Here is a 62,336-nt window from a genome sequence, read left to right on the forward strand (position 1 = left end):
CCAGCTCAATGGACATGAGTCTGGGTAAACTCCGGGAGTTGTTGATGGACAGGGAGGCCTGGCATGCTGTATCCATGGGGTCGCAGAGTCAGACATGACTGAGTGACTGAACTGAACTGAACTGATATGGGAAAAGAGATCTTCCAAATAAGTTGTCTTTTTATTATTATATTAGTGCTGTATCACTGTAGTTCATTCCTCTGGAAGATAATTTTAAATTTCCTAACTGTTTCAGGGATTGTTCTAAGCACTTGGATATAGGAATGCATACAATCAACCTCAAATCTTAATCTTTCTCAAGAACCTTTGTGCAGTTTGTTATCGAAAAAGTAACCCTCCTCCCCCCAAAATTAACATTAACTTATCTGTTTGTTTATACTCTTCCTCCCATTATCAAAGGTAACCACAGCCAAATACACCCACGATTGTAAGGTACAACCTGCAATGGACTTGGCAATCACAACGGGCTGTGTGATATCTAATAGAGGTAAATTAGTATTGAGATTTCAGTACAACTATGTTAACTGTAAAATGCAAATAAACATTTAAAGTGCCTCCAGTGATTCAGTAAATGAAGTCAGTATTTTGTGAGTATGTATTAATCTATGTGCGTGATTGCTCCAATTGTTCGCATCGTGAGAGCTTTAGCCTTATACTGTTCATTTTCTCAGAAAGGACAGTGAGTCCTTAAAACTATTATTTAACTAACCTCTGAGTGAACTGGCTCTGCTGTCATTGTGAAAATTTGGATGTTCTCATTGTATTAATAGGCTTTGGCTTACTTCTCTTCTTTACTTCCGTCTTTTAAGTCTGGATCTTATTCTAAGTGGTGTCCTTTACAAAAATATAAAAGGCATATTTTATTTGTTTGTTTGAGAGAAGAACAGAATTTATTAGCGTGAGAGTTGCTGTTAGAACAGTGGGCTGGCTCAAGGGAAAGCAGACCCCTTCCAGGGCTAGTAGCCCATTTCAGTGGTAAAGAATCTGCCAACCAATGCAGGGCACGCATTCCTGGTTCAGGAAGATACCTGGAGTATAAAATGGTAACCTTCTCCAGTATTCTTGCCTGGAAAGTTCCACAGACAGAGGAGCCTAGCAGGGAACAGTCCATGGGTCACAAAGAGTCAGGCTCGACTGAGTGACTGAGCACAGACACACACACAGCCAATTTCACAGCCTTAAGACAGAGAAAATTCCTACTGGAAGGATGTCATTAGGTGATTGGTTAGGATGTTATACTTTCAATAAACTGCATTGCTGCTTTTTACTATTATTTCCCCTTTGAATTTGATTCTAGAATTCTACATAGTTGTCATAAAATACAAGGCACTGCGGACACTTCACTGTGAGAAATCCCCGTATATAATGTTGACTCACACTATTAAAACTGGCTCATGCTTTATCTTAGTCCTGGAAAAGTTCCCAGGATTTGAAAGTAAATATATACTTTCTTCAATTGTCACTAAAAATCAAAATATCTACAAACAGGATGTTAGTAAATATTTATTTTAAAATCATATTCAGACATACTTTTATCCTAGTTGAACTATGGCCTCTGTGTGTTGTAAATCTTGCCTTGAAATTTATTATTATTGCTACTTATTTTGGGCTGCTTTAACTAACACAGTTCAAGGCTCACAGATGTAAAAGTTGCCTAAAATACTAAAATGTAACTGAAATAAGACAAAACATTTCAAAATAGCCATCTGAAAGAAATCCAGAATTTAAGAGGATATTCTTACCTTGAATGAGCACTATTTAGAGTAAAAAGATTCTGTTCATTGTATTTATAGATTTTACAGCTGTCTTGAAATACATTTTTCCTCTGAGAGAATATAAAGAAAGCTAAATATCTACCAGAAGTCTTGAAAAAGTAAGTTTAAAAAAATCTATGTGAAGAAGTTAAAAAAAATAAAAGTGATGAATAGATTTTTTATTTTTCTTAATGCCAACTAGTTTCTCTTGAAAAGGTTCCAGCAGGGGAAATCATAAAATAAAACTATAAATAAGACAGCTTGCTAAATTTATTTTGCATGAAAAGCTTCTTCTATAGTGTGTTAGTCATACATTAACTACATAATCTATTCCTTGTCACTATGTAATCCAAAATCTTTAGAATAGATCTTGAATCTCTTTATACATTATACCTCCAAGATTTTATTTGCAGTATTGGCTTAATTTTTCAAAATACATGATTAAGTTGGCTTATCTGCTCTTTTATTTTTAACACCACACTAAGTGTATCTTTAGAGGCTTAGATGTGATTGTTTCATGAAAAATACTGAATGGTTTTGATTAAAGGAATGGTATGCACAGTTTCTCTCTCTTTACTGGAGTTCAAAGTTCATTTCTCACCTTACTGAAGTTCTGAATTTATTTGTCACTCTACTGAAGACTGCAAGATATAAACAAATCTTTTAAAAAATTAACTGCCAAGAGTGCAGTGGAGATGAGCAACATTTTGGTATTTCTTTGAGCAAAAGTCAATCATGTGAATAGAGCTTCCATAGTCTTCAAGTTGTTCGAAATAGCTGAAAAATATTGAGGCATGTATGTTTTGGCCATGACTTGGGATTTTAATAGTGAGCTAAAACCATCCTTTTAGCTTCCCTGGTGGCTCAGACGGTAAAGCGTCTGTCTGCCTGTAAGGCGGGAGACCCAGGTTCGATCCCTGGGTGGGGAAGATGTCTTGGAGAAGGAAATGGCAAACCACTCCAATACTCTTGCCTGGAAAATTCCATGGACGGAGGAGCCTAGAAGGCTGTACAGTCCATGGGGTTGCAAAGGGTCGGACATGACTGAGCTACTTCACTTTCACTTTTAAATCTATCCTAGTCTTGTAAACAATCAAATTGGTTGGCCAAAGCTGCCAGGAAGGTGTTTCTTAGTTTATGGCTCCTGCAAGACCACTATATTTTGAGGCTGCACGACCTAGGTCAGTAGCATCCAGTTACTTATTTCCATAGTTTACATCATTGGAGAAGGTAACAGTCTTTCAGCTGGGCATGGGAGGTGGTGACAGGGAAAAGTCACTTTTATTTTCAGAGAAAACTGAGATGTATAACAATTGACAGAAACTCTCAGACTTGCTTTTTACCAAGGCAAAAGAAACATTTTCAGTTTTTAAATGGCAACATAGGTAAAATTCAGTGAATGGTCATGGATGCATTAGAAGCTTTTAGAAGCTTTTGATAAATATTGCATAGCTCAAAAATACATTTCTGCATTCTTAATTTTTAAAAATTATCGTTTCTAATAGAAAAGTTTGTAATGCTACTACTTATTGTTCATTTTATATTGGCTTCCTTCTTATTTTGTAAGGACCCCAACTCTTTTTATTAAAATTAAAGGCAAGTAAATTTGTAATTCTTAGGTGTTAAATTTTGGGAACCATGAATTTCCTTTATTTACAGCAAGCAAGATAAGCAAAGTATTTTTGGATGTTCACTAACTGTTAGGTACTGGGCTGTAGATATGTACATCAAGATGTGAGAAAATGGGTGCATAAATGTATATTACAAAGGAGAACATGGCTATTGCTAATAACTGGTACAGACAATAAGCACTATGTAGATTTAAAGGAGACAGATTTCTTGATGGTAGGCAGTCAGAGAAGGTTTTATGGGGTGGGAGAGAAAGCAGAAACTAAAGAGAAAATAGATAATTAAAATATGTTGTGACAATTTTCTGTGATAGTGGTACATATAAGAGTTTTGGCATCACTGATAAAGAGAGGTCTTGTAGGATTAAATCTTTAGTGAATCACATTATTTCTCATTTGTATTTATTCTAGGACATCCTGAGACACAACTGGATTGTGGAGTAGATGTCACCAGTACCCTGTTACTTCCTGGATCACCTTCCAAATATACTTCTTGCATTCAAATCTTTGTAATCAACTCTGCTAGTCAAGGCTATGGTTTTTCCTGTGGTCATGTATGGATGTGAGAGTTGGACTGTGAAGAAGGCTGAGTGCTGAAGAATTGATGCTTTTGAACTGTGGTGTTGGAGAAGACTCTTCAGAGTCCCTTGGACTGCAAGGAGATCCAACCAGTCCATTCTGAAGGAGATCAGCCCTGGGATTTCTTTGGAAGGAATGATGCTAAAGCTGAAACTCCAGTACTTTGGCCACCTCATGGGAAGAGTTGACTCATTGGAAAAGACTCTGATGCTGGGAGGGATTGGGGGCAGGAGGAGAAGGGAACGACAGAAGATGACATGGCTGGATGGTATCACTGACTCGAGGGATGTGAGTCTGGGTGAACTCCGGGAGTTGGTGATGGACAGGGAGGTCTGGCGAGCTGCAATTCATGGGGTTGCAAAGAGTCAGACACGACTGAGCGACTGAACTGACTGACTGCTAATGCAGGAACCCAGATGGAGAGAGATGGAATGGGTTATGTTTAATTGACTTAGTATTAGCTGATGGAGTCATGTTTGAGTAGTGCCAAAAACTATGCATGCGTATACATGTAAGTGATATAAATTGCTAAAGAACAACTTACTGAAATGCAATCATTTTTTTAAATTTTATTTTATTTTTAAACTTTACAATATTGTATTAGTTTTGCCAAATATCGAAATGAATCCACCACAGGTATACCCGCGTTCCCCATCCTGAACCCTCACTTTTATTAACTTTCTCTCTTAAGATGCTAAGTGCTCTGCTCTATCTTCACCAATAAATTTAGAATAATATTATATTTTGTGGGTCAAGGATATTTCATTTTATCTCATTATCTTAAAATTGAAGCCTACTAAAAATGTAAAAAGATGTAATCTGAAAAAAAAACATACAATTCACATTGTATTCCTTTTTTTTTTTTTTTGGTCCAGACATTACAAGCTTAAGGTGGAACATGTGACAGAAGGATAATACTATTGGTGATAATATTTGGTGGTAAGTGAGCCATTAACATGAAGGGAAGGCCATTTCCCATGTGTATGATTTGTTTTATAGTCTTTATCTTTTCCAGTGGATTTCCAGATAATCACAAATTTCATTTTATAAGAATGATATCAGATTCCACTTAGTAACATTATTAGGTTTATATGTTTTTGGTGAAATGCTGATAATTCTCTTATCTCATGTTAGAAGAAAGGAAGTAGAATTAAAGACAGAAGCTATTACAGGGGCTGACCTGAGAAGGCATATTCAGTGGTCTTACTTAGTTATAACCTAAGCGTTATAGATTACACAACAGGTAGAAAATGGACTTTTATCAAATTATATTCCCAAATTATATTTACTTACCTAGTAAAGCTCATATTCATTTCAAGTCACTTTTATTACCTGCACTTTGCAGCTCCCTTGACATTAGCACACACACAAGTAGTATACAGTGAACAGACCAAGTGCTGGCAAACAAATCACTTGTTCAAATGACCAACATGATAAAAAAGTAAAATGTGACTTCTGCCCTCAAAAAAAGGAAGGAGGAGAAGGATGATCTATAAAAAGTGTGATGACTTCATTCTTTTCCCTGGAACATATTCCTGTCAAAAACTGGATTGATTTCCTCCTTAGCTGTAAAATGTAATGCCTGCCTCAAATCAAATTGTAAAGAAACAATTTGTAAATATTAGTGACTCTTATATAGCATAACCTAATTAAACAAATTACCTTTAGAAGTAAGCTGAGTCTGTCAGAGGTCCAGTTTTTACAGAAAATGAAATTAAGAAGCTCTCCTAAAATCTTAAAACTGATAAATCTGGATCTAGAAACTACCCTTTACCATTATGGGATGGCTAAGGAGAAATAGGACCCAGGACAAATGTGACCTAAGGTCTGTTTATTTGAAAAACTGGAGATTGAGAACTTGAAGCTCTGCCCTCATAAGCAGCTGCAACATTTTTGAACAGAGAAGAAACTAGTGTTAAATTCATTAGAATATTCATAATTTTTTTTTTTTTTAATTTTATTTTATTTTTAAACTTTACATAATTGTATTAGTTTTGCCAAATATCAAAATGAATCCACCACAGGTATACATGTGTTCCCCATCCTGACCCCTCCTCCCTCCTCCCTCCCCATACCCTCCCTCTGGGTCATCCCAGTGCACTAGCCCCAAGCATCCAGTATCGTGCATCGAACCTGGACTGGCAACTCGTTTCTTACATGATATTTTACATGTTACAATGTCATTCTCCCAAATCTTCCCACCCTCTCCCTCTCCCACAGAGTCCATAAGACTGTTCTATACATCAGTGTCTCTTTTGCTGTCTCGTACACAGGGTTATTGTTACCATCTTTCTAAAAAAAAAAAAAAAAAAAAAAAAAAAAGAATATTCATAATTTATGTACTATTCTCCAATTTACCAAAAGAATAAAAATTCAAAACAGACATTGTTATTAGACTTTGGAAATATAAGTATTTTTACTTCCTTTGCTGTGTCTTTGTTCTGGAGCCAATCATGTATATTTTGTGGGAAACACAAACAACTGAAGGGAATCTCATTCCAGAAACTCTGCTCAGTTCTTTTTCAACCTTTCATTACTTAGGTCAATCTTGAAAGAAAAATCTCACCTGATCATATGGCAGTTTCTCTGTTAATGAATTAACTGTGATGACATCTAAATAGTCATCAAAAGGGACCATAGCTCATATTTTTATTTAGTTACCATTCTTTTTCTGTATACTTGGCTATGTCTTTGAAATATAAGTAACTGGGAAGAAACAAGTCATGAATGCATTTTTAATCTTTTAGTGATATTATGTAGTTCTTGTGTAAAGCAACAGAAAGTAGTAAAATTGTGCCAAATCTACTGATAAAGCTATATCAAAATTTTCATAAGTTCAGGTAACTTTGTCTAGCAGGAGCTACACCCATGTCAAAGAAAGAAGCATATTTAAATCATTTAAAGTAGGAACAATTATGTAGGTCTTCTCTCCGGGTAACTTTCTTCCCCCTAGTGACAGGAAGACTAGTCACAAAGATCCTTGTATCTCTACTCAGGAGTATGTCTCAAATTGCCTATGGTATCAACAAATGACAGAGGGCCAAAAACTGAGCCCTGGGATGGAAACGAATTAGGTAATGACACTTGACTCAGTGCCTTTGTCACTATGTCACATTAAGAGAAAAAATACATAATAAGTTTCAAAGTTGTAGAAAATAAGCACTTACAAAATATGTGCCTATTCATGATTTTTAAAGAAAACAATTCACTAAAACTGGAGTAGAAGACAATTTTAAGTTCTGCCAAAAATTAAAAAACAAAATCTAAAACTAGATTAAACATCATTCTACATGAAGTAACATTTAAAATACCCTCTTAAAATTAATTATAATGATCTCTGGTATCATTACTTTTACATATTATATTGGAGGTCTTGTCTAGTGCAGTTGAGAAGAAAAAGAAATGAGACACATAAGGATTTGAAAAGTTAAGAATTGCATTTTTCACTATTTACATGGGATGTTTGTTTCACTATTTGCATGGGTCACAGAAACCACAAAAAATTCACAAACATATTATTAGATGTAATAGAGTTGCAGCTCAGCTGGTAAAAAATCAACCTGCAATGTAACAGACCCTAGTTCAATTTCAGGTCTCCCGCATTGCAGGCTGATTCTTTACTGTCTGAGCTATAAGAGAAGCCCTTAAATACCTAGGAAACATAATTAAAGAAAATGATACCATGTACAATAATATCAGAGAATACCAAGGACCTAGGAATAAATCAAACTGAGAATATTCATGACCACAACAGAGAAAATTATAAAATTGCATCGAGATAAACCCGTGGTATTGGAGAAGACTCTTGAGAGTCCCTTGGACTGCAAGGAGATCCAACCAGTCCATACTAAAGGAGATCAGTCCTGGGTGTTCTTTGGAAGGACTGAAGCTAAAGCTAAAACTCCAATACCAAAGAGTTGACTCATTGGAAAAGACTGATGCTGGGAGGGATTGAGGGCAGGAGGAGAAGGGGACGACAGAGGATGAGAAGGCTGGATGACATCACTGACTTGATGGACGTGAATTTGGGTGGACTCCGGGAGTTGGTGATGGACAGGGAGGCCTGGTGTGCTGCAGTTCATGGGGTCGCAGAGAGTCGGACATGACTGAGCGACTGAACTGAACTGAAACCAAAGAAATTATAAATAAATGGAGAGATTTTTATGATTAAATTGTTGTTATAAATATTCTAATCCGCCCCCCACCCCAATTACCTATAGAGTTAATGAAATTCCAGTTAAGATCTTGACAGAGCTTTTCCTGGAAACAGAAAAGATAAAGCTTCAATTTACAAGGAAGTATAATAGGCTGGGAATACTCAGGACTTGTTTGAAAATTCCTTCTGAAGCAGAAAGAGCCAGCTTGCCCTACCAGGAATCCACATATATTTTTAAGCTATGAAATTTAAAACAAGGAGGTAATGACACAGGAAGAGAAATATTAAATGATGAAACTTAACAAAAATGCAGAAAGAGGCCTTAGTAAGCAATGAACTTTGGTCTATAACAGGTCAAAAATGGATGGATCGTTCAATAATAGAACACAGGTAAAGTGGTTGGTTATTTGGAAAATAATGAAGTTGAATTTCTATTTCATATCATATTAAAAAATGAACTCCTGATGGATTAAAGTCTTGAATGTTTGAAAAAGGTTGAGAGTTTTAAAACCATCAGTAACTATGTTTTAAATATTGGGTCAGGGAGAGGAAATCAAAGGAAATTATGAACATAGGATTCGGGATAATAGTTATCTACAGCAATGAGAGATAAAGGTGGAAAGGGAAGGGATCCTATTTAGAAAGGTTATGATCATAAGTTTCGGAGAAGGCAATGGCAACCCAATCCAGTGTTCTTGCCTGGAAAATCCCATGGATGGAGGAGCCTGGTAGGCTGCAGTCCATGGGGTCGCTGAGTAGAACACGACTGAGCGACTTCACTTTCACTTTTCATTTTCATGCATTGGAGAAGGCAATGACAACCCACTCCAGTGTTCTTGACTGGAGAATCCCAGGGACGGGGGAGCGGTGGGCTGCCGTCTATGGGGTCGCACACAGTCAGACAGGACTGAAGCACCTTAGCAGCAGCAGCATGATCAAAAGTTTAGCTTTTGGACTTCCTTGGTGGTCCAGTGGTTAAGAATCTATCTGCCAGTGCAGAGGAGATGAGTTTGATCCCTGGTCTGAGAAGATTCCACATACTGCAGGGCAAATAAGCCTGTGTGCCACAACTACTGAGGTCATGCTCTAGAGCCCACGAGCTGCAAATCCTTAGCCCATGGGCAACAACTCCTGAAGCCTGTGTGCCCCAGAACCCGCACTCTGCAAGAGAAGCCACAACAGTGAGAACCCTGAGCACTGCAACTAGAGTAGTCCCTGCTCAGCAAAACTAGAGAAGCCCCGTGCACAGCAACAAAGGCCCAATGGAATCATAAACAAATAAGCAATTTTTTTTTTTAAGTTTAGCTTTGGTTTTGACGTGTGTCCGACTCTTGGTGACCTTGTGGACTGTAACCCCCCAGACTCCTCTGTCCGTGGAATTCTCCAGGCATGAATACTGGAGTGGGTTGTCATTTCCTTCTCCAGGGGATCTTCTGGACCAGAGATTGGACCCAGGTCTCCTGTGTTTCAAGCAGATTCTTTACCATCTGAGCCAACAGGGAAATCCCTCTTTTTTTGGTAGTTGGCTGATTTATTATTAAGTAAATAATATAGCCACAAAGGTAAGCTGTACATGAGAATGTCACATACCAGGGTGTGTGATTAATCCAATTCTAAATAATCAAGGTCTTAATACAAAAAATAATACATTGTCATTTTAAATATTTTTATGCTTTATAATTCAGAGTATATGAGCAAAAGAAACATTATAACCATACAATGCTTATAAGCATGGACTTCAAAGTCAAGAAGACATTCTAATTTTGTTATTTCAACCTAGGATGCTAGTTTGTTACCAATTCTAAAGCCTCAGTTTCCTCATCTGGAAAAAGGGTATCCAAAATTTTGTCTTATGTTAGTTTGAGATTTAAAACAGGAACATGAGATCACTGATGCCACTGATCCCCAAATATTTCATAAAAGTTTTCCAAATAGAAAAGGACAGAGAATAGTTATCTCTGGGTAGAAGAAAAAGCACCTTCCACAAGCATCTGTTTTCTTGGGACTGTGGACTATTACCTCTAAAATTTCATCTAATTTTGACTATTTTAGGTCCTCTTTATAAAATGGTTTAAATTACTTATCATTAGCAATAATAGGGAAAAATAAAATTGTGACAGAAGACCCAGCAAAACTCAATTTATGAGTGTGTGTGTGTGTGTGTGTGTGCATGCAGGGATCAAACCTGCATCTCCTGCATTGGCAGATGGATTTTTTACCACTGAGCCACCTGGAAAGTCCCAAGAGGTGGGTACATGCTGCAGGTTGAATCCTTGGAGACCAACTTAAGAGATCTTAGCATCAGTCTGAACATGGGAAGAATATTGTATAAGCCTTTGCATGACCAAGAAAATCCCAGCACAGTGGATTGGTGCATTTTCCACTAAGAACAAACACCAGCAAGAATCAAATTAGAGTTTAAGGTCCCATTATTCCTACCCATACAGGAGAGGAAGTTTGAGCTCCATAGCTCTGTAATGTTCATGAAGCCACAAGGATTTGATTCTATAGCTTCAGTAGAGAGGGCCTGACACACATTCTAATTTAATTTTAAACAATAAATTAAAATGAGAATCCTTGTACTTACATTTTCATGGAATAATTCTTATCTGTTTCTGTCTAGTGAATAAAAGAAATTATGCTGACTCAGTCTTCCCACACCAGAAAACTGGGTCAAACTGAAGAGAGCAGTTACCTTATACAGGCAATGTCCTTTTTCCATTTTTATAAACCAATATTGTGAAAACCCAGATTTACTCAAACAGAAGATTTGGACTTTATATATATATATATATATATATATGTATATGTATATGTATATATGTGTGTGTGTGTATAAATATATATATATAAAATCTATGTAAAAGGTAACTCAAAATGGTAATAAAAATTACTAGATGTCTAAATAAATTTGAATAAATAATCTGAAACGAAAGCTGTATAAGCCCTTTTTGGAGAAAATTTGTTTTAAAAAATTAAAAAAACAAAAGAAAGACCTTATGAAATGGTGAAATATATCCTGGATGAAATAATCCAATATAAAAAGATTTCCATTCTTTTTGTGTCTAGCCATAACAGAGAATATAGTCAATTCCAATAAACAGTAAACACAATTTATCAAATAATTTGACAAACTTATTTTAAGATGTATAGAAGAGGAAAAGTAATGGAATAACTAAGATCATTTTGAAAAGGTAGAAGAAAGATTACTTTCCTACCAATTATCAAGATGCATGATAAAGATACCATAACTAAGATATTTTTTTTTTAAAGTGTAGTAGTGGTACTTCAATAAATAAATAAACTGAATAAAACAAAAGGAAACAAAATCATGCATGGGACATTGATATGAGAAAAAATAAGGATTTGAAATTCTGAGTGGCAGATGAATTAGCATATTTGGTTTCCTATATGGAAAATGTAATCCAAAATTCGTATCATAAAATATGCTAAGTGGGTAAAGACTAACTTTGAAAAAAAGTGAACCTATAACAGTATTATCTTTTCTACCTCAGAATATAGAATGATTTTTTAATATAGACTTAAAGGAAAATTTAAATCGTAAACAAGTCATTATTGAAAGTAATAGATTGACAGGTTGAATTACATCATAATTAAAAGCTTCTGTACAAATAAGATATTGAAGTAGGTAATCTCTAGCAGGGTCCCCAAATATTCATTTACCTTGGTATTAATGACTTTGGGTAATCCCCTGAAGTAGCTTGCTTCTAACCAACAGTAACCCCCAAGATACAGGCAACTCATTTCCATGATTAGATTACTAAATGTTCTGACAAATGTCTTGCCGGTACCTTCTCTCCCTTGATTGCTTTGATGAAACAAGTTGCCATGTTGCCTTTTCAACAGCCAGAAAAGAAGTTAGTCCCTTAGTCTAGCCCAAAGGGAACTGCATATTGCCAAAAATCATATCTGGGGGGAGTCTTCTTCGGCTGGTCCTTCAAATAAGACCCTGACCCTGTGTGACGTCTTGATTGTAGCTTTGTCAGAAGTTCTGCATTAAGGCACATCTAGATTGCTGACCCACAAAAACTGTAAGATAAAACACATGTGTAGTTTTAACCTAAGTTTGTGGTCATTTGTTTTATAGTAATAGATAACTAATACAGATACCATGAACAAACAGACATGAGTCAGAGTGAGATAAGACATTATAACACACATAACAGTCAAAGATTTAGTACAGTATTCAGAAAGCATAGTACATATGAAAATTATATCAATTAACATAAAAATAATCACTCAAAATGGGCAAATGAAATGATCAGGTACTTCACAGAACAGAAACCTGCGTTGATAGTAAACAAATGAAACTGGTTATTTTTGCTAACATTCAGGGAAATAAATGAAACTTAAAGAATAAGTATACACCTATTTGATTGACACAATCTTTACAAGTTTGATAAAATCAAGTATGGCCTGAGTATGTGAAAATGAGAATTCATATGCTCTGTTGGTAAAAGTGTAAGTTATCACAACTGCTGTGGAAATCAATTTAGCACCATTTTATAAAAATTAAAAGATGCATAGCTAGGGAACAGATTGCCATTTCTAGGTATATTCTCAAGAAGATATGAACAAAGGTACATATTTTGGGCTTTTCTGCAATAATGAAAATAGAAAACACCCCAAATGTCCATCAATAGCCAAATGTTATAGTTATGCTTTGAAATTATATGTTAAAACATCAAAAATATTGAGATAAATACAAATATATAATAGTAATTCTTTATTATTATTATTTGAAAAATGACCAAATATACACCAAATTCATGATAACCATCACCTTGGAAAGGAGAGAAGAAAGTGATTCCAGGAGAAACCAATAAAAATTTTATTATTTTATTTTTAGGCCTGTTTTTATTATTTCTTTAAACACATTATTATTAATATAAAATATAATCATGCTTAAATGTGGGGTGAATGATATAAAAATTTTTCTTATCCTTCTATTTTTATATTATTTTTCAAAATTAAAAATAAAAAGGATTCTGTGTGGCAATTGTGTTCTCTGTGAATAATATTAGCCCAAGAGAGTAACTAGGGCTTCCTAGTGGCTCGGTTGATAAAGAATCTGCCTGCAATTCAGGGGACCCAGATTCAATCCCTGGGTCAGGAAGATCCCCTGGAGAAGGGAATGACAACCCACTCCAGTATTCTTGCCAGAAGAATTCCATGGACAGAGGAGCCTGGAGGGCTCCCATGGACAGAAGAGCAAAGAATCAGACATGACTGGGGGACTAAAACTTTCACTTTCTTCCAAGACAGCAACAAAGATTTTCAGAAAACTGCCTAAATTAATATACATGACAACATTTCTCACTGCTGTCAGTAAAAATGTCTATGATGAAATCTCCTTGCTTTGAAGTCTTATCACATGTCACATCTCAGGCTGGAAAGCTGATGTGAGTTGGACTATTTGTTGCAGAGTTGGACACAATTGAGTGACTGACACTTTCCACTTCTCTTCACATATAAATAAACGAAGAAACTCAAAGACATATAATCTTCACTATCAGCTTTTTTAATTTAACTCATAGCTTTCTAGTTCATTGCTATAATCTGATCACATGTAATATCACAAATTCCTGGTTAACAAATCACTCCAAATCTTAGTGGTTTAAAACAATAATCACTTGTTACTTTGCATGGATGTAGTGCTCATCTTAGTAGGTCTGCTGATCTTGTCCAGGCTCACTCATGTGTCTGATGTCAACTTCTGAGTTGGCTGAGTACTGGATGATGCAACATGTCTTCAGCGGGACAGCTCAGGTCTCATCCTCTGAAGTTTAATCCACACGTGTTCTTGAGGTTGTGCAGGGGTCCAAGAAAGAAAGTGAAATACCCAAGTGCTTTTTCAGAGCTCTGTTTGGGTCAATAACTACCTGTCCAAAGCCACAATCAGTGGAGGCGAGCACTACCACAGACGCAAGGAAGTGTGAAAACTTCAGGATATTAGTAAGACTCATCTACCATACATACTCATAAGTACTCATGGTTTTTCTTGTAGCCTTATAAGAATATTTACTAAAGTGGTCAACTTCAAAAACCAATTTATTATTCAGTTTGTGACTCTATGTTATTTGTGGTACAAATAACATTCTTTATTCAGTTCCCGGACTGTTACATTTTATTCCCCACTGTTAATAATAGAAGCTCTGAAGTGAGTTTACCCAGCTTCACAATTCCAGGAATCTACTATTTGTAAATATCAAACAGACAGGGAGAAGGTGGTCCTATCCACTTCGGCCTTACATGTTGGAGGGATGCTGGCTGTCTAAATAACCAACAGAACCTTGACACATTTTATCATGAAGTGTAAGTTTTATGTCTTCTACTTTGGTAAATTTTACAAATGCCAACTAGAAGCAGCCATTAGGGAGAAAACCCATGGACCCAAATAACTTTTTCTTCCTACTCTCTTGAGTGACCCTTTATATATGGAAAAAATACATTACCATTATTTTAAAGGACTGAAGTGCAGCAGTCAGTCCTTTAAAAGCATATACAAATACTTCTAGAAAACATGAAACATTATACAAGAATGCAACTCAAAGAAGAATCAGTTCCCAATATTTAAGGAATTGATTTCAACATGTAAAGAATTGTGAACTGGTATAAATTTGTCCCCAGTAATTAATAATACACATGGCAAAAATTATTTTTTAAAAAAAAGAGAGAAAAAGGCTGAGATCAGCCAACCATTGGCAACTTTATATGGTCAGAAAAAGCAGTAACTCTTAGGATGCTTAATAGTGAATTAGGCCTGTGTTTTTAAAAAAAATTCTGGCAAACAGAATCCAACAACATATTAAAAAGATCATATATCATGACCAAGTGGGCTTTATCCCAGGACTGCAAGGATTCTTCAATATCCACAAATCAATCAATATAATACACCACATTAACAAATTGAAAGATAAAAACCATATGATTCTCTCAATAGATGCAGAAAAAGCCTTTGACAAAATTCAACATCCATTTTGGATTAAAAACTCTCCAGAAAACAGGAATAGAAGGAACATACCTCAACATAATAAAAGCTATTATGACAAACCCACAGCAAACTTTATCCTCAATGGTGAAAAATTGAAAGCATTTCCCCTAAAGTCTGGAACAAGGCAAGGGTATACACTCTCATAGTTTTCGAAGTTTTGGCCACAGCAATCGGAGCAGAATAAGAAATAAAAGGAATCCAGGTTGGAAAAGAAGAAATAAAACTCTCACTGTTTGCAGAAGACATGATCCTTTACATAGAAAACCCTAAAGACTCCACCAGAAAATTACTAGAGCTAATCAATGAATATAGTAAAGTTGCAGGATATAAACTCAACACACAGAAATCCCTTACATTCCTATACACTAATAATGAGAAAATAGAAAGAGAAATTAAGGAAACAATTCCATTCACCATTGCAATGAAAAGAATAAAATACTTAGGAATATATCTACCTAATTTTATGTGTTTATTTACTTTCGGGTGAGCTTCGTCTTGGTTGCTGTGCGGGCTTTTCTCAAGTTGCAGTACGTGGAGCCTACTCTCTAGCTGTGGTGTGCAGGCTTCTCACTGTGGTGGCTTCTCGCTGTGGAGCATGGGTTTTAGGGTATGCAGGCTTCAGTAGTTGCAGTACCATGGGCTCAGTTGTTGTGGTTTCCAGAAGCACAGGCTCAATAGTGTGGTGCCTGGGTTTAGTTGGTCCGAGACTTGTGAGATCTTTCAGGATCAAGGATGGAACTGTGTCTCCTACATTGGCAAGCAGATTTTTTACCTCTGAGCTACAAGGGAAGACCTGGCTTGCATTTTTAGAGGCATTTTTGAACACATGGTTTGATATTTCATATTAAAAGTATTTAAAAATGAATATGGTAATTTTCCAGGATGAAAATTTTGTTTTGTTTTGATACATTTATTCTAGCAAACAATAGGAAAATTGGGAATTAAATCATTCAGTTCAGTTCAGTTCAGTCATGTCTGACTCTTTGTGACCCCATGGACTGCAGCATGCCAGGCTTTCCCAGTTCTTCACCATCTCCCAGAACTTGTTCAAACTCATGTCCATTGGGTTAGTGATGCCATCCAACCATCTCACCTTCTGTCATCCCCTTCTCCTCCTGACTTCAATCTTTCCCAGGTTCAGGGTCTTTTCTAATGAGTCAGCTCTTCACATCAGATGGCCAAAGTATTGGAGCTTTGGCTTCAGCAGCAGTCCTTCCAATGAATATTCAGGATTGGTTTCCTTTAAGATTGACTGACTTGATCTCCTTGCAGTCCAAGGAACTCTCAAGAGCACTTTGAGTAGTCACCAATACCAGCATTCCCACCATATATGTACCCTCTCTTCTGTTTTGTGATGCTTGTATGTGGGCACATAAGAGTGTGTGGATGTTTGTGAATACATTCAGACACTTATAAAAATATAGAAAACAAGTGCAGTTGAGTTTATTTTCCACATACTGGCCATTTGCATTTCCTTATGTATGGATTTCCTATTTCCTATGAAATTCAAGGGAAGACCTTATAGAAATATAAATATATAGGGATTTTTGATATATGAATAATTTAATATACTTGTATCCCTATCTGGGTTACTTAGAAATGCCTCAGAGTTCTTGCCTTGTCAGAACATAAAGAACTGTTCATCTTTTTTTTTTTTTAATGATGCTTTTAACTCTTTATTTTTTCCTCAATACATTTGTCTTTTTAACTTTATCATGACTGATAAGGGACAGATACAGACATTTCCTATAGAAAGATATACATATTTCTGGTCTGGGACCTAGTACTAAAGTACCAGCACTGTAGTAGTCAGCATTTAAATAGTAGATCATTTTAAAATGCAGTAGTTTAACTACATATGAAATAGATAACTAATAAAAAGCCTACTGTATAGTACAAGGCACTTTATCCAACACTCAGTAATGACCTGTATGGAAACAGAATCTAAAAGAGCAAATATATGTATAACTCACTCCTTTTGCCATACAGCTAAAACACAACAACTATACTCCAATAACAATTTATTTATTTATTTATTTATTTATTTTGAAGAGCTGTCATGTAACACTGTTTACACTATTCATATGCAGTGGGTAGTGTTAGAGTGAATGAATGGGCTTGCTCAAAGCAGGTTTATACTTTCTATGACAAAATAATTAAGTGATTAGATCTGCCTTTTTTTTTTTTTTCGTTTCATACATGACATTTCACATGTTTCAATGCCATTCTCCCAAATCTTCCCGCCCTCTCCCTCTCCCACAGAGTCCATAAGCCTGTTCTATACATCAGTGTCTCTTTTGCTGTCTCGTATACAGGGTTATCGTTACCATCTTTCTAAATTCCATATATATGCATTAGTATACTGTATTGGTGTTTTTCCTTCTGGCTTACTTCACTCTGTATAATAGGCTCCAGTTTCACCCACCTCATTAGAACTGACTCAAATGTATTCTTTTTAATGGCTGAGTAATACTCCATTATGTATATGTACCACGGCTTTCTTATCCATTCATCTGCTGATGGACATCTAGGTTGCTTCCATGTCCTGGCTATTATAAACAGTGCTGCGATGAACATTGGGGTACACGTGTCTCTTTCCCTTCTGGTTTCCTCAGTGTGTATGCCCAGCAGTGGGATTGCTGGATCATAAGGCAGTTCTATTTCCAGTTTTTTAAGGAATCTCCACACTGTTCTCCATAGTGGCTGTACTAGTTTGCATTCCCACCAACAGTGTAAGAGGGTTCCCTTTTCTCCACACCCTCTCCAGCATTTATTATTTGTAGACTTTTGGGTCGCAGCCATGTTCATCTTTTTTTAACCACCATGTATAGTTGTTTCAGAGGAGAGATTGGAAATGTTTTATTTAACTGTTTCTTTGTATTTTATGAAAGTAGTTTCTTGTCTAATTGTAAAAATGATTTATATATCCTGAATATCTATTTAATTTGTGTGATATATTGTTTCCCCTATTTTCTGACTTTTCTTTTAACTTTAATCATCATATATTTTATAATTATTTTAATAATTAACTAAAATTATATGATTAAAATTCATCAAACTTTCTCTGCATAGCATTTTCAGCACTTTGCCAAAGTCTTAAACATATTCTGTCACTTTTGCTATGTTTTGTTTATATATTTAGATGTAAACCCAGCTGGAAATAACTTTTGTGAGTAGGAGGTAGGGTTCCAGCTTTATTTTTTCTAGATGAAAAATGTATTTCCCAATATCATTTAGTGACTACTTCATTTCCTCACTGATGAGAGATATCACCTAATTAATACACGAAATTCTCATAGATGTATACGTATTCTTGACTCTCTAGTTTGCATGCGTGCATGCTCAGTCACTTCAGTCATGTCCAACTCTGTGACCCCATGGACTGTAGCCCGTCAGGCTCCTCTGTCCATGGGATTTCCCAGGCAAGAATACTGGAGTGGGTTGCTATGCCCTCCTCCAGGGATCAAACCCACAGAAGGATTAGGAATTTAATTATGATTCAGTTCAGTTCAGTTCAGTTGCTCAGTCATGTCCTACTCTTTGCGACCCCATGAATTGCAGCATGCCAGGCCTCCCTGTCCATCACCAACTCCCAGAGTTCACTCAGACTCACATCCATCAAGTCAGTGATGCCATCCAGCCATCTCATCCTCTGTCATCCCCTTCTCCTCCTGCCTCCAGTCCCTAGATTGGCAATGATTAATTATGTTCTTCGTTCATTTAAGAGTTTACTGAGTGCCTATTATTTGCCAGTCACCCTCTCCTAAGCCCTGGGAGAAAACAGTGACTGAAACAGGCCAAATCCCTGCACTCTGGCTGCAGTGCTCTGTGTGGGTCAGCGTGCCCAAAGACGCCACAAAGCCAGTGGCTGATGACACAGCAGATCTGCAAGATGTCAAGCTTAAAAAGTGGTGACCTTCTCACAGGTAGTGTTTAACAATATAGATCCATTCTAGCTACACCAAAGTCTATGTAAGGTACTTGGTTGGTTGTTTGTTTGTTTTAATGACCCCATATCTAAACTGCACATCAGTAACAAGCAATATGCAAAACTCTAAAACTACAAAAAAAAAAAAAAAGCCATGGCAAGTTCTTGGCCCCCAAACAACTTAAACTCTATCTGGAGAAATGAGATATAAACAAGACAAATGATATGACTTAAATAGAAAAAAAGTAATAATAAATGAGCAGCTTCAAGACAGCACAGCATTAATTTTCAAGTAAATAGAATAAACCATAAAAACCATGCCTGTTTGGGAGAGCAGATTATTGTGCTGTGGAAAGATTGAGCTAGACTCTGACCGTAACTCTGGAAAGGCAAGTACGCGGACACGATGCGCATGCGGTTCCCGATCAGGGGAGTTCCTCAATCCCTTGAGTCAGTTTATCTGAAACAGAATAAATGGAGGATGTGTTATTAGAGAAAAGACCGAAAAAACAGTGTATATAGATAGAGAGAGTTTTAAACAGCTAAGAAAGGACTTTCTTGGTGGTCCAGTGATTAAGACTTCTATGCTGCCAATCCAGGGGACATGGGTTTGATCCCTATTTAGGGTACTAAAATCCCACATGCCATGTGGTGTGGCCAAAAGATTTTAAAAATGAATAAATATTTTAAAAAATTTTTAATAAATAAATAGCTAAGAAGCTGGTCATATGTTATATACATTAAGGGAAACCAAGAGAAAACTTTTAAGCAGAAGGAGAACTTGATCCCCTTGTGATTTCATAAACTAATATACCTGGAAATCTCGAAATCAGGACTGCCCAAGACAAAAAAGATTGTCTTTACTGATCTTTTGTTTGAGAAAGTTGAAATCCTTTCATCTCCTCAGTGTGCTCCATGTTACTGGCCCAACCTTTTCTCCTGCACAGTGGCCTTCCATATTTTGATCCCCCTAGAAATACTAACTATTCTTCTCTGCTTTTCAACCCTAAAGAAAAGCAAAATGGCCTCTGTCACAGGTATAATGAACCTAAAGATGATCTGTCCTCCTGACTTCTCATGTCTGCTCCTGAAAGTAACTCTCCTGTAAAACACACTGCATTTCACATAATTTGGGGATCAAGAGATAGAAAACCCTTTCCTAGAAAGTATGTGACAATATCAGCTTCTGGGGCAGCCTGGGAGAAGAGATGCTTTTTGTCTTAGGGGAGTTTCTGGTCCTACAGGAGCCTCTAACATGGCTCCTGATGACCACTCCCTCTGGAGTTTCATGACTGATATAATCCTTCTTTTGAGTGTGGGCCGGGCTCAGTGACTTGCTTGCAACTAACTGGATGTGGCAAAAATGACAGGATATCACTTCTGAGATTTAGCTACAAAAGATTAAGTTTCAACTTGCTTATCCATTCTGGCTTTCTCTTGCTCATTAGAAAGCCAATGCCACATTGTCAGCTGCCCTAGAAAGAGGCCTGAGTGAAGAACTCAAGAAGGACTCTGTCCAACAACCTGGGACAGAATCCTATCAGCAACCATACAAGCAAATTCTCCCCCAGTGGAGCTCTGACTCATAACAGGATTACAGCCCTGTGAGAAACCTTAAGATGGAAGACCAATTAAGCCACACACAGATTCCTGACCCACAGAATCTGTGAGATAATAAAGGTTTATTGCCTAAAGACTTGTTACCTAAATTGGGGGTAATTTGTTATTCAGCATAGGTAACCAATACAGGCCACCTCACAATGGAAAATTCTGTGGGTATTGTAAAGTATCCAGAATCTTGGGATAGGAAAATACTTTAAAATCAACTAGCTCCATGCCCCATTAAATGTTTGAGAATCTCTATAAAATTTCTGCTAATGATGGCTAAAGCACACTTGAATACCTCCCCTGTTCTGAGCATTTTAGCATGATTTTCAGTTGGGTTTGGAAATTCCCCTGTAATAGTTTCTTGATAATGATAAAATTTCATATCTCTGTCATCAACTGTTATTGGGATAAAGCAAATTATATTATTGATTAAGGCTGATAGAAAAAGTATGTTATTTAGGAGAAAGTCTAATGAGTTTTTCTGTAGTCATGTTTCCTGTGTAATACATGTCACTTCCAGAAAATGGAAATGGAAAACAATAACATAATCATGCTCTGAAAAACATGATAGAGAGTAAAAAATGAATTATCAACAGAATGGTAATAAATACCCACAACTATTTTTTAAAACAGACAAAACACATGTGATGTTTGCCTAGACATGTCGATGATTTTGCTTCTTTAGGATGAAAATTTATACAATAGTAATCCAGATCAGACTATTCAATGAACTTGTCCTTGTTAATAACAAGCCTCAGACAGCTGCAATGCATCTTGGAATCCTACAGCTTTTCCCAACTACATTACTAACCAATTGAAGTCATACACCAAATGTGGTGAAGCAATTCATTCAATAGCAGCTGGAAAAGATTGGTAGCTTAAATAGACTCTAAAGATAATTTAACTGGGAAGGACACTTGAAGGAAGGCCACATTCCTGCTTGATTTATGTAGCTGAGGCTGTTGAGAGCCTGCTTTTTCTCCCATGGTACTCAACTCTACACTAGGAAAGCTATTTAGTGCAAACACCTGCTGCTCTCTGCCTGTTAGCTTTCATTCTGGCCCATGCTCTTGGCAAGCCAGAAATACCAGAGGGAGGATAATGTTCTGGATGCAAAGTCCAAATGATGTTGGCACAGAGATTGGAAGACAGATGCACAATCTCCCTTGCCGCTCTGTTGGCATAATTCTAATATGTATTCTACGCTGTCTCTAAGAGTTCCCCAGCTACACTGAAGAAACAGTTACCCACAGTAGTAACTTATTTGATGATGTAAACTTTATTGCCTGATTTCCCACTCTGTTTCAGTTCCCTATTCCACTATCAGTGTTTCCTGCTGCTGCTGCTGCTGCTAAGTCACTTCAGTCGTGTCTGATTCTGTGTGACCGCATAGATGGCAGCCACCAGGCTCCCCCGTCCCTGGGATCCTCCAGGCAAGAACACTGGAGTGGGTTGCCATTTCCTTCTCCAATGCCTGAAAGTGAAAAGTGAAAGTGAAGTCGCTTAGTCGTGTCTGACTCTTAGCGACCCCATGGACTGCAGCCTACCAAGCTCCTCCATCCATGGGATTTTCCAGGCAAAGTACTGGAGTGGGGTGCCATGAGATAACATCTAATAACAATCAGTGTTCCTGGGGCCATCCATATCTGGACTCAACTCCATGTCTCAGGTTCAGTTGCTGGTTGGATTCAAATCACATCTCAGGAACCCGACCTGACACCTTATTTGGCAATTTTGCACATTTAAATCAGATTCTACATTCTGAAAGAATTTGGGGAAGTTTTAAACCCTCTGAAATGTTTTAATATAGGGCATACAAAAAGCAGTAAGTTTTCTTCATTTAGGAGCCAAATTCAGACTTGGTATGTCACCTTGATGTATTTATTAATTTTTGGTACATTTTCTCTTTCTTATCTTTAATTTTGAGGTGATCCCAGAAGGCCAACTGTTTTTGCTTCAGCAGAGATTTCCAGCATGGTCTCTAAACTTGCATGAAACTGAGGGTAAATATACGATTCCTCAACCTAAGAGAATTGCGGATTGACAAAAAAATGGTTCACAACACACAAAAAAATCTAACTTACTAAAAACTTACATGAGTCAGGAAACATGCTAAGTGCTTTATATATGATTACTTATTCTATGGCTAATAAATCTTGAACTCTAGATACTGTTCTTACTGGACTTTTTTTTAATATATAAATTCACTCTTTACATGAAAACTGCACATATTTACAATGTGCAGTATTTTAAGTTTGCATATATCCATGAAACCATTACCACAACCTAGATACCCACATCCCTAGAAGTTTCTTCAAGTTTTTTATAAAGATTATTAAAAAATCCTTTTTTATAAGGATTATTTCCTTCTCCATTCCTTATCTCTTCTCTTCCTCAGAAAATAGTCACTATAGATTAGTTTGCATTTACTAGAATCTTATATAAATGAAATAATACAGAATATATTATTTTACAACGTGATGTCTTTCACTTATGGCTATTTGGGGATGCATTCATATCATCGTGTATATCTATAATTCTTTCCTTTCCACTGCTGAGCTTAATCCATTATGTGAATATCCTACAATATGTTTGTCTGTTCATTATTGAAAGATACTTGAACTCTTTCCAGCTTTAGATACTCAGTTAGGTTAGGTTCAGTCCCTCAGTCATGTCCGACTCTTTGCAACCCTATGGACTGCAGCATGCCAGGCCTCCCTGTCCATCACCAACTCCCGGAGTTTACTCAAATTCATGTGCATTGAGTTGGTGATGCCATCCAACCATCTCATCCTCTATCAACCCCTTCTCCTCCCACCTTCAATCTTTCCCAGCATCAGGGTCTTTTCAAATGAGTCAGTTCTGCTTATCAGGTGGCCAAAGTATTGGAGCTTCAATTCAGCTTCAGCATCAATCCTTCCAATGAATATTCAGGGCTGATTTCCTTTAGAATAGACTGGTTGGATGTCCTTGCAGTCCGAGGGATTCTCAAGAGTCTTCTCCAACACCACTGTTCGAAAGCATCAATTCTTCGGTGCTCAGCTTTATTTATAGTCCAACTCTCACATCCATACATGGCTACTGGAAAAACCAAAGCTTGGACTAGACACACCTTTGTTAGCACATTTGTTAGATATTACAAATGTGAGCATTTATGTTGTTGTTCAGTCACACAGTCATGACTGACTCTTTGTGACCCCATGGACTGCAGCATGCCAGTGCTTCCCTGTCTATCACGATCTCCCAGAGCTTACTCAAACTCATTGGGTCAGGACGAGACAACCGTCTTGTCCTCTGTTGTCGCCTTCTCCTGCTGCCTTCAATCTAGGGTCTTTTCCAGTGAGTCAACCCTTTGAATCAGGTGGCCAAGATATTGGAGCTTCAGCCTCAGCATCAGTCCTTCCAATGAGTATTCAGGATTGATTTCCTTTAGGATTGACTGGTTTGATCTTCTCGCAATCCAAAGGACTCTCAAGAGTCTTTTCCAACACCATAGTTCAAAAGCATCAATTTTTCAGTGCTCAGACTCCTTTATGGTCCAACTCTCACATCCATACATGACTACAGGAAAAACCATAGCTTTGACTATAGAGACATTTGTTAGCAAAGTAATGTCTCTGCTTTTTAACATGTTCTCTAGTTTGCCATAGCTTTTCTTCCAAAGAGCCAGCACCTTTTAATTTCATGGTTGCAGTCACCATCTGCAGTGATTTTGAAGCTCAAGAAAATGAAGCCTGTCACTGTTTCCATTGTTTTCCCATATTTGCCATGAAGTGACGGAATTGAATGCCATGATGTTATTTTTTGAATGTTGAGTTTTAAACTAGCTTTTCCACTTTCAGCTTTCACCTTCATCAAGAAGCTCATTAGTTCTCTTTCACTTTCTGCCATAAGATTCGTGTCATCTGCATATATGAGTTTATTTATATTTCTCCTGGCGATATTGATTGCAGCTTGTGCTCCATCCAGCCTAGTATTTGCATGATGTACTCTGCATATAAGTTAAGTTAGCAAGTACAACCTCAATGTACTCCTTTCCCAATTTTAAACCAGTTCATCATTCCATGTCCTGTTCTAACTTGCTTCTTGGCCTAGAAGAGGTTTCTCAGGAGGCAGGTAAGGTATTCTAGTATTCCCATCTCTTTAAGAATTTTCCACAGTTTGCTGTGATTCACAGAGTCAAAGGCTTTAGTGTAGTCAATGAAGCAGATGTTTCTCTGGAATCCCTTGCTTTTTCTATGACACAATATATGTTGGCAATATGATCTCTGTTTCCTCTGTCTTTTCTAAATCCAGCTTATATATCTGGAAGTTCTTGGTTCACACACTGTTGAAGTCTAGGTTGAAGAAATTGAACATTAACTTGCTAGCATGTGAAATGAGCACAATTGCACAGTAGTTTGAACATTCTTTGGCATTGTCCTTCTTTAGCACTGGAATGAAAACTGAACTTTGCTAGTCCATTAGCCACTGCTGAGTTTTCCAAATTTGCTGGCATATTGAGTGCAGCACTTTAAAAGCATCATCTTTTAGAATCTGAAATAGCTCAGCTGGAATTCCTTCACCTCCACTAGCTTTGTTGGTAGTGATGCTTCCTAAGGCCCAGATGACTTCACACTCCAGGATGCCTGGCTCTAGGTTAGTGACCACACCACTGTGAGTATCTGGGTCATTAGGACCTTTTTTGTATAGCTCTTCTGTGTATTCTTGCCACCTCTTCTTAATCTTTCTGATTCTGTTAGGTCCTTACTGTTTCTATCCTTTATGTGCCATCATTACATGAAATCTTTCCCATTCTATTGTTTTCTGCTATTTCTTTGCACTGTTCACTTAGGAAGACTTTCTTATCTCTCCTTGCTATTCTTTGGAACTCTGCACTCAGATGGATATATCTTTCCTTTCCTCCTTTGCCTTTCACTTTTCTTCTTTTCTCAGCTCTTGTAAGACATCCTCAGACATCCATTTTGCCTCTTTACCTCTCTTTTTCTTGGGGATGGTTTTGATCACCACCTCCGGTGCAATGTTGTGAATTTCCATCCATAGTTCTTCAGACACTCCGTCTATTAGATCTAATCCCTTGAATCTGTCACTTTCACACTATAATTTTGATTTAGGTCATACCTGAGTGGCCTTGTGGTTTTTCCCTTCTTTCTTCAGTTTAAGTCTGAATTTGGCAATAAGTAGTTCATTATCTAAGCCACAGTCAGCTCCCAGTCTTTATTTTGCTAACTGTATAGAGCTTCTCCATCTTCAGCTGCAAAGAATAATTCGGTATTGACCATCTGGTAATGTCCATGTGTAGAGTCTTCTTGTGTTGTTGGAAGAGGGTGCTTGCTATGACTAGTGGCATTCTCTTGGCAAAACTCTGTTAGCCTTTGCCCTGCTTCGTTTTGTACTCCAAGGCCAAACTTGCCTCTTACTCCGGTTATCTCTTGACTTCCTACTTTTGCATTCCAGTCCCCTATGATAATAAGGACACCTTTTTTGTTGTTGTTAGTTCTAGATGGTCTTGTGTGTCTTCATAGAACTGTTCAGCTTCACCTTCTTCGGTATTAGCGGTTGGTGCATAGACTTGGATTACAGTGATGTTGAATGGTTTGCCTTGGAAGCAAACTGTTGTTTTTGAGATTGCACCCAAGCACTGCATTTTGGACTCTTTTGTTGACTATGAGGGCTACTCCATTTCTCCTATGGGATTCTTGCCCACAGTAGTAGATATAATGGCCATCTGAGTTAAATTTGCCCATTCTGGTCCATTTTGGTTCACTGATTCCTAAAATGTTGATGTTCACTCTTGACATCTTCTGTTTGACCACTTCAAGTTCACCTTGATTCATGGACCTGACATTCCAGATTCCTGTGCAGTATTGTTCTTTACAACAGTGGACTTTACTTTCACCACCAGACATATCCACGACTGGGCCTTGTTTCTGCTTTGACTCAGCCTCTTCATTCTTTCTGGAGTTATTTCTCCACTCTTCTCCAGTAGCATATTGGGTACCTACCGCCCTGGGAAGTTCATCTTTCAGTGTCATATCTTTTTGCCTTTTCATACTGTTCATGGGGTTCTTGAGGCAGAATACTGAACTGGTTTGCCATTCCTTTCTCCAGTGTACCATGTTTTGCCAGAACTCTCCATCATGATCCATCCATCTTGGGTAGCCCTACACAGCATGGCTCATGGTTTCATTAATGTTAGATAAGACTGTGATCCATGTGATCAGTTTGGTACATTTGCTGTGATTGTGGTTTTCATTCTGTCTGCCCTCTGATTCATAAGGATAAGAGGCTTGTGGAAACTTCCTGATGTGAGGGACTGGTTTGGGGGGAAACTGGGTCTCGCTCTGGTGGGCATGGCTATGCACAGTAGATTTTTAATCCAATTATCTGCTGACTGGTGGGGCTGTGTTTCCTCATAGCCTGTAGTTAAGGCCAAACTCTGGTAGGGGTAATGGCAGTAATGGTGACCTCCTTCAAAAGGACTTACGCCAGCACACTGAGGCTCCCAGGACTGTTGTAGTCAGTGCCCCTGACTCTGTAGCAGGCCACTGTTGATCCACACCTCTGCCAGAAACTCCTGGACACTCATAGGTAAGTCTGGTTCAGGCTCTTGTGGGGTCACTGCTGTTTCTACTGAGTCCTGGTATGCACAAGGTTTTGTTTGTGCCCTCCAAATGTCTGTTTCCCCAGTCTTGTATTAGTTCTATAATCAAATCCCACTGACCTTCAAAGTCAAATTCCCTGGGGATTCTAAGTCCCTTTGCCAGACCCCCAGGTTGGGAAATCTGTTGTGGGACCTAGAACTTTTTCAATAGTGTGAGAACTTCTTTGGCATAATTGTTCTCCAGTTTCTAGGTCATCTGCTCAGAGGCTCTATCATGGAGCTTATGATGACCTGCTGCATCTCCAGCTCTGCTGCAGCCAGAGCCCCTGTCCCCCTGGGAGGCTATTGCTGACCCATGCCTCTGCAGGAGACACTCAGATACTCAAAGACAGATCTGGCTCAGTCTCTTTGGAAGTCACTGCTCTTTTCCCGGGGTCCTGGTGCACATGAGGGTTTGCTAGCTCCCTCTGAGGGTCTCTGGAGGGTATGAGATTTGATTTTAAATGCAGTTGTGCTCCTCCTACCATCTTGTTGGGGCTTCTGCTTTGCCCTTGGACTTGGGGTATCTTTATTTGGTGGGATCCAACAATCTCATTCTCCTGTTGATGGTTATTCAGCAGCTAGTTGTGTTTTAGGTGTTTTTACAGAAGATGACCACATGTCCTTCTACTCTGCCATCATCTGAGACACCGTGAACTTTTATGTACAATAGCTTATATGCATTTATGCTTTCATTTCTCTTGGGCAAATAATCAGGATTGGAATAAGTGTATTGTATGACAAATGAAATCTGTCATAGTTTAATAAAAGGTCATTTTATGTTTTATATTCCACCAGCAATGTATGAGCATTCTAGTTTTTTCACATTCTCACCAGTACTTGGTATAATTACACTTTTTATTTCCAGCAATTCTTGCAAGTGTGCTGTGCTATCCTACTATAGCTTTAATTTGCCTTTCTCTAATGACTAATAATGTTGAGCATCTTTCCACATGTTTATTTCATGCACCTTCTATGTGTCTTCTGTGATGAGGTGTCTGTTCAAAGAATTTGCCCACTTTAATTTGGTTAGGTGTTTTATAGTTTGGGTTTCAGAATCATTTACTTATTCTAGATACAAATCCTTTATCAGATATATGATTGGCAAACATTTTCTCACAGCTTGTGGTTTTTCTTTTTATTCTCTTAAAACTGTCCTTTGAAGACAAAAAAATTTTAATTTTGGTAAAGTTCAATTTATAAATTTTTAATAGATTATTCTCTAGGTATATTACTTAAGAACTCATTGCCTACCCTAAAAACATAAAGATTTCCTCCTATAGTCTCTCTTATAAGTTTAAAATTTTTAAGTTTATCATTGCAGTCTACAGTTCATTTTGTGTTTATTTTTATATGTGGTAAGAGATATGAATCAAAGTTTAGTGTTTGCATATCCAATTGAGCCAGTACTATTTGTTAAAAAAAAAAAAAAGTTTCTCCACTGATTTGTTTCAGTTGTCAATAGGATGTCTTTATGCACTTTTTATTCCAGTGCATTTATCTAACACAAGACACTGTCAACTATTGTAGCTTTATGAGTATTAAAATAGAGTTAGTCCTTAATTTTGCTCTTGTTTCTCCATTATTTTGACTCTTCTACACTTTCTCATATGAATTTTAAAGTCACTTTGTCAATTTCTCCAAAGAAGTCTGCTATATTTTATTGGTACTGCATTGAGTCCATTCATCAAATTCAAAAAAAATTATCTTAACAATATTGAGTCTTCTGATCCATTAACATGGGATGTCTGTCTTTCCATATATTTAGGTCTTTTTAATTTCACTTAAGAATATATTCTAATTAAATCTGTAGTTTTCAGTAATTAGGATTTCTGCATGTTTTGTCAGTCTTATCCCCAAGAATTTAATATTTTGATTCTATTCTAAATGGTGTTATTTAATTTCAATTTCTGATTATTAATTACTAGTATGTTTGGAGAAGGCAATGGCACTTCACTCCAGAAATCTTGCTTGGAAAATCCCATGGACGGAGGAGCCTGTTAGGCTGCAGTCCATGGGGTTGCTAAGAGTCGGACATGACTGAGCGACATCACTTTCACTTTTCACTTTCATGCATTGGATAAGGAAATGGCAGCCTACTCCAGTGTTCTTGCCTGGAGAATCCTTAGTCTTTAGTCACTCAGTAATGTCTGATTCTTTGCCACCTAATGGACTGCAGCATGCCAAGCTCCTCTGTTATCACTCACCTAGAGCCAGACTTGGACATGAGTTTGGGTGAACTCCGGGAGTTGGTGATGGACAGGGAGGCCTGGTGTGCTGTAATTCATGGTGTCGCAAAGAGTCAGACACGACTGAGTGACTGAACTGAACTGAGAGCCAGACTTCCTGGAGTGTGAGGTCACCTGGGCCTTAAGAAGCATTACTACAAACACAGCTAGTGGAGATGATGGAATTCCAGCTGAGCTATTCACATCCTAAAAGATGATGCCGTTAAAGTGCTGAACTCAATATGTCAGCAAATTTGGAAAACTCAGCAGTGGTCACAAAACTGGAACAGGTCAATTTTCATTCAAATCCCAAAGAAGAGCAATGCCAAAGAATGTTCAAACTACTTTACACTTGCACTCATTTCACATGTTAGCAAGGTAATGCTCAAAACTCTAGCTCAAGGTAGGCTTCACTAGTACACGAACCAAGAACTTCCAGATGTTCAAGCTGGATTTAGAAAAGGCAAAGGAACCAGAAGTCAAATTGCCAACTCTACTGGATCATACAGAAAGCAAGGTAATTCCAGAAATACATTTACTTCTGCTTTATTGACTACAACAAAGCCTTTGACTGTGTAGATCACAACAAACTGGAAAGTTCTGAAAGAGATGGAAATATCAGACCACCTTACCTGCCTCCTGAGAAACCTGTATGCAGGTCCAAAGAAACAGAACAGAACATGGAACAATGGACTGCTTCAAATTTGGGAAAGGAGTGCATTAAGGCTGTATATTGTCACCCTGCTTATTTCACTTCTATGCAGAGTACATCATGAAAAATGCCAAGCTGAATGAATCACAAGCTGGAATCAAGATTGCTGGGAGAAATATCAATAACCTCAGATATGCAGATGACACCACCCTTATGGCAGAAAATGAAGAAGAACTAAAGAGCCTCTTGATGAAAATGAAACAGGAGAGTGAAAATAATGGCTTAAAACTCAGCATTCAGAAAACTAAGATCATGCCAGTCCCAACACATATGACAAATAGTTGGGGAAAAAATGGAAATTATGGCAGATTTTATTTTGGAGCTTGGGCTCCAAAAACACTGTGGATAGTAACCACAGCCATGAAATTAAAAGACACTTGCTCCTTGGAAGAAAAACCATGACAAACATAGTGTACTAGAAAGCAGAGACATCACTTTGCTGACAATGTTCCATACAGTCAAAGCTATGGTTTTTCCAGTAGTCACATACTGGAGTTGTGAGAGTTGGATCATAAAGAAGGCTGAATGCTGAAGAATTGATATTTTTGAACTCTGGTGCTGGTGAAGACTCTTGAAAATCCCTTGGACAGCAAGGAGATCAAACCAAATCCCAAAGAAAATCAATCCTGAATAGTTACGGGAAGGACTGATGTTGAATCTGAAGCTCCAATACTTTGGCCACCTGATACAAAGAGCTTACTCATTGGAAGAGACCCTTATGCTAGGAAAGATTTGGGGCAGGAGAAGAAGGGAGCAATAGACCAAGAGATGGTTTGGTGGCATCACTGACCGATGGACATGAGTTTGAGCAAACTCTGGGAGACGGTGAAATACAGGGAAGCCTGGCATGCTGCAGTCCATGAGGTCACAAAGAGTTGGACATGACTTAGAGACTAAACAACAACCAAAAGGCTCCTCTGTCCATGGAATTTTCCAGGCAAGAATACTGGAGTGGGTAGTCATTCCCTTTTCCAGGGGTCTTCTCAACCCAAGGATCAAACCCAGATTTCCTGCATTGCAGCAGATGTTTTACCCTCTGAGCCACAAGGGAAGCCCCAATTACTAGTATATAGAAGTATGATTAATGTTTACCTTGATCTTATATCCTGCAATTTTGTTACACTCATTTAGTTTGAGAAGTTTTTTTATAGATTCCTTTGAATTTTCAATACAGATTAGCTGATCTCAGAATGAAGGCAATTTTGTTTCATTCTGTCCAATTTGAATGACTTAAACTTGTTTATCTTGTTTAATTCAGTAGATAGAATCTTCAGTGCAGTGTTGAATATAAGTGATGAGAGTGTACATCTTTGTCTTGCTCCTAATTTAAGGGAGAAAGAATTCAGTTTTCACCATTAATTATGATGTTAGCTATAGTTTTGTCATGAGTGTTCTTTACCAGGTTAGAAAACTTACCTTTTATTCCTAGTTTCCTGATTTAGATTTTATCTAATACAAATTTGTTGTGGTCCAAACAATCAAAGGCTTTGGCATAGTCAATAAAGCAGAAGTAGATGTTTTTCTGGAACTCTCTTGCTTTTCTGATGACCCAACGGATGTTGGCAATTTGATCTCTGGTTCCTCTGCCTTTTATAAATCCATCTTGAACATCTGGAATTTCATGGTTCACATACTGTTGAAGACTGGCTTGGAGAATTTTGAGCATTACTTTGCTAGCTTGTGAGATGAGTGCAATTGTGCGGTAGTTTGAACATTCTTTGGCATTGCCCTTCTTTGGGATTGGAATGAAAACTGACCTTTTCCAGTCCTGTGGCCACTGCTGAGTTTTCCAAGTTTGCTGGCATATTGAGGTCAGAACTTTCACAACATCATCTTTTAGGATTTGAAATAGCTCAGCTGGAATTCCATCACCTCCACTAGCTTTATTTATAGTGATGCTTCCTAAGGCTCACTTGACTTCACATGCCAGGATTCAGGATGCTGGGATGATGCTGGGAAAGATTGAAGGCGTGGGGAGAAGGGGACAACAGATGATGAGATGGTTGGATCGCATTCCTGACTCAATGGACATGAGTTTGAGTAAATCCCAAGAGTTGATGATGGACAGGGAGGCCTGGCATGCTGCAGCCCATGGGATTGCAAAGAGTCGGACATGACTGAGCAACCAAACTGAACTAAGTAAATATTTACAGAATTTATCAATGCTTTTTCTCCCTCTATAGAGAAGAAAATGGAGCTCTTCTTTTTTAGTCTATTAATATTGATAGATTTTAAAAATTTTATTTAGTTTAACTGGAGGCTAATTACTTTACAATATTGTAGTGGGTTTTGCCATACATTGACATGAATCGGCCATGTGTCCCCCATCCTGAAACCCCTCCTACCTACCTCCCCATCCCATCCCTCAGGGTTGTCCCAGTGCACCAGCTTTGAGTTCTGTGTTTCATGTATCGAACTTGCATTGGTGATCTATTTCACATATGATACTATACATGTTTCAATGCTATTCTCTCAAATCATCCGACCCTCACCTTCTCCCACAGAGTCCAAAAGACTGTTCTTTATATCTGTGTCTCTTTTGCTGTCTCTCATATAGGGTCATCGTTACCATCATTCAAAACTCCATATATAAGCATTAATATACTCTAATGGTGTTTTTCTTTCTGACTTACTTCACTCTGTATAATAGGTTCCAGTTTCATCCACTTCATTAGAACTGATTCAAATGCATTCTTTTAAATAGCTGAGTAATATTCCATTGTGTATATGTACCATAGCTTTCTTATCCATTCATCTGCTGATGGACATCTAGGTTGCTTCCATATCCTAGCTATTGTAAACAGTGCTGCAATGAACATTGGGGTACACTTGTCTCTTTCTGTTCTGGTTTCCTTGGTGTGGATGCCCAGCAGTGGGATTGGTGGGTCATGTGGCAGTTCGATTTCCAGTTTTTTAAGGAATCTCCACACTGTTCTTCATAGTGACTGTACTAGTTTGCATTCCCACTAACAGTGTAAGAGGGTTCCCTTTTCTCCACACCCTCCCCAGCACTTATTGCTTGTAGACTTTTGGATAGCAGCCATTCTGACCCATGTGAAATGGTACCTAATTGTGGTTTTGATTTGCATTTCTCTGATAATGAGTGATATTGAGCAACTTTTCGTGTGTTTGTTAGCCATCTATATGTCTTCTTTGGAGAAATGTCTGTTCAGTTCTTGGGCCTATTTTATGATTGGGTCATTTGTTTTTCTGGTATTGAGCTGCGTAAACTGCTTGTACATTTTTGAGATTAATTCTTTGTCAGTTGCTTTATTTGCTATTGTTTTCTCCCATTTGAAGAACGTGAAAAAAGAACTTTCATTTACTATTGGTGGGAATGTAAATTGGTACAGCCATTGTAAAAAGCAGTATGGAATTTTCTTCAAAAACTAAAAATAGAACTACCATATGGCCTAGCACTTCTAATCCTGTGCATATATCTGGAAAAAAAAAAAAACTAATTCAGAAAGATACATGAACCCCAGTGTTCACAGCAGCATTATTTACAGTTGTCAAGGTATGGAAGCAACCTATCTATATCCATCAGTGAATAAATGGATAGAGAAGAAGTGGTGGAATACTATTCAGCCATAAAAAGAATGAAAAATTTTCCATTTGCAGCAATGTGGATAGACCTGAAAGGTATTATGCTAAGTGAAATAAATCAGAGAAACACAAATATTGTATGATATTTTTTATTTGTGTTTTCTAAAAAAACACAACTAACTAATGAATATAATGAAAAAAGCATACTCACAAGTACAGAGAATAAGCGAGTGGTTACCAGTAGGGAACAGGAAAGGAGAAGCACAGTATAGTGGTAAGGGATTAAGAGGCACAAACTATCAGGTATAAAATAAGCTGTAAATATATATTATACAACAGTATATAGTGTTTTACAGCAACTATAAATGGAGCATAACCTTGAAAAAATAGAGAATCACTATACTGTACAACTGTAACATATAATTTTGTGCATCAATTATAATTCAATAAAAAATAAAATAAAATTTAAAAGAAAACACAGCAAAAGTTCTTGCTTATAGAAAAGAAAAAAAGATGTTTAAATAAATAAGAAAGATAATCACCATATAGTTACACATGTAGTTATCATTTCCAGGATACTTCATTTTATTTTCTATATATTTATATTTTTGTCTGTAGTCATTTTTTATTTGCCTAAAGGAATTTCATTAAGATTTCCTATAGTGTGGATAAGTTGCAAGAGATTTTTTTCAGTTTTTGTTTATTTGAAAAAATATCACTATTTTACCTTCATTGTTGAAAAATATTTTCCTTATGTACAAAACTCTAGGTTGATAGGATTTTTCTTTCCTTTTTTTTTTTTTCCTTTTCTGGCATGGGGATTGGGGTGGGTAGGGAGGCTTCAGTATTTTCAAGATGTTGCACCATTGTCTTCCCTCTTGTGTTGTTTCTGACAAGACATCTGCTAAGTTAATTTAGTTTCCTTACACAGAACATGTTCTTTTTTTTTTTTTCCCTCTTGCTGCTTTTAAGGTTTTATCTTTATTACTGATTTAGAGCAATTTGATTATGCTGTACCTAGGTATACTTTTGGAGAAGGCCATGGCAACCCACTCCAGTACTCTTGCCTGGAAAATCCCATGGATGGAGGAGCCTGGAAGGCTGCAGTCCATGGGGTCACTGAGGGTCGGGCACGACTGAGCGACTTCACTTTCACTTTTCACTTTCATGCATTGGAGAAGGAAATGGCAACCCACTCCAGTGTTCTTGCTTGGAGAATCCCAAAGACGGGGGAGCCTGGTGGGCTGCCGTCTGTGGGGTTGCACAGAGTCGGACACGACTGAAGCAACTTAGCAGCAGCAGCAGCAGCAGCAGGTGTACTTTTAAAAATATTTCTTGAACTTGTTCACTGAGCTTATTGGATTTGTTTTGTTTAACATTCTTCAAGTTGGGGAAAATGTCAACTTTTCTGTCTTTGAATAGCCTCGCCCTCTTTGGAGTCTCTGTTCACACATACAAGTAGGGCAATTGACTTTGTTCCGTGGCTCACTGATGCTATTTTCAAGTTTGTCTTTCTTTCCTCCCTTGGTATTTCATTGTGGATAATTTCCACTGTTATATCTTTAAGTCTCTAACATTTTATTCTGCAATGTTGAATCTGCTGTTAATCTCATCCAGTGTATTTTTCATCTCAGACACTATAGTTTTTATTCCTAGATTTTTAATTTAATCTTTTGCATCTTTTATTTTTCTACTTACCTTTTCAAATGTATGGGAACTATGTCTATGTCCTTCTCTACTAATTCTAATACTTGTATCAGTTCTAGATCCATTTCAATGGATTAATTTTTCTTCTTATGATGAATATTACTTTCCTGATTATTTTCCTACCTAGGAATTTTAATTGGACACTTCATACTGATTTAAATTTTACCTTTTTGGGGACGCTAAAATGTTTTATATTACTTGAAATATATTTGAATTTTATTCTGGAAGAAAGTTACTTGAAAACAGTTAGATTATTTTTTTAGAGTCTTGCTTTTATAATTTGGCATATTCATGGGATATTTAGTCTAGGGCTAAGTATTCCCAACTACTGAGTACCTTCTAAGTACTGAACCCAATGTCTTGTCCTGTGAAGCTGGAGGTAGTTGGTACAGCTACTATTACCAGTCCTGAATGAACGCCAAACAAGGTTAATGTTAACCCTTTCATATGATTTTTTTCCTGACCTTGGGTAATTCTTTTTTATGCACATATTGATCGATGCTCTGCTGAATATTCAAGGGAGGTCCTCTACATATCTCCAGGGTTCTCTTTCTGTTCTCTTTCTGCAGCTCACCCCTTTACAGTGCTCTGTCAAGAGATGTGAAGCCAACTTATTCTCAGCTATCTCGCCAATTCACAGAATCTGTTGGACCCTCCTGGGTTTCTCCTTCCCTGTGCCAGAATATGGAAATTCTCTCAAGGCTGTAAACTGGGCCCATTAAAAGGCTCATCTTTTTTTGTTGTTGTTTTGTTTCATGTCTCTTAAGGATTACCATTGTTGGGTTTCTGATGCCACTGTCTTGAAAACCATCACTTGTCTATTTTTTCCAGTTGTTTCATTATTTCTGATGGAAAGGTAAATCTAGTCCTTTTATTTCATCTTTGCTAGAAGCAGAATAAGGAATAAGTAATTTCTTATTATAATTTAGCAAATGAATGAACTGAAACAAAGGTAATAATTTCCTCAAGTGGTAAAGCCAGAATTCAAACATAGATTTTCAGACTCCAGAGCATTAATTCTTTTTTTTTTTTCCAGAGCATTAATTCTTGATCCCTACTCCCTACAAATTATGTAAATAGTATTCCAGAGCTTGCCACCTAGTTAGCACTCAACAAGTAGTCCTTATTTTAATATAATAACAAAAAGTATTACATTGAAGTAAAAAATTTTAATGGAACCAGAAATATGATTTTAAGGATCAGATTAGTTATATACAGGCAAGGGATTCTAGATCTTATAAACAAATTATGTGAAATTTGTGAAAAAGTAAGTAATTCAAGTGTAGACTTTAAAAAATTGTTTTGAAATAGCTAAGTTTGACCAAGAAGAAATAGATCTAAATCCTAGCACAGTGGATTCAGATTAAACTTTAAGAAGTTTTTATTTTTGAACATTTAAGAACTCTTGGGTTACTGAAGGTTGTGAATCTGGGATCTCTCTCTCTATATATATATATGTATGTGTATATATATATATAGAAAGAGATCTAAAATGGATTTCTCCAATTAGTTTTCTGCTGAAAGTCACTGTTTTTAATCTTATCAGAACTGATTTATGAGAAATGGGCCAACATTTCTGATTAGTTCAGTTTTGGGAAATATGTGAATGAGAGGGCCAGGTGATTATCAGAGTTAAGAGGAAAAAAGAAGGTAGATGTCACCAATAATCTATTGTCACATATTTTTTATTTTTAAAAATGGGCATCTTTATCATTTTGTTTCTGAAGCATGTATATAAAAGTTTGTACTGAATTAGTACTTACATTTCCCAAACCACAAAAGGCTGATAAACCTAGAAGTGGCATCTTAAAATCTCTTCTAGCCCTACGCTTCTATCTGATTAATTCTAACCATTTCTCATAACTTGCTGTAGCTGACAGCTAATACTTTGCATTTGCCAGCTGATAAAGTGATGTTTATTGCAAACCTTGAAGTAGAAAAGTATATGAAATAGCTCCTCTTTTTCATCCCTTGTTGCCTCCATATAGCTAGAGAAGCTTGCCTAGTGCCTGGTACAGAGTAGGTGCTAGGTGCCTAATATTTGGCCCCTTATGTTTCTATAAATGAACATTTGAGGGGATGAAAATATTACTGGAGGAGAATATAATGTGAAATTTGAGAGAAAGGAAAAGAGTAAGGGAGGACAGTGTACCGTGGCTCGGAATAATTTAGCATTCACTCAGAAACAGGAAAACAGGCAGAAGGTATAGATAAAACAGTGGAGAATATAAGGAATCTGTTTTCCTTTTGGATCAAGTTAACAACTTATCAAAAAACCCTAAATGGAAGGAAATATTTAATAAGCATGGTTAGCCACCATATCAACTGACACACAGGACAACCTTTATTTTCAAAGTACTTTGGAGGCTACTGAATCAAGAAAAGAAATGCAAGGCTGAAGATTTCAACAGGATTGGGGAGCATGAAGGAAAGTTGAAAGTGGAAGTGTAGTCGCTTGGTCGTGTCCAGCTCTTCGTGATCCCATGGACTTCCATATTCCTTTGTCCATGGAATTCTCCAGGCAAGAATACTGGAGTGGGTTGCCATTCCTTTCTCCAGGGGATCTTCCTGATCCAGGGATTGAACCTGGGTCTCCCGAATTGTAGGAAGATTCTTTACTGTCTGAGTTACCAGGGAAGCCCTGAAGGAGAGATAATTATATTTAAAAAGTAGATATTTCTGGATAAATGATAGGTCAGGCTTGGACAACAGATGCCTTCCCCATCTTTGGTGATTCTATGTGATTCTAATGTGTGTGTGTGTGTGTGTGTTTTCTAATTTACTTACTAATGCTTTAAAAAAAATGTTTTGCATATTTAACATCACTGAAACAGGAATTGAGTATGTAAAATACTCCAAATAGTTAAAGGACTATCTACATATTTTATCAGACAATTTTATGCAGTGAGCATAAACCTTCGATTACTTTTTCCTTTTCTTTAAAAAAAGAACTACTTTCAAATATTTTGTATTAACATCTCATGATTCTTCAGATGAGATTCACTCTTTCTTTTGGAATTTATTACTAGTTCCGTTTGCAAGCCCACTGTTCTGAATGGATTTTAACTCACATCTGTAGTCCCCTTGTGTTTTTTTTTCACCTATTCAGGAAATAGAAATATGATTTTTATAGGCAATGGTTTTGTTATCTGTAACTCCCAGAAGACACAGTTCCTTAGATATTCTAAGTATTTCATCACAGTCCCAACCAATGCACATTTAGGAGTGAACTGAGTGTCCACTTGAGCAAGATATTTCTGTGGTTGCAAAAATTATTCTGGAGAAATTACATTTTCCTCCTCCTTCTTATCATTTAATAGCATGCTTTGAAGTGCATACACTTTAAGGGGAGATACGCTCTCTGTCCAATGGGGTTATTGCTGAAAGGGCCCCCACTGACCTTTTTCCATCAAACCGACATCTACTCTTTGTCTAAACTCATTTTTTTTTAAAGAAATTATAGATGTATTTGACTCTGTATTGGAAAATAAATGGTATCCAGGGCTGAGTGACTTAGCAAACAAATGGTGCATGGAAATTGCAAAGCCATCTACTCTCTTGAATTGTCTCACAAAATTGGTTTAATGGGAACGAGATGACAATTAACTTTTTCCAATTATCATTTCTCTAATTCAACATTTGGTTGCTGAGTGTCAAAGGGAGCACCACAAATCATTCAGGGGTCAACAATTAAACTCCGTGACTAGAGTTTTAATGATCTCACTTTCTCTTTTTAAAATGAATTTGATAATCTTTTAATGTGCCTACTTCCTTTTTAAAATATCAGGGCTGTGGGCAGTGCCTCTCATTTATTCCAAAAACACAAGGGAAAGATAGCTTTAGATCCTATGGCTTCAAAGAACTCTTATATCTTTGTCGAGATGAGAAGAACCGCTGAGAACATGGCGTTTGAGAACATGGCATTTGAGATCAAGAAAAACTAGATCTGACTCTCAGATCTTTCCATCCTAGCTGTGACATAATAGGCAAGTTGCATAGTCTCTGGTTCCTATGTAACTGGCTATTTTCTAGAGCTGCAATGAGGATTAGATGAACATGTAAAGTGCCTGAGAATGAATAAATTAACACATGTAGTGTCTGAGAAGGCAATGGCACCCCACTCCAGTACTCTTGCCTGGAAAATCCTATGGATGGAGGAGCCTGGTAGGCTGCAGTCCATGGGGTCATGAAGAGTCAGACACAACTGAGAGACTTCACTTTCATTTTTCACTTTCATGCATTGGAGAAGGAAATGGCAACCACTCCAATGTTCTTGCCTGGAGAATCCCAGGGACGGGGGAGCTTGGTGGGCTGCCGTCTATGGGGTTGCACAGAGTCGGACACGACTGAAGCGATTTAGCAGCAGCAGCAGCAGCAGCAGCAGCAGCAGTGTCTGAGAATGAATATCAATTCCTTCTGTTTTCATGGTAAAGCTCATACTGTGAGTTTGAATCATGTTATCTGTCAGTGGTGGAAGAATGAGGGAAGTATCAATACATATCTTCCCAGATTTATGACTTAAAGTGATGTATAGGCTAATTTAATATTACAAGGAATATTGCCCTCTCTTAGTAGATGTTTTCCCAAGGAACTTGTATAATTCATCTTAGTATTTCTCACCCATCACAGTCCTAAAAGCAACTAACTGCTGTGGTACATATAGAAAAACTGGGAAAAAAATATCTATTCCTTGAGCTAGAGCTTAGCAGATCCTTTGAATCTTGCTAGGCTACCTAGAAGCATGCTCTGATTCAACTCTAGGAGGTCCTAAAACCATACCCTATCCTCAAAATTTGCAATATCCAACATTTTGATGCCCAAATCAGTAAAACAGTTTGTGCAGACCATCTCTAAAATAAACTTATTTATAAATGACATATATGCTCTTCCATACTAACACAGTACACACATTTTAAAGTACAGATAAAAAACAAGTAAAATGGAAGTGTTAGGGGAAACACTAATTGAAATGACCCGTCCTAGCCAGACACCACAGTAACCATTTGTATGTTATTTTACCACAGTTGGTCCTGGTTAGGAACACAGAACGACAAGCCACCACTAACTAGAAGAATTTGGAAAAGATCAAAAGGAGATGCCAGTCCACATTTTCTACCAATTCATCTTTACTGAGCAGTGCTTGGTCCTTGGAAGGAAAGCTATGACAAACCTAGGGAACATATTAAAGAGCAGAGAATACTTTACCAACAAAGGCCCATATAGCCAAAGCTATGGTTTTTCCAGTAGTCATGTGTGGATATGAGAGTTGGGCTATAAAGAAGGCTGAGTGCTGAAGAACTGATGCTTTTGAACTGTGGTGTTGGAGAAGACTCTTGAGAGTCCCTTGGACTTCAAGGAGATCAAACCAGTCAATTGTAAAGGAAATTGGTCCTGAATATTCATTGGAAGGACTGATGCGGGGCAGTATTTTGGCCACCTGATGTGAAGAACTGACTCATTGGAAAAGATCCTGATGCTGGGAAACATTGAAGGCAGGAGGAGAAGGGTGTGACAGAGGATGAGATGGTTGGATGGCATCACCGACTCAATGGGCATGAGTTTGAGTAAGCTCTGGGAGTTGGTGATGGACAGGGAAGCCTGGTGTGCTGTAGCCCATGAGGTCACAACAAATTGGACACAACTGAGTGACTGAAGTGAACTGAACTGAGCTTGCATATGCTACCAGGAAGAGCCCTGAGTCAGAATGATTGGCCAGAGACAACCTAGAAACTAATCCTGTCACCATAGCACCCAAGATGGTGAGCCACATCGCAGAGCAGCCCTCCTGATTTCCCTTACCCTGCTGCTCTCCTCGCAGGTGCCCTGCCCAATAAAGTCAAGTCTTGCTGTCAGCACCGGTTTCTCCCCAGACAGTTGATTTCCAAGTGTTAGACAAGAGCCCATTCTCAGGCACTAGAAGGGGTCCCTCTTCCCAGGACAAGGGTTCAAGTCTTTTCTTGCCAAGTTCCAATAGATCATCCTGTGCACTCCATGGTGTGCCTTCCATGTGGTGTGAGACCTGTTGCTTTTCTTGTTGAAACTTGCCCCATGGTGGAGCATGCATGAGACAGAGCAGTGGATGCTGGAGACTAGCAGTGCTTTTTATCGGCCATACCTACCGCATGGCAGGTTCTCCTGACTTCATTTTACAGGCAGCTGAGTCGGGTTCCTTTACTTTGTCAACAAAGACTGGAGGAAACTGGACTTTTGGCCCAGGACCAGCCAACTCTTTTGTTGGCTTTATACTTTTCTAACCAAATATTACATCGTGTCCTTCGAGATTTACAAAACTGGCTTGAATTCCCACTCTGAGTCTTATGTAAATGTTCTTTCCCTCCTTAATATTTCCACAAGTTTCCAAGGACGGTTTATAGCCTCACAGTTAGCAGTTAGCCACTTTCTTATTTGTGAAATTCTGTCTTAGAGTTTACTCTTGTAACTCAGCAGGGCTTCTCTTCTCTCACCTTGTGCCCCTCAGGGAGGATAGGGGTCACCAGCATAGGACACAATTGTAACAACTGAAGAGGGTGTTACATCACAGCACAGAAGAGCAGATATTTATAATTAAATATTGCCATCCTGTGATCTTTATTTTTAGATTCCCTTAGTCCTTATCTAAGGACTGAAGGTCTTAGATATTCAGAGCTGAATTTCCTCTTAGATGTCTCTGACTTTTCACTAAAATGATATGTCAGTCTCTCTCAAGATTATCCATCCACCAACCACTATCTTGGGCAATTTTTCAGACGTGGATTACAGGATTGGGGGGGGTGCAAGACGAGACCTACCTGACAATACTTGATATAATAACTGTTGATCTTTATGTCTTTGATTGATGCTTTTGAACTGTGGTCAAAATTTTGTGGTGTTGGAGAAGACTCTTGAGAGTTCCTTGGACAGCAAGGAGATCCTAAAGGAAATCAGTCCTGAATGCTCATTGGAAGGACTGACGCTGAAGCTGAAACTCCAATACTTTGGCCACCTGATGCAAAGAGCTGACTCATTTGAAAAGACCCTGAGGCTTGAAAAGATTGAAGGTGGGAGGAGAAGGGGACAACAGAGGATGAGATGGTTGGATGGCATCACCGACTCAATGGACATGAGTTTGAGTAAACTCCAGGAATTGGTGATGGACAAGGAGGCCTGGTGTGGTGCAGTCCATGGGGTCGCAAAGAGTCGGACCTGACTGAGAGACTGAACTGAACTGATCCTTGTGTCACTGCACTGAGGTGTCACAATCTGTTGTGAAGTGAGAGCAAGTAATTTCTTACTATTGTACTGTGAATAATATTTATTATCAAGTGAGGATGGATTCAAGATTACTTCTGCAAAAAATATCATAATTAGTTCTTTGCATTGTAATATATATTCTAGAGTGGGAGAGAGAGAGGTAGAGTTGCAACAAGTATGTTGAGAAGTGTGCATAAAAGTGGTACATCCATGAAAGTGTGCTCCTTATGTGAACATCAGCCTCATTAAGGCTTCAGCAGACAAGTGTTCTCACTTATTTAGACCAATGCATCTCCAATGTGGGGTCCGTACCCAAAGACATGAGCAAGATGATTCAAGGGGCAAAAAGGAAATATTACAGCTTATGTTGATATTTATTTTTATCTCATGGTTTTTAAATTTGTTTTTTGAGTGCATGTAATGTCACGTGCAGAAGGGTTAAAGCAAAACCAGAAGTACTTTGACATTTCTCCTATGAAGAGATGAGTCCTTGTCCCCTCCTCTGAATTTGAATTTACTTTACATTAATAGAGTGTGGCAGAGGGAAGACTATGCAACTCCCAGGCTAGGTCACAAAAGGCCGTGCAGCTTCTATCTAGTTTGCTGAAACATTTGCCCTGGCAAACCTGAGCCACTGTGGAAACCACTATGCTGTGAGGGAGCCCAAGTTATAAAACACCCTGATCTTTCGAAAGTATCAGCTGAGCTCAGACAAGGCACCAGGCATGTGATTAAAGAAGTCTTCTGATGATTCCAGACACAGGCAACTGAATTTCCCAATTGAAACTCCAAACATTACAGAGCAAAGAGAGACCATCATTCCCCATCCAAGTTCCTGATGCACAGGGTACATGAGCATAAAAAATGTTATCTTATATTATTAGGTTTTGTGACAGTTTTATGTATTTATTTTTTTGTGACAGTTTTTAATGCAATAACTGATCTGAATAAAAATGTATAAATATATTAGTACATAGACAGATATGTTGTGATGGTATATGAAAAAAAAACAAAAACAAAAAAACAATTTTTACTGATGGAGTTCAAGGCCAAAATATTTGAAGATTACTGAAGCTAGACATTAGATAGTGATCGTGGGCATACAGACACTAAAGATAAGAATTTTGCATAACCAGATAGTCTAGTTTGATCCAACTACAGAGCTGAACAGCAAAGAGAAAATACAGTAAACTGGTCAAATAAGTGGTCAGAAATCAAACTGGACAAATGTAAGAATCAAAGTCTCCACAGAGTTTAGATAAATGCAATTACATAGGTGAAGTAGGCAAAATATTTCAGATAATTTGAGGTGACCTGGAGACCCACAGGAAAATTTCAGTTCCATTAAGAGCTCCCATGGACTGTCTGTTAGGTAGAAATGTAGAAATAAACATCAGGCCAGTGAGGAAGTGGAAGTCTGTAGTGAATGCACCAAACTGGAAATGAGGACTGAAAGTCAGCACTAAGTTAAGATTTTCTTGATCAGAAGAGACCTGTTACTTTCTCCTCCGACTCTGCACATTTCCTTCAAAGTATTAAGACAATTCACCCACCATAAAATTTACCCATTAAAAGTGTACAATTCAGTGGTTTTCTGTATATTCACAAGTTGTACAACTGTTATCACTATTTGATTCCAGAATATTTTCATCATACCCTGCCCCCAACCCACAAAAAAACCCTTTGAAAATATTAAAGTGGGAAGAATTGGAATTGATCTGTTTGGTTTTAACATTTTTTTATGCAGGTACAGTAGTCAAGACTGTGCTATTGACAGAAGAATCGATGTATAGATCAATGGGCCAGAATAGAGATACAATATGAATTTGATTTCGACAAATTTGTAAAAGTAGTTCAGTGGAAGAAGAAAAGCCTTTTCGATAAATGTTGTTAAAGCCATAGGCAAAACATTCATAAGCAAAAGAAAAATAAAATGATATAAAAACTTTAATTTAAACTTCACATTTTATTATGAAATTGCATCAAAACTGATCACAGACAAATATAAAATGTAAATCTATAAACTTTTAGATAAAAATTATGAGAGAATCTTTGGGATCTAGGGCTAAGCAAAGAGTTCTTAGACCAAAAAAAAATCATAAATTTGACTTCATTAAACACTGAAAAACAGTGCTAAGAGGATGTAAAGTTAAGCTATAGGATGGCAGAAAATATTTGTAAATCCTACATCTTAGTCCATTCAGGCTGCTATAAGAAAAACACAGACTGTATGGCTTATAAAAAGCTGAAATTTATTGCTCATAATCTTGGAGGCTGAAAGTCTGAGATCAGGGGACCAGTAGAGTATAGTCAGGTCACATATCAAAGGACTAGTTAGTATCTAGACTATATAAAGACCACTAAAAATTCAAAAATAAAAGACCAAGCAGTCCAATTAGAATATAGTCTAAAGATATGAAGAAACATTGGTGCTTTGCAGCCTTGGGAGTTTACTCAGTGAAATTTGAAACTGGCTCCTGTTCTAGGAGATCAAAGAGAAGAGACAGACTACTCTAGATTCGTAGGTGTCAGGGTTTGTGGATTTTTTAAAAACATTTTTTAGTTGAAGCATAATTCATTTACAATGTTGTGTTAGTTTCATGTATACAGCAAAGTGATTCAGTTATACATGTACACATACATACGTGTGTGTGCTGGTACACATATATATTCTTTTTTAGATTCTTTTGCATTATAGGCTACTATAATATAGGCTACTATAATATAGGCTACTATATTCAATATAATTTTTGTGCTATACAGTTCAGTTCAGTCAGCCATGTCCGACTCTTTGCAACCCCATGGACTCTAGCACGCCAGGCTACTCTGTCCATCACCAACTCCCAGAGCCTACTCAAACTCAAGTCCATCTCATTGGTGATGCCATCCAGCCATCTCATCCTCTGTCATCCCCTTCTCCTCCTGCCTTCAACCTTTCCCAGCATCAAGGTCTTTTCCAATGAGTCAGTTCTTCACATCAAGTAGCGAAAGTATTGGAGTTTCAGCTTCAGCATCAGTGCTTCCAATGAATATTCAGGACTGATTTCCTTTAGGATGGACTGGTTGGATCTCCTTGCAGTCCAAGGGACTCTCAAGAGTCTTCTCCAACACCACAGTTCAAAAGCATCAATTCTTTGGTGCTCAGCTTTCTTTATAATCCAACTCTCACATCCACACATGACTACTGGAAAAACCATAGCCTTGACTAAATGGACCTTTGTTGGTAATGTCTCTGCTTTTTAGTATGCTGTCTAGGTTGGTCATAGCTTTTCTTCCAAGGAGCAAGTGTCTTTTAATTTCATGGCTGCAGTCACCATCTGCAGTGATTTTGGAGCCCTCCAAAATAAAGTCTCTCACTGTTTCCATTGTTTCCCCATCTATTTGCCATGATGTGATGGAACTGGATGCCATGGTCTTAGTTTTCTGAATGTTGAGTTTGAAGCCAACTTTTTCACTCTCCTCTTTCACTTTCATCAAGAGGCTCTCTAGTTCTTCACTTTCTGCCGTAAGGGTGGTGTCATCTGCGTATCTGAGGTGCTATACAGTAGGCCTTTATTGTTTATCTATTTTATATATAGTAGTGTGTATATGTTAATCCCAAACCCCTAATTTACCTCTCCCTCCCTCCTCCAGCTATTCCCTTTGGTAACCATAAGTTTATTTTTTGTCTTTATTTGTATTTTGTAAATACATTCGTTTGTATCATTTTTAAGATTCCACATATAAGTGATATTTTATGATATTTGTATTTCTCTGTCTTACTTCATGTAATATGATAATATCCAGATCCATCCATGTTGCTACAAATGGCATTGTTTCATTCATTTTATGGCTGAGTAATATTCCATTGTGTGTGTGTGTATATACACACACACAAACATATACCACACTCATCTGTTGATGGACATTTAGGTTGCTTCATGTCTTGGATATTGTAAATAAGTGAACATTGGGGTGCATGTATCTTTTTGAATCAGACTCTTCACCTTTTCCAGATATACACCCAAGAGTGGGGTTGTGTGATCATATGATAGCTCTATTTTTAGATTTCTAAGGAATCTCCATACTGTTTTCCATAGTGGTGGCTGTGTTAATTTACATTCCCACCAACAGTATAAGAGGGTTCCTTTTCCCTCAATACTCTGTTCAAGTAGGTGTTTGTGTTTAATAAGCAAAGAACTTACACATGAAGCTTTTCTTGGACTGTCACAAGATAAGTAGGTCTGCACCTGCCTGCCAGAATCTTAAGAATTTGTGTAGATGCCTTAACCAAGTTCAATCATGTATCCAGCCCAAATGGTCTCAATGACATGTTTGTCTCTTAAGGTTGTGACCTTAAAGTGGCTTCTAGTGCAGAAATGGTGGGTGAAACTACATTGTAACTATAAAGGAGGGAGTAAGCAGCCCGGTCCAGTGTTGAGTTTGACCTAGCAGTCATGTCCTCTCAGCGACCTCCTCCAGCAGGCATTGAATTAAAAAGATATACAGATGGCAAATAGGCACATAAAAAGATGTTCAACATCACTAGCCATTAGGAAAATACAAATTAAAAATCCAATGGGCTATCATTAGAGGACTATCATAATGACTAAAATAAAAAATATTGATAACACCAAATGCTGTTAATAATGGAAAGAAGTTAGATCACTCAGCTGTTGCTGAATGGAATGTAAAATAGCGTATCTACTCATGGAAAGAGTGTGTTAGTTTTGTAAAAAACCAAACATACAACAACTATACAATCCTGCAATTTTATTCTTTGGTATTTGTCCCAGAAAAGTAAAGACTTATGTGTATACAAAAACCTGTACACAAATGCATATAACAACTTTATTCATAATAGTATAACACAAGGCAGATTTTCAATAGGTGAATGGCTATATACTTTGTTATATATCCACACTATGAAATGCTGCTCAACAATTAAACTATTGATACACGCAGCCTTTCCAGGTGGCTCAGTGGTGAAGAATTTGCCTGCAATGCAGATGTGGGTTTGATCCCTGCTTAGCGAAGACCCTTTAGAAGGGAATGACAACCCACTCCAGTATTCTTCCCTGAGAAATCCTGTGGACAGAGAAGCCTGCCAGGCTATAGTCCACGGGGCTGCAAAGAGTCAGAGACAACTGAGCACGTAAGCACACGCTGATACGTGTCACAACCTGGGTGGATCTCCATGATATTACGCTGAAGGGAAACAGCCAATCCCCAAAGGTTTTATATGATATGATTCTACTATATAATATTCTTGAAAAAAATTTATAGAAATGGAGTACAGATTAGTGGTTGCAAGGGTTAAGGAAATGGAGGAGTTAGGAGGTAAGCAGGTGTGTCTATAGCAAGACGATGTGAGGGATTCTTGTAGTGACAGAAGCGCTCTGTATCTTCCCTGTATCAGTGTCAGTATTCTGGTTGTGATACTGCATTACTGTTTTCTAAGATATTACCTTTGGGGGAAATTGGGTAAAATGTACAAAGGGTTTCTTTATATTATTCTTAAAACTGGATGTAAATCTACAATGGTGTCAAAATAAAAAGTTAAATTAAAAAAATATACAGATGGAACTGACATTCTTAGTTGAAGAATTGCAAGACACTTGAGCCTGGATTCGATCATGGTAGCGTCAGGATGATACAATGCTTGTCAGCTTGTCACTGTACAACTCATTAAGTAAAGGAGGAAAAAGAACTAAACTTTCAGCCTCACAGGTACAAAGCTTTTGTGTGAACAAAACAAATTTTTTCCACTTATGATGCAACCCACTGAGACACTTAGCTTAGCAAAGCGAAAACAGAGTAGATTTTAGTCCCCAATAGCTAACCACATGAGGACAACAAAAGCCCTTCTGATCTTAAATGACAGGGATTAGACACAGAACAGAAAGAGCAGTCATTTTCAGTCAAAGAGAATTGCCAATAAGAAAAGTGTTGCAAAGGAAGCATGAAATTTCAAGGGGGTTCTTTAGGATGCCATTGGTAGAAGACACTTTGCAAGGGCATTTGAACTAGCATACCTTGTTAAAAGTTCCTTCACTAAGCAGTGCACACAGGCTATTGGGGCTTTGCTTCTTTGTGACCCCATGGACTGTAGCTTACCAGGTTCCTCTGTTCATGATTTTAGGGTGGAGTTCAGTGAGAAAAATTAGAAAGTGTTTTAACAACATTCACACTCCAGATACTCATGTGGTATTCATATCTTATTTTTGCTATTTTAGTAAATTTATTTCTAAGCCCAGTCTTCCTCATCTGTAAAATATAAAAGTATTTTATATTATAAATATTCCAAAATATAATATTTTATATTATAATAAAAATTATACTATAAAGTATTTGGAAAAATGGAAAATGTGAAGAAATTCTCTATGAACAAGGATTTATTCCTGTACTTAGATGTTCTTATATATCTACTCCTTATCTTCTCTATTCCTGATCTTATATGTACTCATATATGTACTTATATGTACTCAATAATGTTTAGAGTTATACTCAATGAAATTATCTTCTACAATTAACCGTGACAAGTATGTGTTGGAGTATTGTGTATATCTTTTAAACCTGTATTGTTTTAGTTGCAAACTCATAGACTAATTATAGAATTAAAGTTTTGTTATTGGTTCAAATAACTAGTTATTTCTGCTGTGACTGCCTATTATAGTCTATACTGCAACTTGACTTGGGAGAAAGTTTAAAAGTTGCCTTTTTCATAGACAGACTTTTCTATTTGTGTTGCATTATAACAGATAACATTCCTGGTGTTCATACATTAGATATCGCACATCACCTGTGAAAGTTTTCTTGGATATCTTTTCAAGACATTCTACTTTATTCTTTAAGTTTCAGTGAAAATGAGAAACAGAAAACCAAAAATTTAAATTTTGTTTATTTCTTATAAAAATAATATATACATATATATATATATAGAAAAAAAAGTTTAAATACAATGTTACAGTGCAAATGAAAAGTAATTATTGACAAGAATAATGGAAACAAAAGCAAAAATAAACAAATGGGACTTCCTTAAAACTCAGATGCTTTTGCAAAAGCAAAGGAAACAATAAAACAAAAAGACAACCCACAGATTGGGAGAAAATATTTGCAAATGATGTGACTGATAAGGGATCAGTCTCCAAAATTTACAAACAGTTTATGACACTTAATAGCATCAAAACAAACAAAAACTGGGCAGAAGGCCTGAACAGACATTTCTTTAAAGAAGACATACAGATGGCCAAGAGGCACATGTAAAGATTCTCATTATCACTAGTTATCAGAGGATGCAGATCAAAACTACAGCGAGACATCACCTCACCAGAATGGCCATCATCAAAAACTCCACAAACAACAAGTGCTGGAGAGGGTGTGGAAAGAAGGGAACCCTCCTGCACTGTTGGCGGGAATGTAAATTGGTACACTCACTATGCAGAACAGTATGGAGGTTTCTTAAAATACTAAAACTAGAGCTACCATATGACACTGCAATCCCAGTCCCAATCCAGAGAAAAATATGGCCCCAAAAGATACATGCACCCCAATGTTCATTGCAGCACTGTTTACAATAGCCAAGACATGGAAACAACCTAAATGTCCATCGACATATGAATGGCTAAAGAAGACGTACTTTGGCCACCTCATGTGAAGAGTTGACTCATTGGAAAAGACTCTGATGCTGGGAGGGACTGGGGGCAGGAGGAGAAGGGGATGACAGAGGATGAGATGGCTGGATGGCATCACTGACTCGATGGACGTGAGTCTGAGTGAACTCCGGGAGTTGGTGATGGACAGGGAGGCCTGGCGTGCTGCGATTCATGGGGTCGCAAAGAGTCGGACACGACTGAGCGACTAAACTGAACTGAACTGAAAGAAGATGTGGCACATATACACAATGAAATATTATTGAGCCATTAAAAGAATGAAATAAAGCTATTTTCAGCAATATAGATGGACCTAGTGAAGTAAGTGAAGTAATTGAGTGAAGTAAGTCAGACAGAGAAGAAGAAATATCATATGACATCCTTTACAGGTGGACTCTAAAAAGATACAAATGAACTTACAAAAGAGAAAGAGACTCACAGACTTAGAAAACAAACTCATAGTTGCTGTGTGGGAAGGGATAGTTACAGACTTTGGGAAGGTCAGGTGCACACTCCTCTATTTAAAATGGATAACCAACAAGGACCTATTGTATAGCACATGGAACTCTGCTCAATGTTATGTGCCAGCCTGGTTGGGAGTGGGGTTTGGGGGAGAATGGATACATGAATGTATATGGCTCAGTCCCTTCACTGTTCACCTAAAGCTACCACAACATTGTTAATTGGCTATACCCCAATACAAAATATTTTTGGTGTTTAAAAAAATTTTTTTAACTTGATTTCAGCTATTGATCTTTTTAATTTATCCAGATCTCAGGGTGCTTTCAGGTAGAAGACTTGTGTTTTCATTTAGCAATGAGAAGTTTTTGCTATGATTTCTATGATTATTTATTTACCCTGTGGCTCCAACTCCTCATCTTCAGTTTCTGTTTTCTTTTTGGGGGGAACATCTATTATGTAGATGTTATATTTCCTAAACTGAACTTTGATGCTTTTAACTGTGCTTTAAAATAATTTTTCTCCTTTACATCCATGGTTTTAGTATTAGCATTTTACCCAATACAGTAGCCAGAGTGAACTAGGCTTAGCATAAGTCAGGTCATGATGTTCTTACTCAAACCCTGTAGTGGGTCCCCATTTCTCTGAAAGCAAACACAGTCAATCAGTTCAGTTCAGTCACTCAGTCATGTCTGACTCTGTGACTTCATGGACTGCAGCAAGCCAGGCTTCCTTGTCCATCGCCAACTCCTGGAGCTTGCTCAAACTAATGTCCATTGAGTCAGTGATGCCATCCAACCATCTCATCCTCTGTCGTCCCCTTCAATGTTTCCCAGCATCTTTTCCAGTGATTCAGTTCTTTGCATCAGGTGGCCAAAGTATTGGAGCTTCAGCTTCAGCATCAGTCCTTGGAATGAATATTCAGGACTGATTTCCTTTAGGATGGACTGGTTGGATCTCCTTGCAGTCCAAGGGACTCTCAAGAGTCTTCTCATTCTTTGGTGCTCACTCTTCTTTATGGTTCAACTCTCATGTCCATACATGACTACTGGAAAAACAATAGCTTTGACTAGAAGGACCTTTGTCAACAAAGTAATGTCTCTGCTTTTTAACATGTTCTCTAGGCTGGTCATAGCTTTTCTTCCAGGGAGCAAGTGTCTTTTAATTTCATGATTGCAGTCACCATATGCAGTGTTTTTGGAGTCCAAGAAAATAGTATGTCATTGTTTCTATTGTTTTCCCATCTATTTGCCATGAAGTGATGGGACTAGATGCTATGATCTTCAATTTTTGAATGTGAGTTTTAAGCCAGCTTTTTCACTCTCCTCTTTCACTTTCATCATGAGGCTCTTTGGTTCTCTTCACTTTCTAACAAAAGGGTGGTGTCATCTGCATATCTGAGGTTATTGATATTCCTTCTGGCAATTTTGATTCCAGCTGTGCTTCATCCAGTCTGGCATTTTGCATGATACACTGCATATAAGTCAAACAAACAGGGTGACAATACACAGCTTTGACACACTCCTTTCCCAATTTGGAACCCGTCTGTTGTTCCATGTCCAGTTCTAACTGTTGCTTCTTGATCTGCATACAGATTTCTCAGGAGGCAGGTCAGGTAGTCTGGTATTCCTATCTCTTGAAGAATTGTCCACAGTTCGTTGTGATCCACACAGTTAAAGGCTTTGGCATAGTCAATAAAGCAGAAGTAGATGTATTTCTAGTTGCTTTTTCTTTTTTAATTTTATTTTATTTTTAAACTTTACATAATTGTATTAGTTTTGCCAAATATCAAAATGAATCCACCACAGGTATACATGTGTTCCCCATCCTGAACCCTCCTCCCTCCTCCCTCCCCATACCATCCCTCTGGGTCGTCCCAGTGCACTAGCCCCAAGCATCCAGTATCGTGCATCGAACCTGGACTGGCATCTCGTTTCATACATGACATTTCACATGTTTCAATGCCATTCTCCCAAATCTTCCCACCCTCTCCCTCTCCCACAGAGTCCATAAGACTGTTCCATACATCAGTGTCTCTTTTGCTGTCTCGTACACAGGGTTATTGTTACCATCTTTCTAAATTCCATATATATACGTTAGTGTACTGTATTGGTGTTTTTCCTTCTGGCTTACTTCACTCTGTTTAATAGGCTCCAGTTTCATCCACCTCATTAGAACTAGTTGCTTTTCCTATGATCCAGAATATGTTGGCAATTTGATCTCTGATTCCTCTGCCTTTTATAAATCTGGCTTGAACATCTGGAAGTTCTGGTTCATGTACTGTTGAAGCCTGGCTTGGAGAATTTTGAGCATTACTTTGCTAGCATGTAAGATGAGTGGAATTGTATGGTAGTCTGAATATTCTTTGGCATTGCCTTTCTTTGGGATGGGAATGAAAACTGATTTTTTCGAGTCCTGTGGCCACTGCTGAATTTTCCAAATTTGCTGGCATATTGAGTGCAGCACTTTTATAGCAGCACTTTTTAGGGTTTGAAATAACTCAACTGGAATTCCATCACCTCCACTAGCTTTGTTCGTAGTGATGCTTCCTAAGGCCCACTTAACCTCGCATTCCAGGATCTGGCTCTAGGTGAGTGATCACATCATCACAGTTATCTGGATCGTTAAGACCTTTTTTTTTTGTATAGTTCTTCTGTGTATTCTTGCCACTTCTTAATAGCTTCTGCTTCTGTTAAGTCCATACCATTTCTGTCCTTTATTGTGCCCATCTTTGTATGGAATGTTCCCTTGGTATCTCTAATTTTCTTGAAGAGATCTCTAATCTTTCCCATCCTATTATTTTCCCCTATTTCTTTGCATTGATCGGTGAGGAAGGCTTTCTTATCTCTCCTTGCTATTCTTTGGAACTCTGCATTCAGATGGGTATATCTTTCCCTTTCTCCTTTGCCTTTCACATCTCTTCCATTCACAGCTATTTGTAAGGCCTCCTCAGACAATCATTTTGCCTTTTACATTTATTTTTCTTGGAAATGGTCTTGATCACTGCCTCCTGGATCACTGATAGAGTGTCTGAAAAACTATGCATTGAGGTTTGTGACATTTGGAAGAGGCGGTGATCAATGCAGTCAATAATAGCCAATAAAATCTTACATGATCTTCCTCTGGTATCCGGCTTCACATCTTGCTACCCTCACCTTGTTCACCCTAATCCAGCTCCATAGCCTCTTTGCTCTGTCTCTACCTTCCAAGGCACACTCCTGCCTTAGAGACTTTGTGCAAGCTCGTCCCTCTGCCTGGAACTGCCATTTCCCCAAGATACTCAGTTGCCCCACTCTCTACCCTCTCTCAAGTCTTTGCTTATATCTTAATTAAACAGTAAGCTGTCCCCAGTGGTCCTGTTTAAGTTGTAAAATCTTCCCCCTTCCCACAGTATTCCCAAGTTTGTTTTCATGCTCTTGAAAGTTAAAGTCACTCAGTCGTGTCCAACTTTTTGCGACCCCATGGACTGTATAGTCCATGAATTCTCCAGGCCTGAATACTGGAGTGGGTAGCCATCCCCTTATCCAGTGAATCTTCCTGACTCAGGAATCGAACCAGAGTCTCCTGCATTGCAGGTGGAGTCTTTACCAGCTGAGCTACTAGGGAAGCCCTTCCATGTTCTTATTTGTTGCCTAATACTCTGATGTTTATCTATTTATTATGTTTATATTTATTGTCTTTCTCTAGCAGCTAGAAGGTCAGTTCTGAAGGACAGTGATCTGTATCTGCCTCCACTGGTATAACTGAAGAACCTAATATATACTATCAGAACGAGGCACATAGTAGATATTTAATTAATAGTCATTGACTGAATGTGTCTTAGAAAATTAAATGATTCTTTCTTCCAGTTCCTCAATGAAACATTTCATTCAATAGCTTTATTTTGAATTTACATGGATCCTTTCTTTTTCTCAAATTATTCATTGATCATAGTTTCCTATGTTTGTTTTACAACTGCAAAATCATCTCATATTGCTTTGAAAATAGTAATTAAAATATTTCAAAGTTCTTTTTTCTTCAAAATTTTTTAAGCAAAAAGGTGGATCTTATTTCCCAATTAATTCAGTTATTTTCATTTTAAGTTATATGGTGATATGCAATAATCAAGACTTGATTGTCACTGCCAGATATGTAAATCAACTTAGCTTAAGCAAAGAAAGGATTTTTCTCCTCTTCCTGCTGATGTAATTGAAAAGTCCATGTGTTTATTTGGCTTAATTTATGGATGAATCATCTATCTCACTCTCCATCTTCTGAACACTCTATTCACAGGAGCAAGATGCCCGGGGTACATGGGAGTCTTTCCAAGTAATTGCAGCAGAATCGTTTCAGTGAAGATTTGATTGTCTTGCCTCAGGTCACATGACAAATCTTAAGCCAAACTTTGTGGCCATGTATTTGAGATTCTCTGACTCTTTTAGACCTGGATCATGTGTTCCCAGGTGAAAAGAGGTAAAAGATGAGCACCCTAACCTAAACTGTGTGAATTAAGTTCTCTCAAAGAGATACTGATATTGCTTTAAGAAAGGGAAGACAAAAGTTGTGCATCAGACCTAACATCTGTGTATTTTGAGGAAAACAACTGATTCTTAATTCTTTTGTCAAATAGTTCAGCTAGAAGTTTAAAGTTACAGAAGATCATTTATCTGCATGGAAAGCCACCTGAGTACAACCAGCAAACTATTTTATTAATTACTTTCTAAATTAGTTGAAGCAATGTCTTCAACTCCTATCTGGGCAGATTTATTTGTGGCTCAACAGGATTCCATTTACTCTGTGAGTTAATTTTTATCATCTATCATAAATACTGCTTGCTAAAAATGAGACTAAAGTCATAAGTTTAGCTGTTCAAAATGTTTATTCTTACTTCTTTAAATTCATGCTAGTCAAAATTTTTCCTGGAGAGAAGTAATACCTAAGTTTCTGATAAAGATGGGGAGGAACTAACACTATAATTATTTCATTTTAAAAGGATAGGGCTTCCCTGGTCGCTCAGCAGTAACGAATCTGCCTGCAATACAGGAGACACAGCAGAGGTGTGAGTTTGATCCCTGGGTCAGGAAGATCAGGATGAAATAGGAAATGATGACTCACTCCAGTATTCTTGTCTGGAAAACCTTCTGTACAGAGGAGCCTGGTGGATTACAGTACAGGAGGTCATAAAAAGTCATAAAAGGATAAGGAGTAAAGCAGATGACATAATGATAACATGATAGTAATACTTCTACTAATAACTTTACTGTTGAATATTCTTAATTCTTTCAAAGTGTTTTCACTCATAGTACCAAATAACTTGTTTTCTCATCTCATGAAATCAGCAGGACAAATATCATTGTGTTTGTTTACTGAACAAGGATACTGAAGGTCACGTAGGTAAACATAACACATATAAACCATCACATATTTGCTCATATTGTACTCAAGATCTTTATGTCTCTACCTCACCTGTTTGGATTATGAGCTTCACAGGGGTGGATATCTTGCATTTATTTTTGTATTCCCAGATCCTAGCCAGTGCCTGGCATATGTCAGATGACTAGAAAAAAGTTTTCAAAGTAGAATTTAATTGCCTGTGGTCACAAAACTAAGTCACATAAGACTGGGATTAAAACCAAGTTTTTGTGCTTTTCAGTACAGCATGTAAATGGCTCATTAAATTGCAATCAATGTCACATATGTTTCAGAATAAATGAATACAATAACCTTGAGTGGGTCTAGCGAGATGCCATCCAACAAAGAGTGAGTCAGGGGTCCCAGCAGAAAGTAGATGACACACTCAAGCTGAGGAAATGGGGAGGGCTGATAAAAGGACTATTACATTATTATTATAAAGGTCAAGGAAGAAGACAAAGGAGAGTGCAGGACACTGGGCCAAGTGATCAGAACTGGGAGTTTCTACCACTCCTAGAACTGGAGAGGTAAAGAGGAGCTCCTGGAACCCACGGGGAGAGCATCACATAAGGGCAACTAAGCAGGAGTGGGCTCTTCAGGAGATGGAGCCAGCTAACTCACAGAGATCTAGGAGGCAGGGGACAGGAGAATAAACGCCCTGACTTCACTTTCCTTTCTTCCTCGCATTGCATCCTGGTGTGTACCACGGCAGAAGCCAGAAAATGAAGAGAAAGATATTTTTTTTTAATTTAAATTTATCTTAATTGGAGGCTAACTACTTTACAATATTGTATTGGTTCTGCCACACATCAACATGAATCTGCCACGGGTGTACACGTGTTCCCCATCCTGAACCCCCCTCCCACCTCCCTCGCCGTACCATCCCTCCAGGTCATCCCAGTGCACCAGCCCCAAGCATCCTGTATCCTGCATCGAACCTGGACTGGCGATTCATTTCTTATATGATATTATACATGTTTCAGTGCCATTCCCCCAAATCGTCCCACCCTCGCCCTCTCCCACAGAGCCCAAAAGACTCTTCTATACATCTGTATCTCTTTTGCTGTCTCGCATACAGGGTTATCCTTACCATCTTTTTAAATTCCATATATATGCGTTAGTATACTGTATTGGTGTTTTTCTTTCTGGCTTACTTCACTCTGTATAATAGGCTCCAGTTTCATCTACCTCTTTCTGTTGATAAATCTGTCCAGATTAACACCCGGAGGGCCAGGGCGGAGGGCAGGAAGGAGGATGGGGAGGGGGTTCGAGGAGGTCGACAGAAGACAGCGCAGAGCACCTGTCGCCCCCAGCCTTCCGGGACAGAGTGAAGCTGCCATGAGTACTCAGTCTCCGCCTGCTGGAGACTGGGGAAGCCAGTGTACTCGGAAGGGTGTGCTGTGCTAAGGAGGCTGGTGCCACGCTTTGGAAGAGTGACTCGTTCTTGTCGAGGAGCATAAACAGATGGGATCCGCGGTTTAACTCACCACGTCCATGGCGTGCGGCTGTCAGTTGCGGCTACAGTCCTGGGTTCCAGAGAGTTGCAGGCCATAATCTGCACTGCAGATCTTCCAAAGAACAACTGGCATACTCTTTGCCCAGTAACTACAGGCACAATCTAGCCACACTGCTAGTATCAAAGGATATTCTTCATTAATTGAATATGACAGTGCATTTACCCCTCTTTTTTTGAGAGAACAAGATACTTATTCAAAGATTGTTCTGACGATGAACTCCAAACAACACACACCACAGAAGCCAATGAATCAGTTTGGTCTATTGCTTCATGAATAGATTCTTCTGTGTGGTGTGTCCAAATGAGTCCGAGCTTGAAAATTCTCAACACCGCTCATCCAGCAGTAGTCTCCTCTTTAACTTACTTGGCGTGACTTTTCCTCTTGGACCATGATGATCTCAGCTGTGTTGGTGTGCAACGTGTGCACACAGAATATTAAGGAAGTGATCTGAATAAATCTCTTTCAAGCAAAGGGTCAGACTCAAGCTTCTGGCAACAATGTCTAAAAGTGGGATGAAATACATCTGGTTCCACCACTGTATGACTCTGTGAACTTGTTACCTCTGCAAAGTTGGGTATTTCCATCTATGGATAGGAAACATTTATTTTCCGTTCCTGCATCCCCAGGGTTTGGAAGTCTCTCAAGTGCTACCTAATTATAATATAACTGCATAATACATAGTTATTAAATAATCTATAGTTATTAAACATCAATTTTAAATATTTGAAAGGGTTTACATTTGCCTTTTGTTTACTCCAGAATAGTGCCTGGGGTTCATGAAGTAGCAATGTCTTAATTAAAATAGAGGAAATGTGCTTTTATTTTAACCAGTCAGGAAAGTTGCATGATAAAGGAAAAATTACTTTACTTTTAAGATTTAGACTTTCTTTCTATGTGAGAAATAAGGGTAATCAGAATTTATTTCCTGAATTTTCTCTAGAACCAGAAGTGCTTTTAAAAAAATGAAGTCATAAAAATGAAAGTTACTTTTTAGGTTAGTGCAGATGATGAGTCATAATATTTGAAACATCAGTTTATTTTCATGTTGCATAAATACTGTTGTGTTACTGTTGATCAATATTAGAGTCAGGATTCTAATCGGTGAAGATGGAATCTTTCAGCATTTCTAAAAAGAAAATATGAAATTCATGACCGAAGTGACTTCGGTCAAGTGGAAGAAACTTGGATTTGTAAAGAGAAAGAATACTAAAGACTTATATATATATATATATTTAAGTTTTTAATAAGTTTAGCAAAATTTTGGTTTACAAGCTAGGGGTATGTGTACTCATAATTTATCTATTGCTGCTACAATTGTGTGTTATAAACCACTTCAAAACCCAGTGGTTTAAAAAAGCAGACATTTATAATTGCTTTTGAGTATGGGGTCAGCTGGCTTGGCTGGACACACTCATGTCTGCAGTCATCTATGGGTTGGGAGGCAACTGTGTTGACCTTGGCAGGGGTCTAATGCATGTTTGGAGGTGGACTGGCTCTAGGCTGTTTTGGATAGGTTCAGCTGGAATGACTAAGCTTTTCTTCATTGGTTTCTTCCATGCATCTAGCAGGCTAACTGGGGCTTATTTTCATCATGGCTATACAGGGTTGAGGCTTGGGCTCAAAAGTGGTCTATTGCCACTTCTGCATTTTTTTTTTTTTTTTTTTTGGGCAAAGCAAGTTACAATGCTGGGCTAGATTTGAGGGGTAGATGAAGACTCCACTGCTGGATGGAAGAAGCTCCAAAATCACACTGCAGTGTACAGCCACAGGGGGAGTGAGAGAACTGGGGCCATTTTGGCATTCGGCCTTCCATACTCAAACCTAAATTGTCTTGTGAGCAATAAGCAAGGGCTTATAAACATCTGGAAGGTTTCAGAATTTTGACATTGCTATGCCAACATGCCACTGCAATAAGCGATCTGCATGCACAAAGCCAAATTTGTACTTAGAGGGATAAAACATGTCATCTATTTTTATGGATGTACAAGTTTGGCTGACTTACATTTTCTAACATCTGGAGTATTTCACTTGTGCAACCTAAGCAATCAAATAAGATACAGTAACTGGTGGTGTGACACCTTTCTCTGCCACCTTTACGACAGGATAATTCTTAAGACTATTTATTTTATGTATTGGATTTAATTTTCAGAATAAACATATGTCATTTTCTGAAAACTTCCATCTCACTTGCTTATTTTTTAGAGGGAGGAAAGTTATCTTTACTTAATCATATTTGGAAATGCAGGCCTTTGTACAAAGGGTGGTTATATAGTGCAATCATTCATAGCTTAACACTAAAAGGTGAGTGTGTAGACGGGGAAGCTGGTGGATTATTTGCAAGTCTTTGCTTCTGCAGTGTAGACACTTTCTTCATTTAAATATGGAGCTTCAAAGAGGAATTTAGATCAATGAAAATAATATATTTTTGCTTGGCCTTTGTTAATAAACTTTTTTTGCCTGTATCTTCATAAATATGGACAAAATAAAATTAAAAATATTATTAGGGTTCATCTACAGATGAATGGGTAAAGAAGCTGTGGTACATGTACAAATGGAATACTACTCAGCCATAAAAAGGAACGCATTTGAGTCAGTTCTAATGAGGTGGATAAACCTAGAGCCTATTATACAGAGTGAAGTGAGTCAGAAAGAGAAATATAAATATCATATACTGATGCATATGTATGGAATCTAGAAAGATGGTACTGATTAATTTATTTCAGAGCAGCAATGGAGAAACAGACAGAGAGAACAGACCTATGGACACGAGGAGGTGGGGGAGGGAGAGGGTGAGATAGATGGGGAGAGTAACATGGAAACTTACAATTCCATATGTAGAATAGATAGCCAGTGAGAACTTTCTGTGTGACTCAGGGAATTCACCAGAGGCTCTGTGACAACCTAGAGGGGTGGGATGGGGAGGGAGACTCCAGAGGGAGGGGACGTGGGTGTACCTATGGCTGATCCTTGTTGATGTCTGACAGAAAACAACACAATTCTGTAAAGCTATTATCCCTCATTAAGCATATTAGCTATTACTATTACATTAAGGATAATAAAGCTATTATCCTTTATTAAAAAATAAAGTGGTAAAAATATTATTAGGAAAGTAAAACTAGATAATATAATAAATTCAGCTAAATCAGATATAAACTATTATATATAGGATGGATAAACAACAAAGTCCTATTGTATTGCATAGGGAACTCTGTCTAACATCTTGTGATAAACCATAATTGGAAAAGAATATGAAAAAATACATATATATAAAACTGAGTCACTTTGCTCTGTAGCAGAAATTAAACACAACATTGTAAATCAACTATACTTCAATGAAATTAAAAAAAAAAAAACAAATCAAAGCAGAAAATTTTATATTATATAATTGAGAAAACAGTGACTATAACTCCACTGATGGTTTTAGATATTTCAAAATACAGCCTGGCCATGGTCATTCTTAAGAGAAAGTTTGAAATTATAATAAAATATAGTAGTAAATATAATAAATTAAAATAAAATATAGTATAATAAAATATATAAAGTAAGAATAAAACTTTCATGATATTCTGCAACCTACAGGGCTTTTACTCATTCTTGTCAGGATTAAAAATGTCAGATAGTGTATATAACATACACTTAGTGGGTTATATGAGGAAACTAGTGTTACTCTAATATTTCACTGTCCAAAATTCTAATTGGAATTCTTGTTTCTCTCAAATTTTCCATCTCTTCAGCTTGTTGAACTGCCTTTGAACTCAAAGGCCTGTGACAATCTACAGGCTATGTTTGGGGATTAAAATCTTGTGTAGCCTTCTGTTTCAGAGTTCTGTTTGGCTTTTATTTACTGAACATTAACTGATTGTCTATTGTAACTTTTTGTTCACTGAATTCATGTATTGAGTGAGATATTTGCAACATTTTAAAATAATAATAAACTTTAAGGATGCAGAGGAGAAAGCTGAGTTTAAGAGTTAAATCCTAGCTCCTATGCTGCTAATTAGATGACACTGATAAGGGGGTGGGCTTCCCCAGTGATTTAGTTGGTAAAGAATCCACCTGCAATGCAAGAAACCCGGCTTTGACTCCAGGGTCAAGAAGATCCCCTGGAGAAGGGCATGGCAACCCACTCCAGTATTCTTGCATGGAGAAGCCCATGGACAGAGGAGCCTGGCGGGCTACAGTCCATGGGGTCACAGAGAGTCAAACACCACGAAGTGACTAAGCATGAAAACACAAGGGAGTAGTTCACCTTCTAAACCTCATCTTCTCACATCTAAATTGGGGATAATAATGTTACTTATTTAATATGATTATTATATTTATGCTTTGTTTAAAACACACTCATAGTAACTTGTGGAGAAATTTTTGCTTAGAAATCTAACATAAGAGGAAAGACTAAAAACATTGATACTGAAGTTACACAAGGAAATATTGCAGTCTGATCACCCTACAGAGCAAGCCACGTTTCCTAAGCTTTGCCCGTGACTTTGGAAGTCTTAATTAGTTTTTATTTTTCTTTGCTGCTGCTGCCGTTGTTCAGTTGCTAGGCCATGTCCAATTCTTTGTGACTCTATGAACTGCAGTAAGCCAGGATCCTCTATCCT

The 62,336-nt window shown here is 37.7% G+C and overlaps 2 long non-coding RNA genes across 2 annotated transcripts; both read right to left on the minus strand.

Moving 5' to 3' along the window:
- Positions 1-4,805: 4,805 nt before the first annotated feature.
- Positions 4,806-10,101, minus strand: LOC132346868 (uncharacterized). The gene is made up of 2 exons (XR_009496827.1): positions 8,176-10,101; positions 4,806-8,085 (listed from the first exon to the last, which is right to left on the minus strand). It is a non-coding gene; the product is annotated as an uncharacterized lncRNA (long non-coding RNA).
- Positions 10,102-11,691: 1,590 nt separating this feature from the next.
- Positions 11,692-57,812, minus strand: LOC112449369 (uncharacterized). Its single transcript, XR_003037946.2, has 3 exons — positions 57,703-57,812; positions 19,435-19,520; positions 11,692-12,167 (listed from the first exon to the last, which is right to left on the minus strand). It is a non-coding gene; the product is annotated as an uncharacterized lncRNA (long non-coding RNA).
- Positions 57,813-62,336: the final 4,524 nt, after the last annotated feature.

Source organism: Bos taurus, chromosome 13, assembly GCF_002263795.3.
Source record: "Bos taurus isolate L1 Dominette 01449 registration number 42190680 breed Hereford chromosome 13, ARS-UCD2.0, whole genome shotgun sequence".
NCBI classification, from domain to species: domain Eukaryota; kingdom Metazoa; phylum Chordata; class Mammalia; order Artiodactyla; family Bovidae; genus Bos; species Bos taurus.